Consider the following 71,073-nt stretch of genomic DNA (forward strand, 5'->3'; position numbering starts at 1 on the left):
GTAGCCATTAGCCATTCAACAAACCTCTGAATGGAGCCTCGGCAGCCTCAGCCTCCCCGCCCCTGTGTGAGGAAGAACTCCAGGAGACACTCGGGGAGCATCATTAATTAATTAGTGACTGAGGCCGCCCTGGGCTTTGCGGTTTCAGAATGTTATGTGTCACTCGGGCAGGGGTCTCTCCTGTTGGGTCCCAGGGAAGTGGAATAGACAGTAGCCTGGTTCCTGGGTAGCAAAATCTACCCCCCACCTGCACACACACACTTCCACATGCCTGCCACCTCCTCTACCCAAAAATAGTCCTGATGCCCCAAATTCACCGTTAGAGACTGGTGCCTTGGTGTCAGGCCAGGTCTCCTTCCCTTGACCTGCCATTACCCCAGGTGTTGGGAACTCCTGGACAGCGTCAAAGGGGGGAAAGTGCTCCTTCCAAATGGCCCAGCACCAAGTGTGGTGACTTTCAATTTCCCTTTGTTTTGTGCCCCCCTTACACCAGCCCCCCTGCCAGCTAGGGCAGCTTCCTCTGGCCCCTCCTATGGGGACTGCAAGGCAGGTCAGTTCCCAATTATCCTTAGGGTTGGATGTGTGCAGCTCTTTCCTGCCCAGGCAGAGGGGCAGGCACAGATGTGAGTGCCCTGTGGGGAGGGGTGGGGTCTAATGACATGTCAGGCAGCTGCAGCCACAGTGATCTTTCTAAAGGACAAATCTGATGGTTTGGGTGGGCTGGTGGATCCCCCACTGCTCTCAAGATAAAGTCCAGACTCTTCACTCAGGCTGCCCCGGCCCTGCTGCACCTACCCTGTGTCTAGCATCATCCTGACTCTCCAGCCCCCATGCCAATATTCTACATTCCAGCCCCACCAGCTTCCTATCTGGTTCTGAAGTCACCAGGGTCTGTGTTCTCCGGATCTTGCCATATTCCGTTCTCTCTGCCTGAAATCCTGTATTGTTCTTCAGGTCTCTGTCAACTCCTCAAGGAAGCCCACTTGCCTTGAATGTGGACCCAGGATGGAAGAGGTGGGTAGGCAGATCCAGGCAGGGGCTACTAGACAGCCACTCTGTCTAGCTTCCCAGTACATCCCAGGCAGGGCCTGGATGCCAGGACCTCCTTCCTCCAGGCACTAAGAAGCCTGCAGCAGGTGCACTGAAAAAGGCCTGGGGGCCTGGAGGGAAGGAGGTGGCCAGGAGGAAGGCTCAGAGGTGCCACCTACTGGCCACTGAGTAGAGAAAGCCTGGGGTGTTGCCAGGGAGCAGTAGGCTTGCAGGATCCCTGAACCCCTCCTCACTCCTGCCAGGGCTCCCCTGAAAGGCACAGGAAGGAGGAGTCCAGACTACTCAATGGCTGCTGGAACATTTTTTTAAAAGAGTGAGAAAGAAATGGCCACGGTGAGGTTACAAGAGCCATAGCCTATATAAAATGTTTATAATGAACAATCTAACAGTTTTTAACACCAAGACACATACAATGCAATGCTATTATGCTTTTCATGAGATAATTGAAGAATTTTTTAAAAAGATGATTGAAGAATTTATCCCCAAAACATTTGCTCACGGAACACAACAGGTGTTGAAGAGGTGTTAGCTTCTCTCCCTCCTCTCTGACTCTAAGTGCAACCCCATTTGGAGATGGCAGTCCTTTTGGGACTCTGAGGCCTGGGCAAGTGGCCCACATTGGCCTTGTATTGGTGGCAAACTGAGGCCCAGAGCAGGGATGAGGCTAGGCCATATCAGCCTGGCAAACCAGGCAGCACCCCCCACCCCTGCCCCCAGCAATTCTTTCTCTCCTGGCCCCACAAAGCCCTTCACCCTCTTCCAAGCTGCTGGCCCTGGCATAAGCCCGGCCCCCAGGCTTCAGGGTCCAGCCAGCCCTCCCAGCTCCCTGGGACGCTGTGCCATCCAGCCTCTTCTGCCTTATTTCCCTGCCCTTTATAAATATGCATTGGGCCAGAGAGATGGGGGGCCTCTTTTTGAGGGAAAATTAACCACAACGACAAACTTAGTTATTCATGCAAACCATCAGCCTGTTATCCCTGATTATGCAGGACGCAAACTGTGAGTATCTGAGTGACTGAGCACTCTCATCAAAGGCGCCATCGGGCAGCGGCCCAGCCCACCTTGCGGCCGTCTTTGTACTCTCTTCTCAGCCCCGGTGCAGGCCAATGGGCCACCTCCCTCTGACAGCGCCTGTTCCTGACGCAGGGACCCCTCCACACTGTATTTTAAAGGATTAATTAACCTTGTGAGATTGGCGGGGAAAGCTCCACCTGGCTATCTACTGCATGAAAGCATCCGCTCACCAGAGTATTTTAAGCTCACAGTGCAGACCATATGGTATTTCAAAGAACAGAAGTTGAAAGTACAGTACATATTTATTCCTTCCACAGAGAGCATTAAAGGGGTTTAAGTATTTTATTAAAGCCTATATGTGTGGGCATGTGTGTGTGCGTGTGTGTGTGTGTGTGCATGTGTGTGTGTGTGTGTGTGTGTGTGTATGTGAAGTAAGCGGAAATATACTTGCTGCACAGAAAAAATAAATTACACAGATTTATTTTCATCTCTCAGCCAACCCACCCCATAGCAACAGTGAAAACTTGGTCTATGTAAACTTGAGAAAACAAGAAATATTTTATCAAATCATCTCAACTCATGGCTATTGCCAAATTCTCCTCTGTTTTGAAGCGAGAACAGTCTCCTTGGTGTCAGGGCTGCAGGCAGAGGGGCAGGAGTGGGGGCCGGGGGTCTGAGACAATAAAGGGAGCCAGGTCACCTGGGCAGCCCCAGGCTCTGCTTTCAGGAGGCAGGAAATTCAAACACAAGGCCACCCGGCTGGTGGGGAGGTACTTCTCTCTGAACCTCACTCTCCTCATCTCAGACAATACTGATCTCACAGGGCTGGTGTGAGAATCAAATGAGAAATATATATACAGCACAAGTGGCACCGACAGCCCTCAATCTGGAATTTTGAGGAAGACTTATTGTAGAAGTTTCTGGTTATTTCCCACCTAGCAGCCCATCTCTCTTCCCTTGGGAACATCCCCACCTTTTTCCCTGAGGAAGCCCTCTTTCCATCTCTCAGTCCAGGTGTTTGGGTTGGAGTTAATTCCACTCATGACCAAAGGGGTGGCCAGTGCTCAAGGCTGGCCAATCAGAGCCCTGCATCACCCTGGCTTCAGTGCCAGATGGTCATATGACCCAAGACAGACCAAGGTGGCACAGTCCCGAGACTCCTGGGGAATTACTAGGAAAGTGGCTCTCTTTTGCCAACAGACCTGCTAGGCTGAGAGCTTGGAGCTTGGTCAAAAACTTATTGATAGGAGAGTCTGGGGCAGATGTAGACTCTGTCCTAAGGACAACTCCTCTTTCCTGGAAAGAAGCAGAAATTGAAATGCTAAAAATAAGTAAATAAAAAGTTTAAAGGGAAAAATAAGGTAGAGATGGCAAGTTGGTCAGGTTCAGCTGCCCAAAGATCTGACCGTCCTCTCTTGACAAAGCCACAGGTTTGATCTATTTAGAGAGGAAAGAGCCCTCCAAAATGCCATACTTCAATACCTCAGGCTATGCCTGTAGTCCCTAGTCTCCCCTAAAGGGGGCGACAGCGAGTCAATGGAACTTGTGACCTGTGAGAGGTGGGGCCTCAAGAGCAGTGAGGAGAGGCTTACAGCTTTGGCCCTCCACTCCCTGACACACAAGAAGAGACTCTGTCAAGAAAATAGTTTATGGACTCAGAAACTAATAAAACACACACTAGACCCCCCCCCCCCACCATTCTACTGATGAAAAATCTGACTACCAGTAAGATAATAACTACTTTACACCCAGTTTCTCCCTCACCCCATGTCATCCATTTTCAAGTCTTTCCCTTCCTATCTCCCTGGAAGATATTTTCTAGCTGTTAAGATATAAATGAAAATTTCTCAATCTTCTATAATTTAAAATTGAACCTCCTTTTTACATGTTGGCAGAAAAGTTAGCCTAATCCAGCTCCAGGTTTGCTCAGACACTGGGTATTTTGTTCAGTCATTTCAGATTTAAACTCAGCCAATTTAGATTTTCCTCTCCATTCTCTTCTCCATCTGAGTTTTGGTGACTAAGAGGGTCATGGCATTGGGGACATTGGCAGGGAGCTAGTTCTTCTTGGTTAGCTGGTGTCATTCCTCAGAGGTTCTGCTCTGCCAAGGGAAAAAATACTCCTATCTGACCAACCCTTCTGAAGGTGACACTCACAAATTCTTCACTCATGGAAGGCACTGGAGAGGGACAAAATGGCAGACACTGAGAGAGAATCAATACTTGGAGGAAATAAACAGCACTGGGTAAGTGTCCCGTTATGGGTTTATCTTGGTGGCAGGCTCCAGTCTGCTCCACACAGGGAACCTGAAACTTGGATAGAAAACTTCAGATAGAAATGTACTGACTAAGAACCAGGAGTTAGGGCAATTACAGAAACTAAAAAGTAACTGAGGAAATAAAAAAAAAAAAACAAAAAAAAAAAAACAGAGGGAGCCACAGAAGGAGAGTCCCAAAATTTGTGTATAAAATGCCCAAATCTCTGGCCAATTTCAGAGAAAGCTAAAAGAACTTAACTAATATTTCAGCTACCATCACATGCAGGGAAGAGAGTTTACAGTTTCCATTCAACCAAGTTAATTGCCTGCTTAAATAAAAATAAACATTCCTCAGGGACACCTGGGCGGCTCAGTCGTTTAAGCGTCCGACTTCAGCTCAGGTCACGATCTCATGGTCTGTGAGTTTGAGCCCCGCGTCGGGCTCTGTGCTGTCAGTTCAGAGCCTGGAGCTTGCTTTGGATTCTGTGTTTCCCTTTCTCTCTGCCCCTCACCCACTCACACTCTGTCTCTCTCTATGAAAAAATGAATAAACAGTAAAAAAAAATTAAAAATAAACAAACAAACAAACAAACAAACATTCTTCAGAGGACTGTAAAGAATCCAGAGTCTATAACATACCATCACAATGTCCAGGATAAAATCCAAAATTATATGATATATGTAAACACAGGAAAACACAACCCAAACTCTGGAGAAAAGACAATCAATGGATACCAATCTTAAAGTGACCTTAGCTGTTGGAATTTGCAATCATTTTCAGTCAGTTATTATAAGCATGTATATGAACATAAAGTAAAATATGATAATAATGAATAAAATAATGAATAATGAATAAAAAGATAAATAGTCTCAGGGAAAAAAATAGAAACTATAAGAAACAAAGAAATGTCACCTTCCTATGTGGTGGAAGAAAACCTACTGGTTATAGTCAAGACTCTACCCTTGCTGGCATCAGCTGAGAAGGCCATTTCTCCATCTGATCCACAGTTACCAGACCATATTAGCCCCTCTTTATCCTCTTCTTCTAGAATAAAAGGCCCTATCAAGTCTACATGCCCTCTTTTTGAGAAACATCCCCCACCTCATTCGGGTACAGGAACATGGCCCACGAAATCTGGGGCCAAAGGACACACACATACCCCCAAAAATATCCCTCATGAACAAAGACACAAAATCCATTAACAACATTTTAGTAAATCAAATCTAGAATTATATAAAAGTGGGCTTTATCTCAGGAATTCTAGGTTTGTTTAAAAGTAAATAATCAATGGATTCTCTATACACTAATAAAGAAGCAGCAGAAAGAGAAATTAAGAAAATAATCCCATTTACAATTACACCAAAAATAATAAAATACCTAGGAATAAACTTAACCAGGGAGATAACAGACTTGTACTCTGAAAACAATAAAACACTGATGAAAGAAATCGAAGGTGACACAAAGAAATGGAAAGACAACCCATGCTCATGAATTCAAAGAACAAACATTATTAAAGTGTCTATATTGCCCAAAACAATCTACAGATTTAATTCAATCCCTACCAAATACCAATAACATTTTTCACAGAACTAGAACAAACAATCCTATAATTTCTGTGGAACCACAAAGATCCCAAATGATCAAAGCAATCCTGGTAAAGAAAACAACTGGAGGTATCACAATTTCAGACTTCAAGCTATATAGGTTACTACAAAGCTGTAGTAATCAAAACAATATGGTACTGACACAAAAATAGACACACAGATGAATGGAACAGAATAGAAAGCCCAGAAAAAAACCTATGATTATATGGGCAATTAAGCTTGGACAAAGCAGGCAAGAATATGCAATGGATAGACAGTCTCTTCAACAAATGGTGTTGAGAAAACTGGACAGCTACATGCAAAAGAATGAAACTGGACCACTTTCTTACACTAAACACAAAAACAAACTCCAATGGATTAAAGACCTAAATGTGAGGCCTGAAACCATAAAAATCCTACAAGAGAGCACAGGAAGTAATTTATCTGATATCAGTCATAGCAACATTTTTCTAGATACTATGTCTTCTGAGGCAAGGGAAACAAAAGCAAATATAAACTATTTGGACTACATCAAAATAAAAATCTTCTGCACAGCAAAGGAAATAACCAACAACACTAAAAAGACAACCTACAGAATGGGAGAAGATATTTGCAAGTGACATATTCATTTAAAAATTTTTTTTAAATTTTATTTTAGATTAACTGAATTATTTACATTATTTAAAATATATGAGAACTTTTTTAAAAATATAATTTATTGGGGCGCCTGGGTGGCTCAGTCAGTTAAGCATCCAACTTTGGCTCCGGTCATGATCTAGCAGTTTGTGAGTTTGAGCCCCGCGTCGGGCTCTGTGCTGACAGTTTGGAGCCTGGAGCCTGTTTCAGATTCTGTCTCCTTCTCTCTCTGCCCCTCCCTGATTTTTGCTCTGTCTCTCTCTGTCTACCAAAAATAAATAAATGTAAAAAAAACCTTTTTTTAAATATATAATTTATTGTCAAGTTAGCTAACATACAGAGTATACGGTGTGCTCTTGTTTCTGGAAGTAGATTCCAATGACTCATCGCTTACATACAACACCCAGTGCTCATCCCAGCAAGTGCCCTCCTCAATGCCCACCACCTATTTTCCCCTCCCTCCAGCTCCCACCCACCATCAATCCTCAGTTTGTTCTCTGCCTTTAAGAGAATCTCTTATGGTTTGCCTCCTTCTCTGTTTGAAACTATTTTTTCTCCTTCCCTCCTCCCATGACCTTCTGTTAAGTTGCAAATGACATATCCAATAAAGGGTTAGTATCCAAAATACATAAAGAACTTATACAACTCAACACCAAAAAAAAAAAAAAATCCAATTAAAACATGGGCAAAAGATATGAACAGACATTTCTCCAAAGAAGATATACAGATGGCCAACAGACACATGAAAAGGTGTTCAACATCACTCATCAACAGGGAAATGCAAATCAAAACTACAATGAGTTGTCACCTCGCACCTGTCAAAATGGCTAAAAATTCAAGGAACAACAAATGTTGGTGGAGATGTGGAGTAAAGGAACCTCATGCAGCCACTGTGGAAGACAGTACAGAGGTTCCTAAAAAAATTAAAAATAGAACTAACTACCATATGATCCAGTAACTGGATTAAATTTTGAGAATTTAGCCAAAGAATACAAAAACACTAATTTGAAGGGATATATGCACCGTTATGTTTATTGTAGCATTACTTGCAATAGCCAAGATATGAAAGCAGCCCAAATTTCCACCAACAGATAAATGGATAAAGAAGATGTTTTATATATATATATATATATATATATATATATATAATGTTATAATATTATATATATATAATGTTATATATATATTATATATATATATTATTATTATATTTATATATATGTACATACATACAAATGGAATATATATATATGGAATATTATTCAACCATAAAAAAGAATGAAGTCTTGCCATTTGCAAGCACATGAATGAATCTAGAGAGTATAAAGCTAAACAAAATAAGTCAGAGAAAAAGAAAAACCATATGATTTCACACAGATGTGGAATTTAAGAAACAACACACACAAATGAAGGTGAAAAAAAAAACAGACAAACCAAAAAACTGATGCTTAACTATAGAGAACAAACCGTTACCAGAAGGGAGGTGGGTGGGGGATGGGTGAAATAGGTGAAGGGGATTAAGTGATGGGCATTGAGTACAATATGGAATTGTTGTATTACTATATTCTACATCTGGAACTCATATAACACTGTATGTTAACCCTGGAATTAAAGTTTTAAAAATCAATGGATTCATCATTATAACGAAATAAAAAGGATAAATACCACATGATCATGTCAATGGATACAGAAAACATACTTGCAAAATCAGTACCCATTAACAATTTTAAAAGAAAACACACAATCTTGGGGCGCCTGGGTGGCTCAGTCGGTTAAGCGGCCGACTTCGGCCCAGGTCATGATCTCGCAGTCCGTGAGTTCGAGCCCCGCGTCGGGCTCTGTGCTGACAGCTCAGAGCCTGGAGCCTGTTTCAGATTCTGTGTCTCCCTCTCTCTGACCCTCCCCCGTTCATGCTTTGTCTCTCTCTGTCTCAAAAATAAATAAACGTTAAAAAAAAAATTAAAAAAAAAAAAAAAAAGAAAACACACAATCTCAACAACCAAGGAATAAAAGGCAAGTTCCTCAATCTGATAAAAGCATCTATGAAAAGACTAACATTGTCCTTAATGGAAAAAGAGTGAATGCTTTCCTCCTAAGATCAGTAAAAAGGAGAAGTTCCCATATTTATCATTGTACTGGAAGTCCTGGCCAATGAAATAAAACAAGGAAAGAAATAAAAGTCATACAATTTGAAAAAGAAGACCTACAGTAACTTTATTCACAGCAGACATGCTCATCTATGTAAAAAGTCCCTAAACATATATCAAAAAAATTACATTAGAAACTGTAATTTTATAACCAATGCCACTTAAAGTGGCATTAAAAAAGTTAACTATTTAGGGATGAATCTAGCAAAATATGTTTAAGGTTTGTATGCTTAAATATTAAAACCTTATTGAAAGAAATGAAAGAAGATCTAAGTAAATTAAGATACACACCATGGTCATGGATTACAAGATTCAATACTGTCAAGATATCAGTTCTTTCCAAATTGATCTCTAGACTCAATGCAATCCCAACTTGTATCCCAACAGGCTTTTTTGCTAGCAAATGACAAACATTTTAAATTTTATATAGAAATTCAAGAGATTTAAAATGGTTAAAGCAAGTTAAAAAAGACAAGCAAATTTGGAGTTTCAGTACCTGATTTCAAGACTTACTAAAAAGATGTATTACCATATGAGACTTTTTTTAGTTTAGATTCAAGTTAGTTAACATACAGTGTAGTATCGGTTTCAGGAGTAGAATTCAGTGACTCATCACTTAAATAAACACCTACTGCTCATCCCAACAACTGCCCTCTTCAATACCATAAGAGACTCTTAACTGTAGAAAACAAACTGAGGGTTGCTGGAGGGGAAATGAGTAGGGGGATGGGCTAAATGGGTGATGGGCATTAAGGAGGGCACATGTTGCGATGAGCACTGGGTGATATACGTAAGTGATGAATCACTAAATTCTACTCCTGAAACTGATAGTACACTATACGTTAACTAACTTGAGTTTAAATAAAAATTTGGAAAAAAAAAAAAAAAGAAAGATGTATTATACAGTAGTCAAAATAGTATGGTATTGGTGTATGGGTAAACTTAAAAAAGAAATGGAACAGAACAGTGTCCAAAAATAAACCCACAAATCTATGGTGAATTGATTTTTGATAAATTTGCTAAGGTAATTCGCTGGGGAAAGGATTATCTGTACAACAAATCATGTTGGGAACTTCTCTCCTCATCCAGGAAATGCAAATGAAATCCATCACGGTATACTGCTACAGCCCCACAATGGCTAGAATGGCTAGACCTAAAAAGACTGCCAATACCAAAGGTTGATGAGGATATGGAGTAACTAGAGCTCTTATGCCCTGCTGGTGACAGTGAAAAGTGGTACACCTGCTCTGGAAAAGAGGGTGTTAGTTAAACAGAAAATTAAATAGGATTAAACATACACTCCCCATACAACCCAGCAGTCACATTCAAGAAATTTCTAAGAGGAATGAAAACACGTGTCAATACAAAGACTCCTGCGTGAAAGTACATACCAGCTTTAGTCACACTAGCCCCAAACTGGAAAAAACCCAAATGTCCATCAACAGGTGACCAGATAAACAAATTGTAATATAACCGTACAATGACGTAACACTCACAAGACACAGCAAAGCACCATTGCTACATGCAACAGCGTGGATGAACCTCACAGACTTTGTGCTGAGTGAAAGAAGCCAGACACAAAGTGGCAGGGTAGTCTAGGTGGCTTATATAAAACCAGGAAAGACAAAGCTAATATATGGTAAGACAAAAAGAAATCTGTGGTTGCCTGGGGCTGATGGCTGATGGGGGTGGGGAGAGGGTGACCCTGACTGCAAAGTAGCCTGAAGAAAATTGTTGAGGCAAGCAGAGGTTCTGTACCCTGATTTGGGTAGTGGTTACACTGGTGTGACCCTTAAGAAACTTGCTTGAAATGGGTGCATCTTATTGTAAATTATACCTCTATTTGATTTTTAAATATACCTGTTATTTTAATTTTTAAAATAAACAGACTTGAAAATTAAGAAAGAAAAATTAAACAACAATGCAAGAACCCATTATTGGGTAAATGAAATACATTTTCTGCACATGTGTACCAGTGAGCTCTATGCAGAGGTGCTGAAAGTAAACTTAAAGTGTGGCTGGGCAGTAAGGAAGGAGAGACCTTTGTCCCAAGGGTTCTTCTTCAGGACTGGCTGCCAAGGGGGAAGAATAGGGGTACTAAAGCTCGAGGGGGTCTTGGGGCGGGCTCACAGGTTGAGCTCAAGGTACATTTAAAGGCTTCTCAACTCAGGTATCATGCAGAGAGACAGTGTGACTTTGCAATCCCATCAGAAGTCAGGATTATAATTCATTTGGTGTCAAGAAGGCTCGGAAGTGCTTGTCAAAGGCTGCCTTAAATGAGCATCCAAATATTGAAGACAGAGTTCCAGGCCCCCACTCTGCATTAACTTGCTGATTTCCCTTCTCTGGGCCCCAGTTTCCCCACTTATGACATGAGGGGAAGTCTCCTTACAGAGGCAACACTGAACATTCCAGGGGATGTCTGCTCCTTCACTCGAAGGTCCAGGGCTGTAGTCACTCACACACCATCATTCCCCAGCTGGAGCCCTGCCAGGAGTTTGTGCCTGAGCTAGGTAAATGGCAAGTTTGTCCCTGTCCTGTACCACCACCACCTGCCCTGGACTGTCAGGAAAGTCCCACGTCCTAATAAAACCTCATAATTAGATAGGGTCCAAACAAAAAGGGCACACTTCATATACAAAATGTTCTGTGATGTTTATCACAGAAGTATTTTTAAAAGCACAAACTTGTAAATAATCTAATGATCATCAACTGGGGGTGGCATATATAGCCTCTGAAGACTATATCATCTCATGGGATAATGTCACTTTAAAAAAACCAGGATAACAATAGCCAAATTATGGAAAGAGCCCAGATGTCCATTGACTGATGAATGGATAAAGAAATGGTATATATACACACAATGGAATATTACTCAGCCGTAAAAAAGAATGAAATCTTGCCATTTGCAATGAGGTGGATGGAGCTGGAGGGTATTATGCTAAGTGAAATCAGTCAGTCAGAGAGACAAATACCATATGATTTCCTCATATGTGGAATTTAAGACACAAAACAAATGAACATGGGGTGGGGGGAAGAGAGGCAAACAGACTCTTAACTATAAAGAACAAACTTAGGGTTACCATAGGCAGGGTGGCTGGGGGGATGGGAAGTGGGTGACGGGGATTAAGGAGGGCACTTGTCGTGATGAGCACAGGGTGATGTATCAAAGCATTGAATCACTAAATTCTACTCCTGAGACTAATACTGCACTGTATGTTAACTAAGTGGAATTAAAACAAAACAAAAGGAAAACTTTTTTTAAAAAAGAACATTTCTTTAACAGCCAAAAGAAAAAAAAAAGTAGGATATAAAATTATTTATGTATCATATTTTCACTGATCTAGCAATCTCGGCAAAAATTGAGAGCCTCTATCTGGCAAAAGTTTTGAATCTCATGGGAGAGGCCTGGGTCCCGCACCCTGAATTAGGTCTAATGCTCTGCTGTCCCCCTCTTGAAATTCTTAATCATTTTTGAACAAGGGGCCTTGCATTTCCATTTTGCACTGGGCCTTGCCAATTACACAGCTGGTCCTGGACTCAACCCCATGGAAACCCACAGGCTGAGAATAGGAAGATCAGTCCACGGTGGAAAATAGGAAACTGTTACCAGGAGGAAGTGATGGCGAGACAGCAGAAACCCACCATGGAGCTAACGGCAGTTGGGCTAAGGTAGTGGCATTTACAGAGATGACTACTACTGTTATTACCAACATTATTATTATTTTGCATTGTGGTTCTAATTCTCATTTAAGTACAAAATAACTCTAAATAAGGGAAATGCAGTTCTGTCTCCCGGGACTGAAGTGAGAGCTGTCAGAATCCTGGCCTGGGGTCAGGGGTCACCATCCCTGCTCACCTGCTCAAAGAGCTGCTCCACTGCTTCCAGAGCTGGGCAACGCCCAAAACAGTACAGGCGCAAAGCACCACCTCCCGTCTGAAGCCAGGAGGGGCTGAGACTTGAATTATCTACATCTGATGGACCACTTTGTTTGTAACTCACAAGGTACATTCCCTGGAAGCTGGTGGGGGGTGGGCGGGGAGGGGATGATGATGGTTTCAGATATCATCTCTCCTTTAACTCCTGATGCCAACTCTCTGAGTTGGGCCTTATTTTTATCCCACCTCACTGGGAAGAAAGCCAGGCTTCCCTCTGGCTGGGTTTCTCATCCAAGTTCACATCTCTAGAAGGTAGAAACAAGATTAGAATCTACCTGGGTGAACTCCAAAGTCCAAGCTCTGCCCTCTAAATCCTTTCTGCCTTGACACTGGAGCAAGACCTTGAACCCTCTGGTCACTGCTTCCTTATATGAAAGTGAAAATACACCCAATCCTTCACGAGTGACCTTGGCATCTTCCAGTTTTCTCCCCTGCCAAATCCAAATTCACCTCCTGGGGGAAGGCCTGGGATGATCAATGACAAAGGCTCACAAACCTACAAATCCCTCCCAGACAGGGGCACCTGGGTGGCTCAGTCGGTTGAGAGTCTGACTTTGGCTCAGGTCATGATCTCGCGGTTTGTGAGTTCAAGCCCCGCGTCGGGCTCTGTGCTGACAGCTCGGAACCTGGAGCCTGCTTCGGATTCTGTGTCTCCCTCTCTCTCTGCCCCTCCCCCACTCACACTCTGTCTCTCTCTCCTTCAAAAATAAGTAAACATAAAACAAAAACAAAAAGCAAAGCCCTCCCAGACACATGGCATCCCTGCTCTACTCCTAGGAAGGGGGATGGAAGTCCTTCTGTGTTGCTCAGAGCTTTCTTCACCAGGTTTCCACCCCTTTTTCCAGAGGGAAGGCCAAATGCTGGGCAATCCTTGGCCTCCATGAAAGTCCTTGTCATTATCTTCATTTTCCAAGCACTACTTTTCCAGTTCCCTCATGGGAGATACCTACAACTTCACTGTCATTAGCCAACACCGGAATGCATGTCTTGTGGGGCCTCTGTGGAAGTTTCCCTAGATACACACCCCAGGGCAGTACCGCTAGGTCCACAGGGCCAGGACTGAGGGAAGACAGTGCGGCTCCCAGAGTGCAAATTAAGGCAGCTTAGGGTTATTCGAATGGAGGGTCAGCCCTGAGAGTGAGGGCTTCCCTACATTTGCACCTGAGAGCCTCACTTGCTTCACCCTAGCCAGAGCCCTGCGAAGGTACATACATATTTCATTTCTCTGCACCTGTCACATGCCTGCACTTAATATCCCCTGACCTGCTGAACTGTGTCAGTTCGAGGGGGTAAGGTGATTCTCACTCCTTTACTCTGCCCTCCTCTGACCACCAGTGAGGATGAGCCTTGTTTGTACACCTTAGCCATTCTGACTCTCCCCCTGGGAATGACCTATACATATCCTTTGCCTTTTTTTAGGTTTCTTTTGAATTGGGGTTGATTTTCAGAAGGTCCTTGATTATTCTAGTTATAGCTTTTGTTGATTTAAGGCATGGAGATATCTTCTAGCTTATCACCCATATGTTCATTTTATCTATAGTAAAGCAACACATTTTGCTGTAGTCAAATCCATCATGTTTCTGCTCATGGATTAAGCTTTGGAGGTAATGATAAATCCTTTCCTATCACATAGATATTTCTTACATTCTAATTTATTAGCTTCATTTTTTACCTTTAATAGATACTTAATCTATTTGGAGTTTATGTATATGGTATGAGGGAGGAATTCAATTTAATTTTTTTCCATTATGTAAAGTCAGTATTTCCCACACCATTTACTAAATAATCTAGCCTTTCTCTAATAACTTGTGATTTTATCTATCACATACCAAGTTACCATATTTAAATGAATTTATTCTGGACTCGCCAAACTATTCCATTTATTTATTTGTTTTTGCACCAATATCACATTATTTTAATTACTACAGTTTTGTAATTTGTTTTAATGCCTGTAGAGCAAGACCTTCCCTTTGCTTTGCTTTTTCAAAATTGTCTTAGCAGATCATGGACCTTTATTCTTCCATATATATCACAGAGTCAGTTTCTGAAGTTCCAACACAATCAGCCTAGAATTTTTACTGGAATTTCATTGAATATACAGATAGATCACCTACATTCTTTCAAGGTTGAGGCATTACCCCATCATTTAGCTGTGCATTTGGGTCTTTAAAAAACATCCCTCTATTTGAGTTTTAGATTTAGCTCCTTAAAGGTCTTGTGCATTTTGTTGGGTTCTTAACAAATTTCTAAATGCTCCACTATTGTGCAAGGCATCTTATTTTTATCACATTTTCAAGAAATGTATTATTATTGCTGAGGTACCCATTAGTGACTTTATATTCTGATCTTATGTAAACTACTCTCATTCAATGCTTTTATTAGGCTAATTGGATTTGTCCGTTGATTCTCTTGTTTTCTACATTGATGATCATTTGACAATAATAACAATGTTCCATAACATGGGTGTACCTTGAGGACATTATGTTGAGATAAGTCAGACAGAGAAAGACAAATAGCGTATGATATCCCGTATATGTGGAATCTAAAAAACAAAACAAAAGAAACAAACAAACAAAAAAAAAAAAACTTGGAAAAACAGAGTGGAATGGTGGTTACCAAAGGATGGAGGTAAGGGAATGAGAGAGATGTTGTTTAAGAGTACACAACCAGTAGATAAATAAGTCCTGGGGATCTAATACACAGTGTAGGAATTAGGCAACAACACTGTATTATAAACACTAAACTTGCTAAATGACCAAACTAAGAAGAAGAAGAAGGAGGAGGAGGAGAAGAAGGGGAAGGAGAAGCAGCTGCCTTTTTGCTTCCAGTCCTTTATCTCAGTGTTCTCACTTTATTGCACTGGCCAGGACCTTCAAGTACTGTGCTGAATAGTGGCAGGGCCAGAAAATATCCTTGTCTTCTTTCTGAAATTCATTCATTCATTTTAAGAAATCTCTACAGGGGCGCCTGGGTGGCTCGGTGGGTTAAGCGTCTGACTTCAGCTCAGGTCATGATCTCGTGGTCCGTGAGTTCGAGCCCCGCGTCGGGCTCTGTGCTGACAGCTCAGAGCCTGGAGCCTGTTTCAGATTCTGTGTCTCCCTCTCTCTCTGCCCCTCCCCTGTTCATGCTCTGTCTCTCTCTGTCTCAAAAATAAATAAACGTTAAAAAAAATTAAAAAAAAAAGAAATCTCTACACCCAACATGGGGCTTGAATTCATAACCCCAATCGAGAGTCGCATGCTCCACTGACTGAGCCAGCCAGGCACCTCTCTTTCTGACTTTTAAAAGGCTGATGAGATTCGGATTTTAGCGTAGTATTTAAAGAAGGTGAAAGCAGTCGTTAGAAATCTGAGAAATCTCTTGAGAACGACTTCTGCAAGAAGGCTGGGTTGAGGCGAGCAAGACAAAAGGCAGAACGATGGATTCCCTAGGAACTGTTGCAGTAGTCCAAAAGAAGAACAATGTGGTCCAAATAGGGGCTGTGCCCATGAGCGTGGCAGAGGGATCCGAGTGCAGAACTGATGGGATTTGGGGACAGATTACATTCCGGAGTGAGGAACCAAGCCTGAAGTCCTGTTTGGGGGCTGGCTGCCTGGCTGGGGATATGGTGATGCTATTCAGTGAGGGGGAGATTGTGGGAAAAGCAGATTTAGGGATGGAAGGTGGGTTCTACTTTAGACATGTTTGCCCAGAGTGGGCTGTAGAACATCCAGTGAGGGGTCTACCAGGCATTTGGATAGAAGGAAATAAATTGAGGTCAATAGTCTGGGTGAGGATAGATTCAGGTGTTGCGGGAATCTACCCCAAAACCAAGAGCACACTGTATACACTATATGTTACTCAACTTGACAAGAAAAAAGATGTAGGTGTTAGGCCTAAAAACTCCAAGAGGTATTAGTGAATGTTCACAAAGTACTTTAAAAAGTGCCTGGCACATATGGGTTAGCTGCAAGTAGAACTGTCAACATTATCCGCACAGAGATGGGAATTGAAACCAGGGAATGGACTGACGTCCCAGAAGCCAAGGGGGCTGAAGCCCGAGCCCTGGGCGACATCGACACTGGAGGGGCAGAGGACGCCCAGAAGAGACGGCAGGAAGGGCGGACCGAGAGAGTCTAGGGCAAGAGGATCAAGGTGGAGGGAGTGGCCCTGCCAAGACTGCAGAGGAATCTGGGAGCGAACGTGCCCTTCCGCGAATATCCAAGCTTTACCCAGGTTTCTTTCTGAAGCAGTCTGCATACCGCGACGGACGCACCTCCCTCCTCCAGCTCCTGGCGCGGCGGCCCCGCCTCAGGCGACGCCGGCCACGCCCCGGGTCCGCCCCACCCCGCCCCCGGCCCGGCATAGGGCCAGGGCGGGAGCGGGTCCGCCCACCGCCCCGCCCACCACCGATCCGGTCCCGCCCCACCCGCCGGGAGGCCCGCACGGAACCGCAGCTCCCGACCCTAACCCAGGCTCGCCCCCTTGCTTCGCCCGCGCCCGGTTGGCCTGGACAGGGAGCGGTTCTCTCAGTCTCCAGGTCGGGCGTCGGAGCGGCTCCAGGCCGAGCTCGGAGTCCCCAGCGCCTGGCCGCCGCCAGGTTCCAGCCGCGCTCCCGCGGCCGCGGCGGGGCGGGGCGGGGCGGGGGCGGGGCCCAGCGACCGCGGGCGGGACAGTGTCACGTGGGTAAACACGCCGCACGTGGAGCCGAGCCTGAGCGCAGAGGGCGGAGCCGAGGCTGACGGAGAGAGGCTGGCCTGCTGCTTCGCGCGGCCTGCGCCCTCCCTGGAGGCCAGAGGAGAAAGCGCTGGGAGGCCGCGGCCGGATAGCGGCCGCCAGCGCGCTCCCCGCTGAGGCTCAGATTCCCCATTCTGTTGCCGGCAAACGGTGGCGCTGAGGTCAGGCTTAGCGGTGCCCTGCCCTGAGGGACGTAATAAACCTGTGATAGCCCGGTACGGTGGGCACAGTCCCATCTCACAGATGGGAAAACCTGAGCAATTAAGCAACTTTTCCAAAGCCATGTGGCCAGAAAGTGGTGCACCCCAGGACCGAACTCGGACCGCCTGGCTCCTTCGTGCATGGGTCGGGGTCAAGTTCCTGAAGTTCTCTGCCACCCCTTAGGGTTGGGGCTGGCTGAGACCCTTGGGGACGGGCCTTAGATTCCCCGTTTGTGTGGCAGGGTAGAAGTGGTGCCCGCCTCCACGGGAGACTCGAAGGCGGCCCTCGCCAAATCGTCGCGACAGCGTCCGCCCGGGCGTGGCTGGTATGGAGCTGACGGGGCTTCTGGCCCCGCGTAGCCGCACAAGGAAAGGTCTCTCTTTGGGACCCACCTGTCTCCTCCGGGAGCTGGGAGTTCTCGGCGCCTCCTGCATGAGGCAGCGCCCAGGGCACTCTTGGGCTCCTCCTCCGAGCCGCCTACTACCCTGGCCTCTCTCCTTCCTCTCTGGTCTCTCCTCCTCTTCCTCCTCTCCTTCCTCCTCCCCTCTTCCTCTTCCCCTTCCTCCTCCTCCCCCTCCTCCTCCTCCTCCTCCTCCTCCTTCTCCTCCTTCTGCGCCACGCGACCAGGGGGCGCCACAACAGCACTGGACCACGGCCTGGGGTCGGGACTGGCAGAGGCCTGGGAGGGGTGGACAGAGCGTTCAGGATTCCTGTCCTGGCCCAAGAGCGAATCTGCTCGGCTCCGTGGGCGGTAACCAGCACTCTGGAAAGAGCGAGCGCATGCATCCCTGGCTCCCTCGGGTCCGCAGTCCCGGAAAGGATACTTGGCCCTGACCCTGGGTTGGGTTTTGGGGTTCATATAAACTGGTTAATGAGATTAAACAGGTCCGGGCTTCTCATACAGTGTAGACGCTTGAAACCGCCCCTTACCCCCTTCCGTGTGACCTTGGGCAAGAGGCTGAACCACCAGTCTCAGTTTCCTCTTTTTTAAAATGGGGTAAATAAATAATGCCTTGGTAACAGTGCTGTGCATGCTGTTGGTACCCCAGTTCTTGCCTTAAGATCTATTTTACGAAGGTTCCACGCAGGCACCTTTGAATAGTGACTTGCTGTGATGCATTCACTGAGACAGGTCAAGACAGTGACACAGGCCCACAGAAGCTGAACTCTTCTAGTTTCCTCCTTCCTGCTCACTTACCTACTGGCCAGCCTCAGCATGTCTCCCTCTGATAATGCTGCTTCCTTTGCCCCACCCCCATTGAAGGACCAGCAACCATAGTGTTTGGCCACACCTGTTCTGAGCGGCCCTGAACTGCAGTGTGATTTTGGATGGGACACCCTTATTCTCCTAAAGAGAGAAAGTCTAACCACAGTGATTTGGGTCGCAAACAGAGGCTTTGTGCAGGACAGGCCCAGGCCTGGGGCTTTGGCTAGTGAGTACCCTGCTGATCTCTGTCTTTTTCCTCCTGGCCAGACTGGGGGATCACAGGTGCTAGTTTAAGGGAGGGGAAATTGAAACACAGGGAGACCTAGGAGAAACCAGAAGGGAAAATTGGGGGACTTGGGGGTTAGGCAGACCTCACTGGTGTGTAGTTCCACCCCTGAGGCCAGGTGTTGGGGCAGACTTCCTCACAGGGGATGTCCAGAACCTTCTCTGCATCCTGGGCTTGGCACAGACAGTGGCCACACACCCGCATCAAGAAGAATCCTCTTGTTGGAAGCAGGATTTTTGCAGCAGCTTCAGAGCTGTCAACCATTGTTTTGGAGGGTTTCTGTTGTTTGTTACCATATTTGCTACTTTCTCAGAACAGCATCCCTTGGCTTTTTCTATGGAGCCAGGTGGATCAGGTGGGGCTGACTCCAGCCCTGTGCCAGGGCCAGGCACACAGCCTGTGCTTGGCCAGGCAGAGCACTCTGTCCCCCTGACCACATCCTGATTAGAGAAGGAATGGTCACATGCCCCACACTGGACCAATGAGAGTCATCCTCAGGACTTTGGCTAGAGCTTCTGAGAAGGACATGCTTGCTGGTAGGAATATTAGCCTAGAGATACTGGCAGGTACCACACGGAGGATGAGGTAAACATAGGACAAAGCAGAGCTGAGCAAGAGAGAAGACAGATCCCTGAAGACCATACAAAACCCAGATCCAGCCATGCCCACAGGTTAGGTATGCCCCTGGGCTATCCAGACAGAAGTCTCCATGAATTTTCCTGTTTGACTTGTGTTTCACTTGCAGTTGAACATCTTGAAGTCATCTGACCATCTGGTTGAGCAAAGACCATAGCCACCATTTCTGGATGAGAAGGCGGAGACTTGGGGGTCTGGGACACCTGGCTCATCAGAGGTGGATCTGACCTACGGTTATCGTGAGAGAGTCTCTGCCAGGGGGTTCCTGTATCCTCTGGTCTCTCTCCTGGTCTCCTGTTCTGGCCTTCCTCACCAGGGACTCTGGAGCCTCCCAGCCCAGAGATGCCCTTGACTGTATGTTCTCTGGGTCTGTCTTGTCTGTAATTGTACCTCAGGGCCTGCCATAGAAGCTCTTGGTGAATGCTGGTGGAAAGAATGAATGAGTCATCAAACCCCCTGTGGCTGATTGGGGTTTGGAGGGGTTCAGAAAATCAGGAACTCACAGAGCTTCCCCTCTTCCACCCTGCCCCTGAACTTGGCATGCACGACAGCCTCTTCCCCCTCACCTTACCTGAAATTTTGCTCCAACCCCTTGGCCCTTCCCTGGACCATCTCATTCATGAATGGCGGTATTGGCCCGTCTTGGGTAGCTGAGTGAGGGATGAGCTTCCACTTTAACTCCCCTACCCTGCCCCCGTTGCTCCATTCCAAAGGCTCAGGCACCCCGGAACTCCTTTCAGAAACACACCCTGAAGGGCCATGGCTGCTGCCCACCAGCACGCCAGAAGTGGTGAGTGAAAAGATACGGGAGGAGAGGGCTTGCTGCTGGGCCACGGGCTGTGCACCTCCTGAAATGTGCAGCGGCACATCTGCCTGGAGAAAAAGGGAGGTGGAATTGCAAGCTTCGTTATTTTTACTTTTTGGTGTTGAGGGGCCATCTGTGCAGGTTTGAGCTCATCTGGAGGAACCAGGATTTGTAGATGAAATTCAAATGCAGGATTGCTTTGCAGGCTGTCACGCTGAGACGTTCGCCCAGAGCTGGGGCGGCAGTGCTGATATTTTTGTAGCGGTGGAGAGTCCAGCAGCTGCTCGAGGTGAGTGAGCACGTGGGGCCCTTCCATGGGAGCATCGTCAGGCCCGTGCAGCACCGGTTGGTCTTCTCAGCACTGGTGTCACCAAAGGTGCCAGGAGGCACCTGGACCACCAGCTGGGCAAACTGGCTCCCACTGCCCTCCAGGAGGACATCTGGAGGGTAGAAGGTCAGGGGGGCGGAGGTGGGCAATGCCAGAGTGGGACGAGGAGGATCTCTGACCCCCTCCCTTGTCGCTCGTTTCTCCCAAACGACCTCCATGGACATGCAGCAGCACATCCATCCTTAGGGTATGCCCACGGCCCCCAGTGCCAGCTGCAGGACGCCATGATTCCCCCTGCATGGAAATTCCAGAACTGCCTTGTCCAAGGTGCAGGAGGAGTTGGCCACCCCCCACCCTGCCTCTAGTTTCCCACAAACCAAGGCTGTCTGGGAGTGAGGAGGTGTCATTGTGAAGTGGGGACAGGAGGGTCATCCGATCCCCATTCTAAAAGCCCTTTCTGGGGTATTCCAGGTAAGCATCCTGGCATGGGGCTCTCATTTTAACTATCGGCTGCTCACAGCCTGTGCACCACCCCACGCATTCTGTGCTAGTGAAGCTAGTCTCCAAACAACAACACAGGCATCAGGTGTGCACATTTGCCTGGTGAATTTGTAATAGGAAACATTGTTTCTGGCCCAGATGCTTTCCTTGCGCCTGTCCTGGGCCAGATGTGTGCAGCAGCCCGTGATGCAATGGTCCTGGGGAGACAGAGAGCAGGACACAGAGGTTTAGCACATCTCCGTTCGGAAACTCTTCAATGCCATTCCTGACCACTCCTCCCAGGCTCCAGGGTGGGAGGGCGATGACAGACGCGGGCAAATGCTTGGTGGCTCTTTCTGTCACCACTGTGCTCCAACACACACACCCTTTCTTAACTTATGCCAGATAATGAAATCTAATGCCAATAGACAGGGATTGTGGGAAGAAAGCAATCCATAACCTACTTTTGTTTCTTTCTTCAAAACGAATGCTTGGGGTGAGGAATGTGATTTGAGGTGCACCAAGAGGGGTCCTTTGGCTCTGAAATACTGCTTCAAACACACACTCGCACACACACCCTGCCCGTCCCTCCCCCCAGAGGACTCCTCACCCCTGTCAGAGAGAGTACCTGTACAGGGAATTATGGCAAAGCAGAATGGGGGTGGGGGCAGGGCCTGGGGACACAGCAAGTGGCCACTGCCAGGCAAGACTGCTGCTGGCATTGCCAGGGTACAAAAGTGATGGGGAGAGGGGCCCAGAGTAGGCTCTTCCAGGGCCTTGCTGGGCTCCAGGCTCACGCTGGGGCTGACTAGCTTGGGCAGACAGACCTTTTTTTTTTTTTTTTTTTTTTTTTTTAACACAGAAACAAAAGGATGAAATCATTAGCATCAATTGGGCACATTCAGTGTAGATTACTGACATGCCATTGTTATGAGGATAAAAGAAATATAATTAATAAAACCCGCCCAGCCCGCCTTTTGTGCTTCCATGAATTCTTTATTGGCATCTGCATCTATCTCATCCACAGACGAGCCCTCTCTCTTCATTGCCCTGGACATCACTAAAATGAACCGTGCAGAAAATCACTCCCAGGATCTGGAAACTCATCTTTTTCTGCTGCAATTTGTCTTTTGATGCCTCCGTTTTCTCCCTCCCAGGGCAGAATTAGCAGTGCAGCACAAGGTTCCATTCAAGGAAGAACAAAGCCTGGCCCAAGGTCCCTCCCACCGAGGACCATGTCGAGGGCCACCCTGCAGGGCCAGTTCCCTTTCAGGCACCAGCCTTTGTGGGGCGGGGGGCTTTTTCTGAAAGTAGCCCTGGAATCACACCTGCCCCACCTCTGGCCTTGGCATGCGGTACATAGGCTGAGTGTCAAAGGTCACCCTGAGGTCACCAGGCAGCCTAGAGGACCAGGGGGAGGTAGGGCAGGCTTTCAGCCCACCTGCTTGCCAGTTTGACTTCTGCCCTGTGCACTGTCGCCCTTGCCCCTTACCCAGCCTTGCTGCCTTAAAGAAAGAAACCTCCTTTGCATGACAGGAAGCAGGGAAGTTCCCTGAAGTGTACTGCAAACCTAAAAACACCGCAAACCCGTCTTTCATCACCACCTGGATGACTGTTTGAAGAGAAACAGAAAACAACTCTTAACCCCTGAGAGGCTGGGCTCGCACTGAGAGAACATGCCGTGGCCTCCTGCTCGCTGGGCAGGTGGGGAAACCCAAGCCCGAAGTAGGTAAGTGATGAGCTGAAAGCCCCATGGCCCTTGGGAGGACTCTACTGAAAATCCAGGAATCAAACACAGTGCCCGTGGGAGGCAGGCAGGTAAAGAACATGTCCTTGGACACCAAGATACTTTGTCCTGGTGTTAGACATATTCAAATATCTGACGCTTCCAGGGAGAGAGATGCTCTGTCACTTTTCTTGAACCTTTCTATTTTCTTCATCCATACCGTTTTCTCACTTTTGCTGGAGGTAGGGGTGCAAGCTATTTGTCTTCTGCAGAAGATTGGCAGTGTGTAGGTAAGGATCAGCAGCAGGGAGCCCCAAGCCAGTGGCAGGGGTGGTGGGAACTCTGGTGCCCTGCCGGGTGCTGGGCAGCCGCAGCTCTGTGTGAGCTCTCCCAAGTTGTAGGTCAGCTCAAATGCTTCAAAACCTCCTTGCGGCCCAAACACAACAGAACCCCACTTGGCAGTGCAAGACCCACAGACCCAGACTCCTGCACAGAGCTGGAGGGGGCTGGGGTGGGTGGAGGACACAGAACTTCAGAGGGAGTGCTTCAGACCAAGGCATCATCTCACATGGACTGAGTGCTCCTTCCTTGCCTACAACAAGGTATAATTTGGTTAGGTGCTTAGCAAGAGGGGCATAGAGAACTTTCTGGACAACTGGAGGAATGGATTTGTCTGTCTAGCTGTCTTTCCGATGATGCATTGGAGCCTGAGCTTTTGTATGTCGTCCCACCCTTGCGACCCCTCCAGGAATTAGAATTCATTGGTGTGGGGCTCCTTTGCCCAGAAAAAACACTAGAACAGTAACACCAGTCTCATTCATTTCTGTTAAGGTCTTGCTTTTCGATCTTAATGTTGGTCTTTTGCATATGGAAGATAGCAGGTATTCTCCTGGACATGGAAAAGTGAGAAATTTAATGAAAGTGACTGCACATGTAAGAATCCATCCATCTCCCCATTCATTCAGGGAGAACATATTTTTAATAAGTACCTATCATGTGCCAGGCCCTGCAATCAGGTGCTAAGCAATGAAATCAATAGGCAAGCAATCACTGAAAAATAAAAAGATGGGGGTGAGTTTGTATGGGCATGTGCCTTTTAAACTACTTAAGAGATACAATCAGACGAAGTAGCCCTGTACAAAAACCAGCAAACATTTTGTCTATTCATATGTTACTGAATGCATAGAAAAAATTCCGGAGCAAGGTATGCTCTTTTAACATGAAAACTATTAAGAATGGTATCTCTGGGGGGGGTGGTTCACTTTCGAGGTTGTACATGTTTGTGGTACTCTAATTTATTATAACAAACATGCTCCGCTTCCATAATCGGAGAAAAAACAAGAAAGTTAAATAATCGCAATTTGAGGCGCGCTTGGGTGGCTCAGTCAGCTGACCGACTTCAGCTCAGGTCATGATCTCACAGTCCGTGAGTTTGAGCCCCGCGTCGGGCTCTGTGCTGACAGCTCAGAGCCTGGAGCCTGCTTCAGATTCTGTGTCTCCCTCTCTCTCTGCCACTCCCCTGCTCATGCTCTGTCTCTCTGTCTCAAAAATAAATAAAAACATTAAAAAAAAAAAAAGCAATTTGAATGGGAAGAAAAGATGGCGGTACCAAGTGCTGGAGCAGATGTGGGAAGGCAGGAACTCTCACACTCCCTGGCTGGGAGGATAAATTGGCGTAATTTGGGGAATTAGCTGACGGCATCTAGTCAAGTTGCAGGAGCACATGGCCTTTGACACGGCGATTCCAGGTCTGGTAATGTGCCCGGAGGAATCCACACCCATGGCACACGTGTGCACAAGATGTTCATTGCAGCATTGTCTGTGACGGTGAAGGAATTGGTGACCTATGTGTGGACCGGCCCGGGAGGGAATATATACACTGTGAGATATTCACACAAGAAAACTCTATCACAGTTCAAAATAAATGAATCCAACCCTACGTGCGTCCGCATGGGTATAACTTGAAAATAATGTTGAAAGAAAATAGGAAGTGGTGTTATTATATGTAAGGTCTGATTCCACTTGTGTGAATTTTTAAGACACTCAGGGCAGTGATTCTGTAAGGCCATTGCTTATGGAGCCAAATATAAATGATAAAAGTCTAAAAATATGTGTGGGAATCATCCACACTGACCTCAGAGTGATTGTTTCCTCTGAGAAGGAAAGAGAGACAGAAAGCTGACGGGGCTGGGGAGGGAGACAAGGGGGCCCTTCAATGGAGTCTTCACTGGTATAGTCCTTAAAAAAAAAAAAAAGATGTGAAGCCAATTTGGCGAATCTGGTAAGTCATTGTAGTATTTTCTGAGCTTAAACATTTTTGCCTGTCTGATGCATGTGAGCTGTTTTGTTTTGCCTTCCCCTGATGACTTGTGAACTGAGTGGTTTTCCTATGTGTATTGTGTATCCTAGTTCCCATCTTTCCTGAGTGTATGAACAATGGAAAGTGAAGTAAGCAGTTCCCCTAGAAGATGCACGTTGCGATGATGCACAGGTGGAGGCACCCTTCAGGCGGGTGGCTCTGCAGGTGGGGAGCAGGGTGAGCCTGGCAGACTGGAGATGCAAAGTGGGAGACAGGAAGGCACAGGGGGAGGCGCCAAATGAGTGGTGAGCTTGCCCAGGGCTGGAATGCCGAGGGCAGTGGACCTGAGGCTCCTCCACCTTGTGCCTGGAAGGAATGATACCTGGTGTGTAGCTGGGGGCCTGGGAGAGAGAAATCAGAGAAGTGAGAAGTTCCTAAGGGAACAGGTGGGGGGGGGGGGCGGGCAGGGTTCACTAAGTGTGGCAAAGATGCCCTGAAGGGTGCTATTAGGTTTGCCTCGTGGGGGTCTTGGGTGGCCTTGGCGAGGGCGGTGTGTGGTGCGTGGGGACAGAAGCCCAAAGCTCGGGAGACAGAAGGTATATGTGACACCAGAGCCCAGCAAAGAAATGACATCAGTGTGGGCCAGACAAGAGTGGTCTCCTGCAGGAGGTGAGGATCTAGCTGACTGGATGGGTTGACAGGCAGAGGTGCAGAGGCAGAAGTCACTGTGGCCTGAAAAGGGATGTTGGGAAGTCCTTCATGCAGGGCCGTTCAGAAATTCCTGATGCATGTACTACAGTCATTTTCCCAGGGCACGTGGAGGCAGAACTCTGGGCTTGTTTCTTCAACTCCTGCCTCCTGACGTTGCTCTGAGCACATCACCATCCTTTTCACAAACACCAGCTCCCTGCTGTCCATACATATAGGGACATCAGGCCTGTGTCCAGCTTGACACATAAAAGCTCATTGTGATGTGGCCTCTGTCACCTCCTCTGCCTCATCTCCCACTTCCTCCACCGACTCGTGACGGCTCTTCACTGGCTGCGGGGGAGGACAAAACAACCCCCTGTCGAACAGAGTACTGCCCCTGCAACAGACCCGTTCCGTGCCCCCAGACTCCGGGATTCTAGCTGTTTCCTGGTCTCCCTGGCTCACCTGAGCTGTACACCTGCACCCCATTGCTTTGGTCTCTAGCACTGGGCATGCCCAGCACGCAGCAGGAGCTTGCAAGTGAGGGCGCCTCATATCATCCTAGGGAAGCCCCCATCAGAATAGAACTCACTGCACAGTCAGGTGGTACAGTTTTTGGAATTGGCATTGATCAGGAGAAGCGATTTAAAAGACAGCTGGGGGTGGGGGTGGCAGAAAGAGTATTTATTTAACTCAGGACACTATTGCCCTCCTGTCTGAGGCTCCTGGGGAATAGTACCTGGTAAGCCTGTGAAACTGAGCACATTAGAGTCTTCTGGAGTTAAATTTGGAATTGGGATGAGTTAGGAAAAATCTATGCTCATTGAATACAAAATGCAATTGTCTGTCAGTGCAGGGACTGAAGTATCTGCAGCAAATTATATTTAAGACTCTATTGTCACAGGCAGATTAGCTAATGCTTGATTTTAAGTATAGGTTTCTAATGCTATTACTCCTGGTTAGCTCTGCCTGGCAGGTAACCTTGTGGAACAAATGACTGCATTGCTTGAATAACATATTTGATCAAACAGGACAATTCTTTCAAAAATTGAGTTCTCTGTGGCAATTTGAGACCTGTAATCAGCAAATTAGATGATTACAGCAGGGATAAAAATAGTCTTCTAACAATGTCCAAGGTATAAATGTGATTTGAATTTCAAAATGTTGAACATGTGGTAGGAAAATGCACGGTTGGGTAAATATGACTAGACATTATCAGATTTGATTTCTCTTTCCAACTCTGCTCTGAGCTACAGCCTAATTTTGCCCGAATAATTTTGCCGAATCCCGTTTGTGTCTGAGTTAGAGGCTAGAAGTGGATCTCGCACTGTGCTCCAAACCTTAAAGGGCTCAAAAGCTTTACTTATCTGCCTTTAGGAACTTAAAGTCCATGTATCCCCTTGGTATGAAACCCATGAAACAATGAGCTGTCCAAGTTCCACCCAGGGAAGATGGCATTGGAAAGCCTTCGACACGCACTACCCGAAGACCAGTGTTTTCTTTCTTCGGCACGGGGGGTGGGGGGGGGGGGGGGGTGGGCAGGCAGACGCCAGAGCAGCTCTGGTGAGGTCTAGCCAGCGAACTGCGAGCTGGGGCAGGATGTGAGGATGTGGTTTGCTCTACCACAATCCAATCAGCCCTCATGGTTGGTCAATAAGTTACTCTTAGTTTCTCCTGTAAGACAAGGAAGTTAGACTAGGGGCCACGTCACCTCCTTCTCCGGGTCCTTCCTGCTCACCATCTCTGCCTCAGAGTGTCTGTCCACCCAGGTTGACCAGAGCTGCCATTTCCACCCCTGATGTCTGTCGGGCATTAGCGGGCCTCACCTGGTTTTAGCCGAATTGCGGAACAAGACTGACTTGGCAGTTGGGTATGCAGAGCCAACCAGTGAAGTGTGTACTAACTACTAGCAAAAGAAGCTCCTTAAATCAGGGAAACTTGAGTTTCCTTACTAGTGGCTCTTAGGGCTCCTGGCAGGGCTGCAGAAAATATTGATTACTATGAATTTCACTTATCCATCCAGGACTCATCCTTCATGAGCCCAGGTGATTCCCATGGCAACAGTGTCATTTAATAAAAACAAAAACAAAACACCGATGTCCAGAAACGCAACACTCTTAAGTTTACATGTAAGGCATTCTCATCTCCATGGATCCGGTAATGCTCCGCGATACAAGGGCCAAACAGCCTATGTAGTGTTTACTTCAAACGTGCTTTCAAACCAGTTACCTCACATGTCAAGTCCTCACACTTACCTGAAGCTTTGAGAAATAGAAATGTTTTTCAGTGCCACAATTTTGCATAGAAAATGCCAAGTATAAATTAACCACTTTCAGGATTTTTCCAACAAGTTACTTCCAAATGATCACCATTTAGAATTCACTGCTTTTTAAGGTGGGAACATCTCTGCCTAAGATGAAGAAATAACTAGCTAGGAGTACCATTTGACTAAATACCATTACATGTAGATTTATAATGCATTTATTAGGAAAACTGTATTAAAGCTTAGAAAACTAGAACATCACAAGGTGAAAAGAGTAGGGTCTCTCTCCAACTTTGTCTATAATATGGTACAGTTTTAAAATGGCTGTTTTTCTACTTCAGGCACGATTTTGCAAAATGAGATAAAATACCGAGTCAAAAATAAGTGGGATTTATTTGCTCATTCACCCTCCCTTTTATGAACCCATACACCAAAGCACTGCAAGGAAGTGGAACACAAAACCTGACATGACCACCACTATGAGAATGTTCGACAAAATGCAATGTGAACTGTACACATTAGGCCTTAAAGTGGACAGTGGCTTCCTCCATTAGCAAGGCCCATGGTGACTGCATCGATGGTCACAGAACAAGACGGTACACTGACATCTGGCCTTGAGCTACATACAATGTTACTTTACATTTTCTTCGAACTATAGTTTTAGGCTACATCATGTTAACAAGTTCTCCAAACAAAAGTTCTTTAGGTTAAGATCTGAGTAAGGATGAAGAGCATTAAGTGACACTAATTACAGATTCTTTATGTCCTTTGGCCTGTCCTGGGGCAGAAATTATACCTAGGAATCCTCTCAGATGCAGACATGACTCCCCCACTACTGCCATAGCCCTCCAGTGAGCCGCCTCTGAGCAGGGCATTGTGGGAGAAATACCAAATGGAAGCCTCATTCCCACTTCAGGGGACCCGTGGGAGGCCTTCGAGGCTGCACCTAGAGCTCATGTCAAAAGTTTTCTTTTAAATATATTTGCTTGAAAGGTGTGAGCTTCAAGAAGTACGAAGTTAAAAAAGAGAACCTGGTATAGCCACATTCAAAGGTGACTTCTAACTTAAATGATCAGACATAGCTCATAAAACCAGCTGTCTCAAAGACAGTGTTATCTTTATTAAAAAACGGATAGACATAGCAGCACTTACAAAATAACAGTTCATAAAAGGCATTGTATATTGTCAACTGATAGTGTGAAAAGGGCAGGCCCCCAGCACAGCTGGTTGTGGGCTCCACATCACAATGCTCACAACCACCTGTTCCACTCAATACGACACAACCCAGAACACCCAAGGGGAGACCAACGGCAACGTGGCACTCCTCGACTTCAAGCCTTTGTTATCTGTGTGAATAGTCAATCAAGTCAAGTATCACCCTCCTTAGCAGCATCTGGAGCACTCATTGGTGTTCTGGAGGTGGCTGGTGTACTTGACCCACTTATTTAAAAAAACCTAAGCGTTCAATAAAAAACACTTCTCCCTGTCCAATGCCATCCACAGAAACACTTCGGCTGCGGAAGAGACGTGCTCTTCCATTTAAATGTCTGTAAAAGCTAATGCGGGCCCCTGCCGCGGCGCACAGAAGAGAACTTGGAGCAGGCACTTCTGCACAACTGTCTTTGGTGGAGAACGCTGGTGTGGTCACGCTGTCCCCTGCCCACTGCTCTGCTTCTTGCTGCTCTGTGGGGGAGTGAGGACCCCGGTGGGGAGAGGAGAAATCCTGTTTTGTTCAGACAATATGGCTTTCTTTGCTTGGGCTTTGTCCTGTTAAGAACAAAAGTGACAAATGTTAAAATGGAAGAGTGTATCCTTTGGGCTTCGCGTTCTGTGTGCTGTTTTCTAAGGAAATGAGGGGAAAAAAATAGCAAAGAACAATCTAAAAGTCTCTGGTCTACATGCTATTCAGACACAGCATCTACTGACCGCAATTTTCTTTTTTAAGGAACCAAAAGAATTGGACTCTTTCTGGGCTATCTGGAGCCTGCCTGAAGAAAAGTGAAGAGGCTATTTAAGCAGTTTTAAGGAATTTATCTGGGAAACGAGGAAGGCTACTGACCAGCAAATCCAAGCTGTTTATATGGGTCTGGATGTTGTGCGCATCTTCAGCAGGAACTCCCCTGAAGTGCTTAAGTTTTGAACTTCCTGTCTCTCTTATGACCATGGCAAATGGAACCATCCACTTGACACACTTCTCTATATCACACCACTGATACCCTGCAACGAAAATAAATTTTAGGCTCGATTGGTTTGGAAGTTTACTACACCTTGTGAATGGACCGGAAAAGCCAACGTACCTGAAACCTTTTGCATCAATTCAGAGGAAGAGAAATGATACAAGGCAGAAGCAGCAAGTACACCATAGGGAAATTCTAAGCAGCCAACATCCAGGACACAAAGATCTAAAAGCTATGGAGAAGAAAAAGAACACTGAGGCAGATGGCCAACATACATCCCTTCTAGAGTTAATCTAATGACGGGGTAGGCAGCCCCACAGAGGTAACAGAGCCACTTACCTCTGCAATCTGTATGAAGATTTGCTGGGGATACTGTGGTAGGAGCACTTCATATAAATCATTTAGATATGCAACCTGCATATATACATTCAGCCAGGACACAATGGTCAGGGGACTTAAATGCCACTTAAGGGCCTAAGGGAAAACAGACAAAAGAGACCAATGGTTGAGAAAAGAAAAAGATATTTCTGCTCCCCTTGGGCCTCTAAAGGAGTTCAAAATGCAGCCATGTTCCACGCCACAATGTGTCCAGCTGGAGAACACCTAGGCGGATGCACTCACACGAATGTGGAAAAGCTATTATGTATGCATTTTTTAAAAAGGACTGAAAAATTAACTTGTAACCTACCTTCATAATGATTAATTCCATGCTAAGAATTTCCTCTCCTGAACAAGCCCCATCTGTGACATACGCAAACTGGTGCAGCTTTGGAGGATAGATTTCCTAAAAGGAAATATAAGGGAGAAACAACTAGCAAAAATCTCTAATAGTTTTAACTTATAATGTACATCCAAATATTGTTTTTAGTATTCTACCAGGAAAAGAGAGAGGGAGCACCATGGAATACATATAGGGGCTACTCTGCTGGTCAAAATGTGTTCACTGTGAAAGAAACAACTCCCCCCACCCCAATAAAGAAATGCATAAACACAACTTCTATTCAGTGGGGAGAGTTTTGAAATTTTCACCTTTTTAATACCTTTAGCAACATGTTTGCAAGTTAGGCCCATCCACCCTTCTAAGCATTCCAAAATTTTTTTTTTTTTTTAACATTTATTTATTTTTGAGACAGAGAGAGAGACAGAGCATGAACGGGGAGGGTCAGAGAGAGGGAGACACAGAATCTGAAACAGGCTCCAGGCTCCGAGTTGTCAGCACAGAGCCCGACGCGGGGCTTGAACTCACTGACCGCGAGATCATGACCTGAGCCGAAGTCGGCCGCCCAACCGACTGAGCCACCCAGGCACCCCAGCATTCCAAAATTTTTAATCCTCTTGGGTCAAAGTTCAATTTTTTGGCTTAAAGTAACTACATTAACTTAAACATTTTATAGACTCACTACTTCTCTCACTTCTTGGTTAATTTCTAGCCCTTTCTGCATGTATCTTTACTTTAGATGACCTCAAATTAGAAAAATGTAGACAAAAAGTTGGCCTCTTCCAGTAATCTCAGAGGATCTCAAAAAACGGCATATGCTACATAACATTTGAAAATGATTTACCTCAAGTTTGGCAGCAATAAATAAAGATGAAATCCCAATAAGCTGTAAAAGTGTTTTTACGATATTTTGTTGCGTTGCCATATACCGATCAAAGAAATCCTGTGCCAAGTAAAATGTCTCTCTGTGAAGTTTATAGACTTCACACACCTGAAAAAACAGTAAGTTTTAGAACAGTTACTTGAGGAAAAAAGAAAGACAAAAAAAAAAAAAACAAAAAAAACAAAAAACACACACAAAACCCCAAAACCAAAAAACAACAAAAACATAAACATTTGTCATGAGTTTTGGTGAAGGACAATATAACCAAATCAGGAGAGACAGAACTTTGCTTTTCTGAAAGGATTGTTACCTTGCTTGTCCCCAAGCACGTACACAATGAAAAACTAGAACTCGCATACAAGGATTAAGTGTTCTATGATCTACATTAATAATAATAATAGTAAGAGCAAATGTTCACAGGCAGGGGAAGGAAGGTATGTTCATTGCCTGGTACAGCAGCATTTTCATGGAAAAAGTGTGAACAATTATCTCAAACTGTAATATCAGGACCATGCCTGCCCTGCCCACCTCATAGGATTGCTGAGAGACAGGGGAAAATGGTGTGCATGAGGGAGCTGAAGAAGACCAAGGAAATATTAGACCTCAACTCATCACCACCATCAAATGTCTGTTTATACATATAAAACTGCTATTCCTAAACAGGCCTTCCCATGTATAAGTGTAACTCATGGGGTTAAGGCACCAGAGAAACAACAGAACATTAATAGAAAATTCCATCAATCACCAAACAGTGTTTCTAAAGTCCAGGCTAGGGCATATTTAAAGTCAGTTTTCATAAAGTAACACAATTACAATCTGATCAGAAGTGAAACTAGAGCTTCTGTCCTCTCAGGAACAAACTCTCAAACTTGTGTCACCCGGCTCACAACTGGGCACACAGCATGAGCGCCACCTTTCCCACACGCGTGCTGACTTCCTCGCAGGGCTAGAGGCTGAGAAACAGCATCACTGCACACAAGCCTCAAGTATTGTCTCAGCAAGGACAAAACGGTTACCATTCTTTTCTATCTTTTCAATGGTATTACATGACTTTTTTGACGGACTTTCAGAGAAAAACCTTCCTTAAAGTATTTGGCATCAACTGCATAATACAAATAGAACTTCCCAGTCACAACATCTAATGAGTTGAAGCGTGGGAGAATGCAGCACACTACACATCTAATGCTTCAAGGAATTATAAATTGACCCAAAGGGCCCACAAAGTCTATGTGCCACAGTGGGCCTGTGGATGGCACCTGCAAGGCCTCTAGTTTCAAGCAGTCCTGCCAAAGAACTCAGTACAGAAAATGTTAATATTTTCAGAGACCAATAAAGAAAAGCGAATTGATAATGGTAAAAACAGCTATCTTTTCTTGCCTATTATGTAAGCTGCACTTCATACACACTATTTCTAATCCATATAAACTCTGCAAGGAAAATACTGGTAGCAAATATTACAGATGAGAAAACCAAGATTCTAAGTTAAGTGACTTGCCTGATGAAGACACATAGATGGTGGCAGCAGGGGATTTGATTCTAGGATGAGCATAACTGGGGTACGAATACCCCTGGACACACACTTTCCAAACAGTACAGAGCAGTTTGTTTTTAGGGAATATTTAGGCATGCAACTTCCTTATGTCCTTTTCCACAAAATGGATCTGCCTGAGATGTCCTTCAACATCACAGAAGATGTTGAACATCCCATTTCTCATCACCCAAGGCTCACAGAGGTGTCCAGGAAGCACCCTGAGGCACTACTGAGTCACCCACACTTCCTCTCAGAAAGAGGTACACTGCCCATACAATATCGCTTTTTATGTTTAATTACCCATCAAAATATGTAATACTTGTTCTTTTTCTTAATTCATTTTTTTACTGTTTATTTTTGAGAGAGCAAGAGAGAGAAAGACAGACAGTGTGGGGGAGGGGCTGAGAAAGAGGGAGACAGAGGATCTGAAGAGGGCTCTGCGCTGACAGCAGAGAGCTTGATGTGGGTCTCAAACCCATGAACCGCGAGAGCATGACCTGAGCCCAAGTTGGGTGCTTAACTGACTGAGCCACCCAGACACCCCAATACTTGTTCTTTTGATCAATTGTTGCAGAGAAGTACGATAGTGTGGCCAATAAAAGAATTAAACGATATATTTTGTTAAGAGGATATTCTGTGGGGAAAGGGAAATGGATTCTAAAGAGTTAAAAAGGAACAATGTAAGCTCTCTGTTAAAGATAAGCCTGTTCATATATTTTTAAAACTTATGATAGTGGCTATCAAATAGCTGTTATCTGCATTCCGCTGGATATATTTAAAAGTAATTTAATTAACAAAGACCAAATATCAATATTTACAGTTAAATGGAAAATAGAACTTCTGGAATTATTTGAGCTTTGAAGAAAAAAATTCGATGCCAACTTAAAAACAGGTATCTAAGAGGTAAAGAGACTTCAGAAATTCTAAGGTAGAATGCAAGCAAAATGTTAAACTGCTGTAGTATATATACCACAGCCTCAGAGACACAGAATGTGTCGATGGGATGAAACGCACAGAGATCATAACAACACAGAAGATTCCAGAAGTGGTCAATGCTTCCAGTCAGCAGGAAGACTCAAGCTCACCTCCATTAACCAATCCAGAAGAATTGCTCGCATTTTAGGCTGCAGGAGAGGGTGCCGCTGCATAAAGTGCTTATCCCTTAAGTAGGTCTTCTCCTTGTTTAACATGATTTTCCAAACCTCGTCTCTATTTGCCCAGCTACAAAACACACAACCAAGTGAAAAACAACAGGTAGGTGTCAATATGCATCCATTCTAACTTGGTGAGCTTGAGCACAAGGAGGAAGAGACCTGGAAAGCACGTGGTGGTCAACTTACTTCAGTATAGGCAGTGGTGAGGCTCTGGAGGGCATGAAACTCTGAGGCCCACAGGTGGAACTAGGGTATGTTGGCTCATCCTCTTCTTTGTCAGGTGTAGGAATCAAGGAGCAGGGGTTTTCACACACTGAACTGCCATCCCAAGGCTATAGAAGAAAAACGTATTTTTAAATGTTTGACGCGAGCCAGCTATTTTTGCATTCATTGATTTGTAGAACAGCTAGCAAAACAGAAAATGCCTTAACACTGCAGAGCAATCTCCAGACCTAAATATATATTCTGGCTTAAAGTAAGATGAATATGGAACGGCGAAGGAAAAGCCACACTGATAACCCCAGGCTTTCGTTTCATTCGTCTTTGACTTAGGAGTCTGTACAGTAGATATCTAAGAAAACTCCAAAGTCAGTAGCATTTGGATCCTCCACACTGTCACACTCGTAAGAAGTACCTGAGCAGTAAGATGGATGCAAGGGGGGTTAAGATAAAACACCAACACCTCTTACAATACAATATGAACCAAACCGAACCACAAATTCATTTGCAGGCCAGTAAGACACTGTGCATAATTTCTGAAGTGTCTCGTGGGATTATCTGGTCACAACTCAAAAATTTGCTTAACAAGTACAACTAATTTACAAAAATTTCTTAAAAGTGAAAGAATTTCCAATAAAAGTATTTAGTTACATAAGCACTGCATATTCACCAGTTACGCTTGTGAAGATCAAAAATGTAAACTGATTACCATCTATATTTAAAGTCTCCCCGTCTGAAAACAAAAACCCATCGAATGTGCATCTTTCGGTATTACATAATGGGGACCTTTTGTTTTCCTTAACTCAAAACAAAACAGAGTATCTGCCTAGTTAAAACCAAATCCAGGAATGGTCACAGGATATACTAAGAAGCCTGTGGAGACAGAAGCCAGATACCCCTGAAGACCTTTGAATCCTGCCCCCAAAGTCTTGCAAAGAATAAGATTCAAATAACTGACAAGTGAATAAACCATCATTAAAAACCCAAACAATTTGCTTTTCTTGTAAAGGTTCCAGATCCTTAATGTTATTCAATTTTCAATATTTGGAATATACTAAGGTCATTTTGCCATTTAGAAAATTTTCTCTTTAAAGCTACTCTGTTTATCATCCTACTCTGAAAAGAAACCTATGATTGACTCTTTTGAATTATAAAGAGTGATTTTGTTGACAATATGGCAGGTAACAATCCCACCAGCACAGAAGTCTTGGGATTTTTTTTTTTAACACAGACAGCTCATGAAGGTTGACTAAAGAAAAGCGACAATGGGATGACTAGAAATAAGCATGGGGGGACTTGGGCTCCAGGTGCTGCCTGGAAAGTATGGTAGAGGGAGGCTATCACAGCACACCAGCCACTTTCAGAGGAAGCCAGAGCACTTTCCATGTACTAAGAGAGCAAAGCAGGATAAAGCTCTTCTCCACCCAGGGTGCAAAGAATTGGGCATGCAAATTAGCCATGACAACCCCTGCCAACAGCTGTTCCAGAAGGGCAGCCTCCTCTTCCAGCTCTAGTATCACGTGCTGGTAGCATTTCCTTGACTCAAAAAGGGTCACATTACAAGTGCCTCAAGTTGCTCTTCATTCAAGAATAAATTCTAGTTTTGAAGGCAGAAGCTGGGTGCCACCCTCTACAGCCAGATGGCCGAAATAGCGGAGAGCAGGCTTTGGGGGATAAAATGGTGGCAGTTTCTAACCTGCAGGTTCATAGACAGATTGTGTGAGCCACAGCAGATAAATGGTTCTGAAAGTTGGCCCTTAACTTGAGCCTATACCGGGTTTCAAAGGAGGCGAGATCCGTCCGACTTTAGGAAGGAATGGGATAAGAGCAAGAGACCAATTTTCACTATTTGTAATCACTTCAGACTCCTTATGCCACTTTTAAATAAGAATAGAACTACTTATGTAAAATTAGGTTCTGCGAAGTCATTCATGGAAAGTCCAGCATTTCACTCACACAAAAGGTCAGGTCTTATGCAAAAAATTAAACAAAATGGATGTGTTAAATGGATTTTAGATAAAAGGGTATTCTTTTTGTTAAGAAAGGTCTAAGGTAAGAATCAAAGGTTCTCTGAGGTCTTGATGAAGCAGTTATAAGGAAGTTAGCGTAATGGCTACAAGTGACTCAAGGCTACTGTACTGTGTTGAACTGTAACTCCCGAGAAAAATTGTGTGTCATTAATAGGCAAAAAGGTTGTGTTACCCCAAAACTCTAGCTTCATGAATCTACACAGAGAAATAACAAAAGACAACAAATGCCTCTGTAAACAGATGGACAGTTTTCAAGCTATCTGCTCTACAAAATGTGCAGAAACCTGTTGTCACTAATCTCTGAACAACCATGAAAATTCCTTCTAGTTAGTGGGAAACGATATGGCTATTCATGTACCACAGTTATCAACTGTCCACAGTTTAGGGATAGGACCACAGACAGCCCCACTTAGGCACCCTAGCACCTTGAGAACACAAACTATTCTAAAACTCTAAGAAGTCAATATGGATGCCTTTACTTCATTCTCAGTTGGAAATTTCAATTCAAACAGCTGGGAAAACAAGCAACCTTGAGTTTCACAAAGTGGAGATCCATTTTATCATAACCCACAAAAATCAAATTGCTTAAGGTTTTTTGTTTTTAAGGAGAGAAAAAGAAAAGGAAAGAACTGGGATGCGCGGTCTCATTTCCTTCCCTAAAGTGAATGAAGTATTTCTTCTTCTAATAGAGAAGGAAATCATCAACCCCTTGTTCAATATTCGGTGGACCGCCCCAGAAATGCTAATTCCTAAGGTCTTATGTGCAGTCACAATTGTTACTTCAGACCCACTGCTTTAAAGCCCTTCACTCTTCCAGAGCCAGCTATGGCTGTTGCTTACTGCCCAACAAAGTGATGTGCAGCCCAGTGCTAACCTAGTTGGAACCACTGCCCTCAGCTCAAATAATACTCCTGCTCAGCTTTTATCCGTGACAGGGTCAGAAGGCCTGATCCACTAGTTTGGAGATAGGTTGCTTCCCCTGCTAGAACCATTAACTATGGTCTCCAGCCATTTCTGGAGGTAGAGAGATAACACAAGCTTTTTCTGGTAGGAGCTTCTGATATTGTAATGATATCATGAGCACGCAGGAAATTTGGCGGTAACTCCATGAAGGAGAGGCAAGAGAAGTGGACTAGTCAATTGAAAAAATGTGTTGAGACACATCTGTCATTACACAGAATGTTCCACTAACATTCTGGCTGAGGCCAGGTGGAGCCCCAGACAGCAGTGATCATTGTAGGTAACTGCTAGATGGGCTGAGAACTTCCAGAAGGGGGATAAAGTTAGAAACCTGACCTAAAGGGGGTGGGAGGGGGAATGGAGGTCCTTAAGCACCATGATGGAAAAACAGTAGCATGGATGGGGAGAATTCATGGTTGCTTATGAACACACACAAACACCCATCATCATACCCAAAGAGCTCTGTGTCAGGAGCCCTCCCCCCAGTTCACCAGCTCAGAGACAAGGCTCTAGGATGAACTCCGCCCCTGATAGCACAGGACTCTGGGTTACTTTCTTCCTCTGAGTCTGAGTTTCCTCAAGGGCAAAAGGAGAGGACTGAGTTATTTGATGTCCATTCTGGTTCTTCCAGACATCAGCGCATATTTGTAATCTCAAAGGTGCTGGTCAGGAACACAAGACCTCGCTGGAATCCCAAAGCTGGCAGAGGTCAGTGCCACTGACAGGCAGAGCTCAGCCATATGTACTGCAGCCAAAGGTAGAGAAAAACCCTTCAGCAGGAGGGTTTTGGAGACTGAGACTCAATTTAACCCACAAAGAGCAGGAAGCCCTCCACCTAGGCCCAATTAGCAACTGTACCTACCTGACTGCTGCACTGGCTTCTCACAGTCCTGTCAATTTTTGCAATTTCTTCATCTGGATCCTGCAAAAACTAACATAAAACAACCCCCACCCCACAAGGAAACACACCAAACAACCCAAAGACAAAAACAGAAAAGAGAGAAAAAGTTGGTTAGGTTATAGGCACCATTTCTGCCAAATGCACCCCATTAACCCCCTAACAATAAACATGTGGTGTATGGAGCCCAGTCTGGTACCCAGGTAAGATTGTGTGTGGGGGGGGGGGGGGGTCTCCTCCCCCACCTGTCTCCTTTGTACTCACAACAGCCACATTTGCCTTTCTTTTCCTGGAGCGAACAGAGACATCGGTGCCACTTTCCTCTTTCATGGTGTCCCGTTCCTTTGCATCCCTGCAAAGCCAGGGTGGCACAGAGGTCAGGGTGAATTCTCCCCAAATCTAGGTCCACCCCTCCCCCACCGCTGAACACCCTTCCCGTCCCCCCCAGCGACCGGGCCACTCACCTCTCCCTTCTCTCCCTCGGCATGGCTTGGGGCGTGTAATCAGATCTCAGGCCTTGGGGGCACAAACCGGGCAGTGGGGTGAGGAGGACCAGAGGTGGGGGGCCAGGGCCCGCCGGCCCGCCCCGGACACCCCTCCCCCTCCCGCGCGGGCGGCGGCGGCGGCGGGAGCCTCCCGGGCCGGTCAGGAAAATGGCCGATGGGCCCGGGGTGGCCTGTCACCCGCGGCGCCGCCACCAACCCGCGATGCCGGGTCCGAACCGGGGGTTGGGGGGGGGGCCCGGACGCCCCCCGGAAATCCCCTCCTGCCCATCGCCTTCCTTGGGGCTCAAGCTGCCTCAGTCTCCCCCTCAACACCTTTCCATGGTCCGTCTCTGAGCCACCCTACAGGGGCACCCCACGCTGACGACTCGGGGACCTGGCGACCCGGCCTCGCCCCACCCCCACCCCCACCCCGGCCCGGCCCGACCCGGGCGCTCTGGGAGTCCTCGCCGCCGCACCGTCCCGCAGCCCCACGGCAGGGCCCTTACCCAAAGCCGTCTCCGCGGCAGGCAGGCGGCACGAGCTGAGGCCCGACGCAGGAGGCAGAGGCGAGCGGGAAGCCGGGAGGCGGGAGGCGGCGGCGGGCCGAGCGCGCGGCGGTGGCGGGATCCGCGCCTGCCCCCTACACCGCGCTGGCGGCCGAGCCGGCTGCTCCTGCGCCCGGCTAAGAGCGGGACATTTAAAAATCCCTGCGCGCGGAACCGGCCCCCGGCCCGCCCTCGCGCCCTCCCGCCACCCTCCGCCCCGCCCCGGCCGCTCAGAGCCCCTCAGCGGCCGCCCGAGGGCCCGGGCCCGCCCAGCAGCCGCCCTCAGGACCGCCCAGCCGCGGCGCAAGCCAGCCGAGGCGCTCCGAACCGACGGGGGGGCGGGGCCTGAGCGGGGGCGGGGCTAAGTGACAGGGCCTGCGCGCCGCAGGGGCGGGGCCGGGGCCGTGGCGGGGCCTGCGCGGCGCAAGCTGCGGCGCCGCGCGGGGCGGGACGCGGGAGGCCGGCTGGCGCGCGCGGTAGAGGGCGGGGCCGCGTTCGGGCGGGCGGGCGGGCCGCGGGGGAGGTCTGGCGCGCGCGCGCGCGCGGCGGAGGGGCGGGCCGCGGGGCTCCGGGGGCGGAGCCGAGCGGCGCTGGAGCGGCAAAAGGCCGCGTGGCCGGCGCTGGGGGAATGTAAACACGGCAGGCGGCGAGGGTTCTGGCTGGGGCAGGGGTCTGGCTTGGGCGAGCGGGAGGACCCGCCGTCGGTCGGCCTGCCGCGCGCGCGTACTGTCCCTCCTAGCACGTCCTTCCCGCCCCCGAGACGCAGGGTTCCGGCCCCTGAGTCGGGGCGGGGATGTGCCCAAGGTCACAGCGCCTGGTCGTTGGCCTACAACGTGTGCCTCCGGCAGTCGCCGGGATCTGGGGCACCGGTGGAACAGTTGTTCCTGGAGGTACGTCCACGCATCCATCCAAGCCATTCATTCAACTAACAGCCCAGCACCTTCGCTGTATTTCCCTCCCCCACAAACTCTTCACGACGTTGGAATTTCAGGCAGCCCCTCTAGCTGAAAGCCGTTCCCAGAGGCTCGCATCGGACCGGGATGAAATCCGCACTCCCTGCCCTGGCGAACAGGGCTCCACCTGACCTGGCCTTTGCATCCTGTCAGACTTCCCTGCAACCCCCTCCCCTCACATCTCACCGCCCTTGTCCTTTCTCACCTCAGGGGCCTTGGGGCTTGTGCCCTGCGAGGGCACCTCCGGCTGTTCTTCCTTCCCAAGAAATTCAAGGTCTTCAGTGACCACTTAACCTGCTGCACCCCTCTCCCCAGGACTTCCTCTCCATCTTTTTGCCCGACTGTGTTTCCTTGACAGAACTTGCGGCCAGAAGACTCTTGCTCCTCCGTTTCCTTGTTTGGTGTCCCTCTCCCTATCTTGTCTGTCTTCCTCACTGCTGTTATCCCCCAGCTCTCCGCATAGTGCCTGGGGGAAGGGAGACACTTAAATCCTATTTATGAATGAATTCTTGAAAAACATACACCGACCAAGCACTATTGGAGCTTAACAGGCCAGTGATACAGGTACTGAACGATGGTCGCTAGAAACTACCTTTCTATACTAAATTTGTAGAAAGCAGCATGTAACAGAGGGCTCCCAAACACTCCCAAGACCCTTCCTGATTTATAGTCTCAGCCTTGTTCCCTGCCCCACTAACATAACAGTCTTTCTGAAGTGACAGCCTAGGTCTTATTGAAGAGTACGCCTTGTGTCATCCCCACAGGTCCCTGCTAGCAGACCTTCCAGGGGCTCTGAGGTCAACACAGCTGAGATAACTCACTCAGCTTGTCTTAGGTAGGCATGGAACCCAAGGTCCTGAATTCCCAGCCCTGTGTCCTTTAGGAATAACAATAAGAAGTATCAAAAACAGCATTTCCAAAATGGCAGCTTTGGGCTAAATCCTTCAGAGTGTTATCTCAGTTCAATTTAGCAATAATCCTATCATGTTGATACTATGATAGTCCTATTTCAGGGATGGAAACTATCTACTTTTCAGGGTCGTTATTTAGGGATGAAGTGAGATAATGCAGCCTTAGTACAGTGTTTGACACATAGTAAATGCTCAATAAATTTTATATAATATAATAAATATAAATATATAAATATGTATATATATATATATATATATATAACACAATGATAGACAAGACAGTTTTCCTTGGTGGTTGTAGCAGCTTACACTCTCACCAGCAAAAAATGAGACTTCCAGATGTTCTGTGTACTAGCTTACATGTTCACCAACAGTACAATGGATAAATAAATTTGGTATATTCATTCAATGGAATACCGCACAACAACAAAAAGGACAAATCACTAAAACATGCAGCAACATGAATAAATCTCAGACATAATGGTGAGCCCAAGAAGCCAGACACAAAAAAGTATTAGTATGTGATTCCATTTAATTGAAGTTTAAGAAAAGACAGAACTATAGGGACGGTGGTCAGAACAGCATTTACATTTGGGGTGGTATTAGTAACTGGGAGGGGACCAGGGGAAACTTCTGGGTTCCACATATGTTTTATATCTTGAGCTGAATACATGGTTGTGTACATAAAAATTCCTTGAGATGTGTACTTATAACTTACACACTTTATGGAGTGTGTATTTCAACAAAAAAATTGTTTTTCAAAAAAATAATTTGAAACAAAATAAAGTAAGACTTTAATAATTCCTGCCCAGTTGGGAACTTCTAGATGGAAGGGAGGCAGTTATGTAGATTGGTAGCCATAGTACAGAGTGATAAGGGCTGGGATGGGAAACTTCTGGGGGCTATAGCTTCACATGGAGTGGTGACAGGAGAGGGCATCCAGCCTACTCTTGCCAAGAAGGCTGCATGGAGGAAGCATCATCTAGGCCAGAATGAGATGATGTTTGGCAGAGGCAACAGAAAAGATAAATCTGTGGAAACGGACTGCACCAAATTACTGAGGGCCACTTGCCAGGGGTAGCTCACCTTTGGCTGTTTGGTTTCACTTCATCATATGCCTGCCTGCCCTGGGGTTAGAGTGGCCAAGCATTGGCTCAGCCTTGAGGGAGATATGGATTGAACTAGAAAACCAGCTGCTGGGTGGGGAGGGTATCACCTTCCCTCCACAATAAGACTTTGGGAAAGTTCCTTAACCTCTTGGTACCTCAATTTCCTCATCTGTAAAGTGGGGTGATTCTAATTATCCTAACTTCCATGGTTTCTGTGAGGAGTAAATGTACTAATACCTATGATGCATTTGCAATAGTATCTAGGACATAGTGTTCAACATGTATTATTATTTGTAAAGAAATCTGTGGCATTTGCATAGCTTCATACATGGTAAAAACAGCAGCCAGGATAGAAGGATTAAGAAGTAAGTCAATGGGGGTTGCCAAGGGGGAAATCCTTCCCAGATAGGATTCCTTAACCTAGGGCTCCCAGATAGCCTTCAGTGGCCCAGGAAACTGCCTGCTGGCAGTGTTGGCCCATTGCGTGCACTTGGGCAGGGGGCACTTAACTTTTACCAGTTCCTTAAAGGCACCTATAGAAAGTTAAGGAGTTGATCAGGAAGAGGGTTGATCAGGAAAGGTGTGGGCTGTGACTGGAGGTGGAGCTGGCCCTGGCCTTGCTATCAGGCAAAACTGGGCACATAGGGCTGCTTGGCTGAGTTGAAGGAGGTGGGGGAGGGACATCTCGTGAGGCTCCACACAGGAATCCCAGAAGAGGGATCAAACTGGCTGCACCAGTGTGAGCTGTGAGGTAGGGGCCAGGCAGGAGGAGCAGGACCCAGTGCCAGGGAACCCAGTGTGGGAAGGCCCTGGGGGCTTGGCTCCTGTCCTCTCTCAGCAGTGGAAATCTGTCTGCACAGGCTTGCCGGGTCAGCCCAAGTCCAGGGCCCCAGTGCGTGCTCCCCAGGTTGTGGTTCACATCAAGCTCACACTGCTATGGACTCCAAGGCGGGAGACTGGCAAACCAATGGGTGGTCCCAGCCCTGGCCTAACCCTCTCCTACACTGGGGAGCAAGTGCAGTCACACTTCCTCAGGCAGAAGGCTGTGTCCCGTTTAAAAATTCCAGTGAAAATTAAAACTGACCTTTAAACTTAGTATCTGATAGAGCAACGGTGGCAGCTGACATTTATGGATTCTGTGCTAAGCTCAGGGTTTCCAAGGACAGAGACTAATTTGAAGACACTTCAAGGGGTAGGAGTGTGTGATCAGGTTGGGGGTGGCGGGGGGGAATGCATCAGTTATGCAGCAATAAACCCCCCCTTCAGCATGGGCTGAGACACAAGAGTTCTTTGTTCTGTATCTGACCACCATATTCCCAGCTTTCACTTAAATCTCCTCATTTTGGGTTTCTGAAGACAGACACAGCTGCAAGACATAGAGCAGGACCTTGGAGAGATAAGGCACTGGCGTCTCCCTTCTGGAATATTTTCCTTCAAGCGCTATACTCTGCACTTTGATGGGGGAGGGAGGCTTGGCCAATCAGAGAACCACATTCCTGCCCATGCGGTTGGTTACAGGGGTGGGCACATGACCTGAGCTGGGCCAATGAAAATCCCCTGGAGTTGCTAAGCGGACCTAAAGTGGGTCTGGAAGCAGGAGGCCATCTTGCCACTCAGGGTGACCTTCCTTAGAGGGAAGTCCTGGGGTAGAGGGGAGCAAAGCCTGAGGTAAAGGGAGGTAGTCTTCTGATTCATCAAGCTTCTGGGTCTAGTCAAGCCCCAGACCAGGTTACTAGGAACTTTCCAGATGCTGGAGCCAATGATTTCATGTGTTTATTGAGCCAGTTGAGGTTGGGTTTCGCGTAACTGGCAACCATGAGAGTCGTGGGTGTCTTGAGTGAGTGAAAGGGCGGTGGACTGTCAAGTTTCATCCATTTGTGCCCCCCAGAGAGCCTCTCAGTGGTCCCCTAGACCCACCGGTCCTTCTCTGTAAGGCCTGTACATCCACCCTGGCATGGCCCTGGGGGTGCCAGGCCTGGCTTTTAGTCTCAGTTCCCCAGGAATCCTGACTTCCCTGGCAACACCCTCAATCACTTGCTTACATCAGTCACATAGGAATCCACTTCTTAATCAGCCTGGCAGCCTCGGGAACCCCTGCATGCCTGACCCCCATCAAGTGCTAGTGGGCCTGGTGCACTGCCTTGACCCTGCCCTCGCAAGAACACCTCGCACGCCCTGGGGGCAAGTAGACGTTAACTGAACAGGACTCACTCCAAACATGACTGAACAGAGGTCACACATAATGCGATGGCCCATAGGATATTAGCAAAAAATGGGATTCTGGTACACATGAGGGTTTCTGATGCTTTGAGCAACAGGATGAGTTTGGCAAAGTCGGGGTACAGCATGCAGCTGACCTCTGGGTGGGGACAGCTTCTCCCTCTGTCTTTACTCCTTGAGGTATCAACCTGGCCACTGTAGTTGTCTTACCTTGAGGCCCCACCCAGGAATTCAGAGCTGATTAGTGGGGTATTGGATGGAGGAGGGTCAGAATTAAATAAACAAGAAGGAGAGAAGGAAGAAGGCACTAAGGAGGGGGTACACTGGGAGTAACCCGGGCCTGAGCATTCCCCAGAGCCAGCATAGGGTCTGGACAGCAAGTTTTGCAGAATAAATAAGCAGGTGACAGATAGGGGCAAAGGTGAGAGGCGCAGAAAGTGTTTCCCAGATGGTGGCAGGAAGCTGAGGAGGCTGGGTACATGGAGTGGGGGCACATTCTTCTGCTGAGGCCCAGGTGCAGCTGGTATGGAGGTCACAGAGGGTCCCACCACAAGGAATCTCGAGGCTCAAGGCTGGGCCTTACCCACCTCCCACCCTCTCTTCTACTGTATCTGAGAGCCTCTCTACCTTCAACTTTTCACTGCAGGTTATATTTCCTTAAATCTGTTTGTTTGAAAAGAAAAACCTACTGGCCCTAAGTGGAAAACCAACATCACCAGCCACAAAATGAAGGGAAGCATGGAAGTGTTTACAACTACAGGCAAGGGGCAGGCCATGGCCCTGAGGCCTGATTTCTTTCTGTTTAAAACAGGAGATGAGGGGCACCTGGGTGGCTCTGATGGTTCAGTGGTTAAGCTTAAACATCACGCTCTTGGTTTCAGCTCAGGTATCACTGTTTGTGAGTTCGAGCCCCATGTCAGGCTCTGTGCTGACAGAGCCTGCTTGGGATTCTCTCTCTCCCCTTTCTCTCTGCCCCTCCCAAGCTAGCATGCTCTGTCTCTTTCTCTCTCTCTCTCAAAATAAATAAACTTCAAACAAACAAACAAACAAACAAACAAGAGATGATGGTATCATTCCACTTATGAGGTACTAGGGCAGACAGAAAGTAGAAGGGTGATTGCCAGGGCTGGGGAGAGGAGAATGGGAGTTTTTAATGGGCACAGAGTTTCATTTTTGCAAGATGAAAAAGTCCTGAGGATGGATAGTGGTAAAGGTTATATAACAACATGAATGTGCATAATGCCACTGAATTGTACTCTTAAAAAGTGTTGAAATGCTAAGTTTTATGTTATGTGTATTTTACCACCATTTTTTAGAAAACAATATAACTGTTAGGGAGATGTCAGCCCTCTCAGCTTCAAAATGAGACTTTCTCCTTGATTAAGCAGAACACGTGAAAGAGAATTGAGAAGGGAATGACTCACTCCCTGTATGATGTGGATCTGCTATCATTTAAAATTAATATGTTGAACTGTGGTCAGAGTAAGAGAGGGGACAAATAATGAATGGGCAGAGGTGTAGGCAGGCTGGAGGAGGGACAGCCCCTCTGCCATGCGAGCATTTGGCCCACATCCTGTGGGAACAGGCCCTGGAGCGGATGTGGCAGGTGCCCTGGCCACACTGATGTGACAGGCATAGGTCCCAGCTGCCGGGTTCCATCTCAGGGTGAGCTTGGGGAAGGCACTTCACCTGGCGGCGCCTCAGCTTTTTCCTCGGGTCCAGAGGGTGATGAGGAGTGTGTGCGTGAGGCTGAACTGAGGTTTGGCACAACAGAGTACCAGGGTGGGCTCCATGCACACGGTCTAGGGGCCATGGATGGCTGTCTTTTCAGGGTCTGTTTCCTGACTCTTGTAAGGAGTCCCTTAGTTTCACTCCAATCACTGGCAGGGGGATCAGTGAACTCGGTATCCAGCGGGACATTTGACCAACTTTCCTGCTTTCACATCCTTCAAAAGATGCCAGACAAGAGGAATTGGTGATTGTACCATTTTACTGGGCCCATGAGTGTTTGCATACAGTTGGTGCTCATTAAGTGTCTATGAAATGGTTACAGGGATGAATTCTGTCGTAAGAGTATGAAGGTTGAAGCAAGCATCTTGTCCTCGGGATGCCCACACCCTATGGAAAAGAGCAGCCCGTCCTTCATCACAAAACAGCAGGAGAGATGCAGGGGAAGGAGGCACCTGGCAGCAGAGGTCCTCATCCAGCTCGGGGTGAGGAGAGGGGCAGGAAGCGGAGAGTCACTGACTTTGCCAAAGTCACCGGGGCCCCCCACCTCACCAACTCCAAAAGGCACCTTTCAGGGTTCATTTCACGGCGCTTTCGGGAGTCTTGGGCTTGATGGCCCACTCCCTGTTGGAGAACACCACTTCCGTCTCCTGGTTTCCCTCCTCCTTCCCTGGCGCTCCTCCTCAGTGCCCTTGCTCTTGTCACCCCCTCCCTATTTAAGTGATGGAGCTCTTTTCCAAATGCTCCCTCCCTTCGTGGTCTTTTCTTTCCACCTTCTGCCCTCTTGCCATCTCCACTTGCCCATCTCTTCTGAGCCTGTCAGTGTAAGACGCCCAGAAGTGGGCTCTGGGTTTCCCCACCCTGTCCCACCTGCTTCTCCACCTGGTGCCCCCATTCCCTCAGTTGCTCAAGCCCCAGACCTGGTATTCATTGTTGATTTCTCTCTCTCTCTCTCATCCTCTGCACTGCATGCATCAGCAAGCCCCAGGGGCTCTCTGCCTCCAAATGTTTCCACTCTCTCTTGTCCCCTTCTCTGTCCTGTCCTGCAGGGAGCCACCGTCTGCTGCCGGGACAGCTGTACCACGTCCTGAACTGCTTTCTCACCGTCGCTGCCTCTTCCCCACCAGAACGCCTTTGTGACCAAACAGCCAGAGTCGTCGTCTCTTTTTCCTAAAAGAAAATGACTTCCCTGAATCCAATCAAACCTGCCCCTTCTGGAATCCATTTGAAAGCTTGGCGCTGATTGCAAAATAAGTCAGGTTGCGTAAGTGCCAGCCCCTGTCCGACCTGGCTTCTGCTGCAGCCCTCTGGTCCTGGGGTCCTGGGCCCATACCCTCCTCTCCCTCTGCTCCAGCCTTTCTCTGACACGCCAAGGGCTCGGCTTTGTTGTGTTTGTACCCGTTCTTCACCGCCCCCCACCCTTTTATCGGTGGCGGGCTCTCGCTTCACCAGCCCCTCCTGGAGGAGGCCTTGCCAGCCACACTGTCTACATCAGGTTCTCTCTGTCTCGGGTCTCGCCTTTTGCTGGTTTTCTCTCAGCACCCCATTTTGCTTTTGGTTTTTAATTATAAAAATTTCAAACATACACACAAGTCGAGAGAGGATAGTACAATGAGCCCTCATATACTGATCCTGCAGATTTAATGACTAAGATTTTCTAATATTTGCTTCATCGACCCTGCGGCTTTTTGTTTTCTTCACTGAAATATTTTAAGGCAAATTCCAAACATTTCACTTTTTACACTTGTCTAAAATGTATGGCCATTTTCTCACATAACCACAATGCCAGTAAGACATATAAGAAAGTGAACAATTCTTGGTACCATTTTTTAAAAAGTTTATTTTGAGAGAGAGAGAGGGGTTGGGGGGAGAGTTGGGGAGTGGACGTGCACAGACATGCACAAGCCAGGGAGGGCAGAGAGAGAAAGGGAGAGAAGCCCAAGCAGGCTCTGTGCTGTCAGCTCAGAGTCTGACATGGGGCTCGATGACCTGAGCCCAAATCAAGAGTTGGATGCTTAACTGAGAGCCACCCAGGCGCCCCCATGTACCATTTAATAATCTACATTCAAATTTTCCAGTTATCTCAAATGTGTCTTTTAACCATTGGTGTGAATGACGATCCAAACAGGATGCACACACAGCGTCTGGTTACCGTGTCCTTTGCTTTTCACTCGGGTAGCCTCTTCTTTTCCACGTTTGCTGCGGAAGCCAAGTCAGTCTCCCGCAGAACCACTTCCCTTCCTGGACTTGTCCCTTTTGCTTCTCCTAGAGTCATTGCCTCGTTCCTCTCTCCCCTGTACTCCCTGTACATGGAAGCCAGTTCTCCTAGCCCGTTAAATTCATGTCCCTGGGTGGTGCTGTGTGCGATGCTGGGTGCTTCCTAGGCCGTCCCCTCCAGAGGCCCAAGGTGCCTGCCATCCACTCCTGTGATGCCAGATTGATCAATGGAGGCAGGTGGTGACAGCCTCTTCCTTCCGTAGTGCCATTCCCCATCCACCCTCACCTGTTTCATCCAGTAATAATTGTTTCCCGAATCAGCTCTTTGATTAGGGTTTGCAAAATGGTAGTTTTCTATTTCCTTCATTTCTTCCAAATTAGAGGCATACATACCCAGAGGGATGGAATGTGGGGGCAGTCCATCCCGCTGCAGGCGGTAGGGAGGGTGTGTTGTCTGCAGAGAACTGGACTGAAAGTCCTCTGCCTGTGTCGCTCTCACAGCCTTGCCCCTCTAGACCATGTCCGTGAGGAATACTGGCTCTCCTGCCTCACCCCTGCCGCCAGGCACCGCCGTTCAGAGTCTACACACGGAGTCTTCCGTAAAGAAATTTTCCGTATCAATTAGGGCTATTGGGTTGCCCAGAAATGCAGCTCATGTGGTGGCATAAATGCCTAGTTCTTTCTTTTTAATGAAGCCCCATATTTTTATTCTTCATCGCGCTTGAGACATTTTGTAATTGCACGTTCATTTACTTGTTTGGGGCCCTTCCTCCTTCAGAAGGCAGCTGGCTGAAGGCACACGGGAGGCACTCGGTCCTCAGACATCTGAGTGGAGGCTTTGTGGATGGAGGCCAGGAGGGGCGAGCAGGCAGTGTCGGGAGGCAGGGGGGAGAGCAAGGAGAGGGTTCAGAGGCTAGAGATAGAGTGGCACATCCTGGAAGTGACAGCTGTCGGGGGTGTCTGGGACTGAGCATGAGGTGGGAAGAGGGAAGCACCGAGGCTGAGGAAGACTCAGGGGCAGGAGCCCAGTGGAGCACTGTCTGTGCCATCTTCCCAAGGGGCTGGACTCTATCCTAGGAGCCGTGGGGCCGTAAGGTCTCTGCGCCCACCCCTGCCCTGCCCATGACCTCCTGGATAGAGCCCACTCCTCCACGGGAGGCGCACGTAATACTGGAGACTTGGCCACAGTCTAAGGCAGCACCCGCCTCCTCCCTCCCTCTCTAATTGCTCTGTTTTCCTTCCACTTCACAAGTGGGTTGGCTAGTAACACCAAAGTCTGTTTTATATACATATAGATAGTTAGCAAACACAAAATGTGTGGTGAGCTATGTTCCATCTTTATGTTATTAACACACAAAAGCAAGAAAGCTCCAAGTTAGAGCATCTGCAATTCAGCCCAGTGTGCAGCAAGCCATATGGCGAAAACATGGAACGGAAGGCAACAGAAGCGCCTCATCCCTGCCTTCGTCTGAAGAGCACCTCCCCCCACCCCCCACCCCCCAGCAAGCCAGGGCCACCGGCTTTTCCCGCCCTGCCTGTCCCAGCCGAGGCCAGCCAGCTTCCATCCATTCATTCGTTCATTCCTCAAATATTCATTGAATTCCTGTCCTGTGCCAAGAACTGTTCCCTTACGAGGGATAGGGGAACCAAGACGGGCAGAAGTCTGTCCTCGGGGCAGGAGAGCCGGTCAGGACATAAGTACATAAACCACACGAAAAAGATAAGATGGTTGCCACCAGTTACGAGAGCTCCTGAGGAGGTAACTGGGTGATGTAATAGTACATGGAGCAGAGGCACATCCCTGAGGATAAGGTGGCTTCAGGAAGGCGCTTCTCAGTAGACATGAGAGCTCAGCTCTGAAGCATGAGAAAATCCAGCAAGAATTGCTGTGGGGAATGTATCCCAGGCAGAGGGGACAACATGTGCAAAGGCCCTGAGGTGGGGACAAATGTAGTGATTTAGTGGAACTGCAAGCAGGCTGGAGTGCAGTAGGGCTCGTATACAGTGAGTACAAGACAGCTGGGTGAGAGCAGCAGTAGGATCTTATGGGCTTGTAGGGAGTGTGAGTTTTACTCTAGTGCTATTAGGAGCCATTGAAGGGTTTGAAGTAGAGTGACTCATCCGATTTGCATGTTTAAAGATCACTCTGCTGTGGAGGGGAGTGTGGGTGGGGGAGCAGGTATATCCTGGGGTCCTAGAGACCAGTGGCCCAAGCCAGGCAAGATGGCAGCTGGGCCAAAGTTGGGGCAAGGTGGTCACAGGGTCAGATGTGTTTGCAAATAGAGTGAGGGAGGGCTTCCCACTGCCTGCTGAGAATGCAGGTCCGTGGCCTTGGGCCCATGGTAGCTGACAAGGACTGGGGCAGTGTAGCTGGGCAGAGATGTGAAAACACAGCTTCCTTGTCCTCTGCAGGTGAGATCCCATCTGTGTCACTCCCCATGGAAGACCTAGTTTTCTTTCCTGTTCCCTGACTCCCATGGTCATAAGTATAGTGACATGTCACCATCATTCTTCTGCCAGCTGGAAGTCGAGGGAGAGGAAGTCACTACCTAAGAGCACACAATGACAAGGGGAAACTATAGAGGACAGGACCCTTCTCCATAGACTCCAAGAAGCCTTGGGGTGTTAGCCAGCCCTTTCCAAAGTCGACCTGACTATCCTACATTCCAGCTGGCAGAGGAAGGGTGGCCCTACTCTTACCAGCAAGGACACACATTCATGCACAGCCCAAAGCAGTCGGCTTTCCACCTTAGTTGTGGTGGTGCCTGTTGCCTTCTCTTAGAATAGAGGTAAACTGCACATTGCTGTTCAGGTTCTCTGGAAGCAGAGGTTAGTATGTGGGAGGCATGTAGGGAGGGCCCTAGAAACCAGCCCCTGAGGACAGGGCAGAGCAGAAGCAGGCATGGACAGAGGGCCCCGGAGCTGAAGTGGCCCACAGAGCTGCCCTGCTTGAGGCCCAAGTGGCAGGGTCTTTATATCTCTGCCTCCGTCAGCCATCGTGTGGCAGCATGTGGCCCTGGCAAGGCCGCCCTCCGTCGCTGAGGCAATCCTGGAAGACTGGCAGCCGCACTGTCAGCAGCCCGGGCAATAGGACCTTCTTCAGGGGTGTTGGGAGGCGCGTCTCGTCCGTCACAGTCAATCACACTCACTCAGACACGACCGATTCATAAACCAGCAGTTGGGGTCATGATAAAGTGACATCTTCCTTTTCATAAAGCAGGACTAGCCAAAGGTCCAAGACCATGAGCTGACAGGCCTGAGACTTGGTAGGAGCTCCATTTACATGCCACCAGTTAAAGGGGTAAAGACATAATGCCCTTTTTCCTCCATCAAGACAGGTCACTATTAATTAGCCCTGGGTTGATCCAATTCAGTTCTTTAGTGTTCTTTAGAAACATGCACTGTGCGTCTCTCCAGGGCTCAGGCTGCGATGAGCAGAGAATCCCTGGCAGTCCTGCCCTTGTGGAGTCCATAGGCTTGTGGGACAGGGAGACGCCAATCAAATGACCGCACTGAGGACCACATCATGAAGACTGGTATGGCGAAGATTTCCTGTTTTTGTGCATTAGATGCATGTCTCAGCAAGTATGGGGTCTAATGCACATGCCATCCTCAACCACCTGATGCTGGTTTAGTGTTCGCCTCACTTCAGACCAGGATGCAGCCATAGAGAGGTTACAGTAGCCCTCAAGGTCACCAGCAAGGACACAGTGGAGTGCACATATGTGCTCTGAAAGCAGGAACATCTTTGGAAACTGATCTGGACTGGGGAGGAGGAAGGAGGGAGGAGGTCAGGAATGGCTCCCCTTAAGGAGTAGATGCTTGAGCTGATGGGTAAGAGATGAGAAGGAGTGACAGAGAAATGAGGCATTCAAGTGGAAGGAAGGGCATGGAAGAGGCCCCAGGAATGCTGAGACCAGGGCTCATTTGAGGAACTGGGAGGTCGCAGGGTACAGGGATGCCCAGGCTGGGGGTGCAGTCTGCACTGAGCACTTCCTTCTTCATTCTGAGAGCCACGGAGGCCATCAGAGCTGCATCACAGAGACTCCTCAAGCTGCCATGTGAAGAATGGGCTTCTGGGGAGCCAGGTGCTGGAGGCTGCCATGGTCATCAGGGAGAGGCGTGTGGCAGGGCCCGGCAGGAAGCGGCTGGATTCAGTGCTGTTTGGAGTAAGATCAACTTGGCTTGGGTGGATTTGCGATGGGGAGCAAGGGTCCAGCCAAAGTCCAGAGACCCAGACTTTCTGGCCTGCAGAACTGGGCAGTAATGAGACCCCTCACTAGAGTGGAGGTCTTGGGCAGTAACACAAAGGCAAAAGTGACATTTAAACATTTTTTTGTATGTCCAATGTCAAAACGTTGAAGGAATAGTAGTATAATGAATACCTGCTAACTTCCATCTAGAATAACCAGTTGTTAATTCTTTGCTATACTTGCTTTTCCTTATCCTTTCCACACATGCACACGCACACACACACATGCACACACATATACAGACATGCACATATGGACATGCACACACAGACACACACAGACACACGCATGCGTGAACACACATTTTTTGCTGTACAATTACAGACATCATGACACTTCACCCCTAAACACTTTTATTTGTATCCCTTAAGGATAAAGACACTCTCCTCAATAAACGAGATAGCATTTTCATATCCAAGAATATTAACAATTATCCCATAATGCCATTTGATATCTAATCCTTGTCAAATTTCCTCGTTGTCCCAGATTTTTGCTTTCGGTCAGGATCCAGTCAAAGTCCCTGCCTTGCTTGCGGTTGTTGGGTCTGCTCTTTGGTCTCCTTCGGTATAGGACAGCCGCCACCCCCACCCCTTCTTCCCATGACTTTGCCTCTTTGACAAGTCCAGGCCAGTTGTCTTGTAGGACGTTGTCCACTCTAGATTTGCCTGATGGTTGCAATTCTTTTTCTTCTTCTTCTTTAATCTTTATTGAGATATAACGCACACAACACAGTTTGCCCATTTAAAGTGAACCATTCAGTGGCTTTTAATATGTTCACAGAGAGTGTGGCCATTATCATTGTTGCTTCTGTAACATTTCATCACTTCAAAAAGAAACCCATTCGCTATCACCCTCTTAAGCCTCTCTCCCCAGCCCTAAGCAACCACGAATCTATTTTCCTAATCTCTCCATTTTCATAGAATGGAATCATGTAGTGTGCTATCTTTGGTAACTGGCTTCTCTCACTTAACATAATGTTTTCCATGTGTTCAGGTGGTCACGTCTCTTTTTATGACTGAATAGTATTCCCCTATATGGATATACCACCTTTTGTCTATCCATTTGTCCATTGATGGAATTTGAGCTCTTTCCACCTCTTTGTTAGTACAAATAAGCCAGTGTAAACATCCGAGCACAAGTTTTTGTGGGGATATATATTTTGGTTTCTCTTGGGTATATACCCAAGAGAATTGAATTGCTGGGTAATTTTATGTTTAATTATTTAAGAGACGGCCAGACTGCTTCTCAAAGCCGCTGAATCATTTCTTTTATTAAAAAAATATTTTTTTTAATGTTTACTTTTGAGAGAGAGAGAGCACGTTCATGAGCGAGGGAAGGGCAGGGAAGGAGACACAGAATTCAAAGCAGGCTCCGGGCTTCAAGCTGTCAGCACAGAGCCCAATTCAGGGCTTGAATTTACGAACCATGAAATCACGACCTGAGCTGAAGTTGGACGCTTAACCGACTAAGCCACCCAGGCACCCTGCAACTGATTCACTTTATATTCCTATCTGCAGCATGTGAGGCGTCTGACTTCTCTACAGCCTGACCAGTGCTTGTCATTATCTGACTTTTTGATGCAGTTCTTTCTAGGGTTCCACAGCGGAGGCTTCTCTCTAAGTCCTGCTGGCCCCCCACTCCTGCAGCCTCACCCCAGCAGACGAGACCTCTCAGACCCAGATCGTGAAGGATGCAAACAGCACATAGGATTGGATGGCATTGTTTTCTTATTTTGTAGGTAATCAGATTCTGCACTTTCCTGCCACAGTTTCACTCAGGGCCCTAAAAAGATCCCCCGGAAAGCAGCCAGGGCAGAGTTGTTAAGTTGGAGACACTCAGGCGTCAGAGATGTGAGGGTTGCTCATGTGAGCCAGTGCTGGACACTGGGCCAGGGCTCCTGGGCCTGCCCACTGAGTGCAGGGGCTCCCATCCTGCAGGCTGTAATGTGTGGCATTAGGGAAGGTGGCAGGAAGGAGGAGTTTCCAGAGAGCAAGTACCCGTAGAAGCAAGCTTCCGTTCTAAACTACATCCTAGACTCCCCTCCCATGGATGCTTTTGTTCCCCACTGCTGTTTACCAAGGAGGTGCTGATGCAGTGGCACCAGGGTGCAATAGCCCACGGCCCCAGCCTGGAAGGCTGATTTGAGGAGGTTGGGCCCAGCATGGCAGCCTCTGCTAACTTGTCTAAACTGTAGGCAGCCCCTCTTCTGCTGATAGTGCCCCAGGCAGAGTTAAGCTGCCTTCCTGGGGTGACTGCTTCTCTTGGGCTGCGGGGTTTGGGCGGTTGCTCCCCTTGACCAGGTGAGGTGAGGGCAGGCAAATGTTTACCCAGGCAGGGATGGCTTCTCCTAAGGCCCAGGTCTCCCAGCCCACCCTGCACCAACCCTGTGTTTCTTGGAGGCCAGGGGCCTCTGGGATTCTAACCTTTTCTTCTTTTCTCCTGCTGCTTTCTTTCCTGCCCTGTATGTCTGTCTGTCTTTAACTGTCAACATCAGATTCAAGGCCTGGTCAAATGCCACCTCCTCCAGGGAGCCATCTTTCTCTGCCTTCCTCTGAATGTCTGTGTAGGAGTACATTTGCACCTCCCTTAGACACTGACCTAGTGCTCTGTGTTCTAGGTGATCAGGGCTGTGACTTCCGGTCCTCACAGATACCAAGGGTTCTTCTCGAGAGAAGGACCTGAGTCCTGCTCACCTCTGCCTTCTTTATTGATTTGGTCAGAATTATTTTGGGTGCCAGTAACAGAATCTTAGCTCAAACCAGCCTAAGGAAAAGGATCCATGGGTGCATGTTACCGAAAGTCTGGGGGCTTCAGGTACAGCTGGGTCCAGGGTCTCATTTGTTGCAGCTGTGCCCATCTCTTGGTCCTGCTCTCAGAAGTCTCAGCTATCCTGGCAGAAGCCCCAGACTTGAGGTCCGTTGGTCTGGCTCAGGTCACGTGCTCACTCCTGCATCAGTGGTTGCCCAAGAAGAAGCTTGCTGTGATTGGTCAGGCTTGTGTTATATTCTCACCTTAGGATTAGGGGTGTTGTCATAGACCAGTTGTTGCGGGAGGGGTACTTCCCAAGGGAAATCGTTGCCACTGGGCAGGCAAAAAAACAGCAGGAACTCCCTGGAGATGATCCTTCCTCCTGCTCAGTGCCCCATTCAGGGTTCTGTACGACTTATTTATCTCCCTTCTGGGTATTTCTCACACTTGTTCCTTGTTCTCATCAGGAACTTGACCCCTGTTCCACCCCTTCCCCTGGCCCACCATTGTTCATTCTCCCTACAGCAGCCAAGAGAGGTCTTCCTAAAACATAAGCACATCACATCCTAATGTGCCTCCATTGTGCCCTAAAGTCCTTGGTGGTGTCCCATTGCCCCTTGGATGAAGTCCATTCTTAGCAAAGCATGTCCAGCCCGTGGTGATCTGGCCCTCCAGCCCTATTTCCCTGTTTCTTCTTCCCTCTGGGATTTATGCTCCAGACTCCTCAAACCACCTCAAGTTGCCCTATGCTTCTGCCTGGGATGCCTTTTCCCTGCTTGTCTGACTGGCAGACTCTTCCTTTTCAATACCCAGTTCAGGCATCTCCTTCTGCAGGAAGGCCTCCAGGACTTCCCTGAACAGTTAAGAGCACCTTCTTGGTGCCCATATGTATTCACCGCTCTGAGCTAGGCTGAGTCTGGGGATCACACTTTCTGGTCCCTGCTTGCCCTACAGGTGCCTCTTCCCATCTACGTCCCCAGTGCCTAGTCTGGTGCCAGGTCCAGTGATGCATTCTGGGCAGTCACTGTTGACCGATCTGAGGACCCAAGGAAGTGAGGAACCTGAGTGGGCCCTGCCTGCCTGGGCAAAACAGACTTGCAAGCTTCCTTCCTGGGCATGTTTAGCCCTGGACTTATATGCCCCTGCTCCACATGCTCCCAGCCCCCAGCCTCCTGATGTGCTGCCCTCCAGCCACCTTATCATAGTACTGCTTTTATTTTCTTCCTAGCATTTAGCTTGGTTGTTATTCTCCTATGTGTTCACTTATTATCTGTCTCCCAACCCCCATGCCTATGACCTGTCAGGTCAACCAGAGCAAATTTCAGTACTGGCCATATCCTAGTACTGGGCACAGCACCCCACACCAAAGGGGCCCAATAAATATGCATTAAGTGAAAGAACTCCAGGTCACCCTGAGTGGAGCATTTGACCTCCCTTTGGGAAGAATTGCCATAGTTCCCAGGTTCAAGGGGCTGATACCAGACTTGGGGAAGTTCCAATATCATTGGTGAACCTCTCTTCCTAGGGACTCCTGTCTACTCCAAGCCTTTGGGTGGAAGAGGCTGTTCCAGAGAAACAAGAAATGACTCATTCCAGGTTGGGCATCTCAAGACCTAATTCTCAGCAAAACCACCAGTAATGACAAAGCAGAAGAATCTGCAGGTGGCTATGGGGAGGGTGAGCTTTCTCAGTCCCTTCCATCCTTTTTGCTGAACTTCTAGGTAGTTCACAGGCACCCCAACCTCACCATCCTGTCTGTGCAGACTGGGGCCTTATCTTCTCTTTTATATCCCCTCTCCCTGCTCTGCTCTCTTTCTTTATCTTCTCCCCTTTCTCCTATCATCTTCCCCATCCACTGCATAGCAGGTGGCATGTGAAACGTGCACAGCAAGCTATCTGCTGACTGATTCCACTTATAAAATTTTCCTTTTATTGGGAAAGAGAAGGATATGTACCCCCAAAACCTTCCCCATCATTTTCTTCTAGCCCCCAAGATTTCTGATGCAGAGTAGCTTGATACCTAGGTGTCTAAGTGCCCCTTCTACTTCATTTGGTTCATCTATCCATCCATTAATCAATCCATCCACTGATCCATCCATCCATCCATCTATCCATCTGTCTACCCACACATTCATTTATCCATCCATCCATCCATCCATCTGTCCATCCATCCATCCATCTGTCCATCTGTCCATCCATCCATATGTCCATCCATCCATATGTCCATCCATCTGTCTTCTCATCCATCTGTCCACCACCAATCCATCCATCCATAAATCCATCCATCCATCCATCCATCCATCCATCCACTAGGCATGGACTGGCCCTGGATGAGTGTGACACAACAGGCTAGGTGGTGGGTGGAGGTATAAGATAAATGCACCCACAGATGTAGTGTAAAGTGGGGATTACAAACTCAGGTGCTGGCAGGAAGAGACACCAGTCAGGTACATGCAGTGGTATGGAACCTCTCAACCCACTGGGCTGATACCACAAAATATATCCCCCTCTGCCTGCTAATGGTCTGCTGGATTCCAGTCTATGAATCTGATCTGGAGCTACTAACAGGAATGTTAGCTGAGGGGGAGATCCCATGTGGTTGCGGGCAGGCATAAGAACACTAAGCAGGGCTTCCAAGAAGAGGGGACATTTGAACTTGGCCTGAAGGCTAAGTAGATTCCATAAACCCAGGAATTGTGGAAGGGGCCTTGCAAGGAGAGGAAGTGGCCTGCTGTCATCCCATTTCCTGGCCAATGTGTGGTTTTCACGTGCTCAGGAGCAGCCTGTTAACTGTCCCCTTATTCTTCCCCCATCCTTCAAATCAGGGGTGAGGGATAGCAACTGCCTGTCGTTCCTCTCCCCTCCCTCCAGGTGCCCCATGGGACTATGAAGGAGACACACACTTGCACATGTGTGTGCACATGGATGTGAACTCCTGGGACAGGGATCTTATCTCTTTTGTTCACTGCTGCAGCCCAGAACCTAGACTAGGTGCTCAGTAAACACTTGTTGGACGAACAAATGAAAGGAGAATGGTACATATTGGATGGATGGATGGATGGATGGATGGATGGATGGATGGAATAGATAAGCAGGGTTTCAAAGTGGTCCAGGTTGGATGGATTGTCCCAGCTCAGACCATGATCGGGAAAGTGAGGGCAGAAATCAGCTTATTTTGCATTTCGTTCCTTTTAAAATAATTATTAACTTTTAATTATAGAAGCATGCATAAATACATCCTCATCATAATGAGTAATACAAACATTGCAGATAATGCTAACCTCTCCCTTGCTCACCAGCTCGCCCTCTCATCCCAGAGGTGGATGTGGTTCATGGTGTGAGTGTTCCCTTCCACAGCCCTTTCTGCACATTTCACGCGTTTATATGTGCACACATGTGCGTGTTTGTGGGTGTGCCCAATCGCAGTATATGGCATTGTTTTGTAACATTAAAAAAAAAAGCAGAATTACATTGCTCGTGTTGTTCCCATCTTACTTTATTTTAAACTTACTTTCTTTTCCCAGAATAACATTTCCTGGAGCTTCCTCTATACAAGAGCACATCTCATTCTTTTTTCTTGTTGTTGTAGCCAGAGGTTCCACAGCTCATTTAACTACTCCCTTTCTGCTGTCAGTTTAGGATGTTCTGAAATATTTGTTCCCACACAGAGAGTTTCAGTGAATGTTTTTAGATCCAGCCTCTCATGTCTCTGTGTCATTGCCAGGTGATAGATTGGCATGACTACTTTCCTGAGGATCCCAATGGAAAGAAGGCCCCCTCCCTGCCTACAACTTGCCTGTTGTCTGAGCCTCGCTGTCACCGAGGCCCCGAAAGAACAGGCACCAGAGGTCCTGGAGGCTATGCGGGCTGAGTGTCAGTGGGAAGGCCCACTCCCCAGAGGAGGAGTCCTATGACCAGGTCTTAAGTTAGACTGGAGGTACTTCCCCAGTACCCACTATGCACCGTGCCCGGGGCGGGGAACAGAGCATGTTGGTGGCCTCATTCCTGCCCCATGGGGCTCTCAGCCCACCATGTGTTTGTGTCAGTCCTGGGCTGGAGGCCTGAGGCAAGGACCTGGTGGCATGACTGCCAACAGGGTGCTGAAATGAGTGGCTTCTATAGGAGCACAGAGACCAGAGACATGAGGGTGTCGATGACCGCCTGGCCCCCTCCTGCACAGCATCTCTGCAGCCTGATGGCCAGCTCTCATGACCTCACCCCTGCAGGGCCCAGAGGCAGCCCGGCTTGGCCCTTCACGCCTCCGTTGTCCCCTGCCCCTCCTCTCATCCAGCGCTGGAAAGCATCTCTAATTCCGGTGGGCACCACTGTTTGCAGCTCCTCGGGCAAACTCAGCACAGGTGCCAACGGTTAGTTCACTCTCCCAGCTTCCATTTCCGCAGCTCAGCACCTGCAAAGCCCCCCACCAGAGTCATGCCAACGAGAGGGGGCTGCGGCTGTGTGTGTGCGTGCCCGTGTGCGAGCCCACGTGCCCGGCTGCTGGTGCCTGCGGGAAGCCACGAGGGAAATTTCCAGCACAAAGACCGTATGCCTGAGAGCGAGGGGAATTGCTCAGCAAACTTCAGAAGCGATCAAAATGTCCTTTCCATAAAGTCCCGGCTTAAAAAATGTTAGCAGGTGCGTATACAATAGCGAGTCAGTTGGGATGGATTACTATAGAATACCATTTCCGCTCATTCCAGATTATGAATTCAGGGCATAATTTTCTGTAAATTGTCATTCTTGTCTGGTAAGGAAAGCTAATTTTTTCCTCATATGGAAAAAAAAAAAAACCCACCACTATCCTGGGCCATTGCTCTTTGGAATAGGGTCTGCTGCAGCCCTCACCTCCCTTGGGGACCCCCAGGATGGGCTGAAGCTGTCTCCCAGAGTGGCCGCGGCCAGAGGCACTGCAGGAGGCATTTCACTCCTGGGGTTATCAGAGCTGCCATGGGTTGCTGAAATGGCTTTGGGGAAAGAAGAAAGATCCCTGCTCATGGACGCTGGGCCTTCTCTGGAAGGAGGGTGGAGAATGAGGGCCGGCTGCTCTGGATGCGTGCGGTGAAGACAGGGTGTGGGTAACCAGGAGAAGGGGAGGTTGTTGGCAAGGCATTGGAGGCTGTGTTCACCATTCATTCATTCATTCATTCATTCAACAAAGGTGTACTGAGTGCCCAGTATAGAGGGCCCTCTTCCATGCCCTGTGGTCACAGCATCACTAAGATGTTCTGTTCCAGTGGGGAGAAAGCCATTGTGAGCGTGAGGCCTGGAGTTAGAGCAAACCAGGCTTGTTCCAGAGGAGAGAACAGGCCAGCAAGACTGGAGGCCAGGGAGGAGGGGAGAGTGGAGAGGCTGGGCAGGGGTTAAGGACAATCTAAGCGCATGGGGACCGAATAGTTTTGAGCGAGGGAGAGACGTGCTTGGTTTTTGTTAGAAGCCGCCTCAGGCTGCCAGGTTGAGAACTGCCAGTAGAGGTGTCATAGTAGGAGAGGGACCTTCTGGCTGGGAGAACCACAGGCCCCTCACTGGACCTCTGGGCCTTAACCTTGGCTCCCAAGGCACCCTTGGGGTGGGGGGCAGTGTGCGTGGCTCCGTGCCAGCTGCCACTTCTTCTCCTGATGGAACACAAGGTAGGACAGTCCCTCCGGGTGGTTAAAGCTGCTTGCTCCAGTGTGATGACTGGACACTCCTCAAGGCAGGGGAAAGCCAGGCCTTATTCTAGTGTGGACCCATATTTGTCAAGATTCATTCGAATGAAAATGACAGAAGCCTGAGTCAACAGGCTCAAGTGAAACTTGAAATAACATCAACCAGTTACTGGCCCTCGCTGTCAAAAACTTCAGGGACTTCAGGCATAGCTGGATCCAGGAACTTAAACCATATTGATAGGAATCTTTCTTGCTTTCTTTCTGCTTTCCTCTGCCCGTTCTCAGGCAGAAGGTCCCCAAGTGGTGGCAGAGATGCTATTGGCACTTTCAGACTTAACCTCCTGTCAGCTGAGGAAAGGCCTTTGCTCAAATGCGATTCCTTGTGGGAGTCCCAGAGATAAACCAGAGGAGTGTGCTTTGGCTGGAATTGGGGATGTCCCTCTGCTCACTGTCCTCTTCCCTTCAGACTTGGCAGTGGCCTCTGACAGAGCTCTGGAGACCACACCTGCACTCCCTGCCTCCCCCAGCCCTCCACCTGTCTACTCTGGCTCTCTCTGCTGATGACCCTGCAGCGAAGGCCTGGCCAGAGTGGCTTCTGGGCATTGCACATACGCCCTGACTGGGGGACTGGCCCTGGAAACATGACATGCTCCTGCCCCATTGGGCACCAAGATTCTGTCAGGGCCCTCGTACTCCTACGGTAGAGGAGGTTTAACAGGGGGCCGTTCACTTTATCCACCTATCCTAGCCCCTGTCCTACTTCTGCCCTCAAGATGCCAAGAAGCCACGGTGCTCTTTTGAGTCAGACCAGTCTACCCGTCAAGAATGCAGGCTCTGGAGACAGATGGCCTGAGTTGGTAGCTGTGTGGCCTTGGATGGACTCCTTGACCTTTCTGTGCCTCAGTATCCTCATCAGTGAAGAGAAACTGCAGTAACTCAGAGGCGTCTGGCACATAGCAGGTGCTCCATACACATTAGCCTCGATCGTGATCATGGGTCATGTTGGTCTGAGGTTTGGTTGCAGCTGATACAAACTGATTCCAGACAACTCAAACAAAAAGGCACCCCTGGAGACATCTGACCTCCTGAAGGGACACCTCCCTCCTTATTGTATCTCTTGGTTAAGACTCCTGGGACCCGGGTGGCTCAGTCTATTAGATGTCTGACTCTTGATCTCAGCTCAGGTCATGATCTTCTGGTTCTTGAGTTCGAGCCCCATGTCAGGTTCTGTGCTGACGGTGCAGAGCCTGCTTGAGATTCTCTTTCTCCCTCACTCTCTGCCACTCCCCCCTCTCTATCATCCCCTCCCCCTCTCTCTTTCAAAATAAATTTTTTAAAAAAACCTCTCTCTTCCAAAAAAAAAAAAAAAAAAAAAAAAGACTCCCAGCATGGAGAGCAGGCATGTGATCAGCTGTGCCTCGTTCAGGCCCCTGCTGTCTGGGACCACCAGGCGGGTGGAATTAGGTTTGAGCCCACTCTGATCTCCATGGTGTGAAGGGTTAGCAAGAGGCAGGCAAAGGGGACTGACTCCTTGCCAAGACTGTACCCACGAGTAAATTCCCCAAAAGGGGCAGCTTTCAGACACAAGGGAGATGCCAGAAACCCAGTCCCACACATGTGCAGTCTGGCTGTTTGGTTTAAAAGTCATTTTGTTGTCCACCACTCAGCTCCTGCTGGCAGAGAGCGTGGATGGGGAAGCCTGGGCCTTTGGGTCAGTGAGATTGTCTGAAATCCTGGTGTTCAATCAGCATCACACTCGGTGTCCTGGCTCCACTTCGTCCCCTTCTGCTGAGTTCCAGGCTCCAGGGCTAAGCAGCACATCCTTGGCACTTGGTGAAGGCACGCTGCATGCAGAAGGCGAACAACACCCACCTTTCTCCCGGAACATTTAGACTCTGGGGGAGACGGCGCTTAGGCTGACCCTTTGGTACACCGCCTTCTTTCCATCCGCATAATGGGAATGAGACCCCTCGCTCATCGGCCACCGTGATGGTGTGGGGGGCCCACGCCATGTGCTCGGAACGTAATTGGAAAAGGCACGAGGGACAGTGAAGGTGTTATTACTATTATTATTGACCATAAAATACTCGACAAATGATTGCAGATCTGCGGGCGAGGAGGAGTCTTCCTTCCTGGGGAGAGATTTGAGGGCTGGTTTAAGATTCTTTTGGAGCCACAAGCCCCAGCAGAGGGAGCAGGCTCTGTGGAAGCCTTGAGGAGCAGAGCTGTTGGGGCTGGGAAGTCTTTGATTACCTACATCTGTTTTTATGGAAACTTCTGGGAGCCGTGGAGGGGAGAGGGAAGTATAAACAGCGCGGCGTCAGTGGCCTCCTCGCCAGATTGTTGATGGGGAATCGCCCGCGAAGGCCTGGCCTTCGATCTGCGGCAGGAGTTATTAAATGATACGAGCGCAGAGAGCCGGATGGAGCCGCAGGAGACGAATCAGGGCTTTATGCCCCTCGGTTCTGTGCAGCAAAAGAAAATAACCCCGTTAAGTGTGAATTAATTGGCTCCGGTAATTGGCGCGTGGCGCTGCCTCTGGCCTCCTGGTGGGCTGCGGGGGATCCGGGGCCCGTCCACGGCGGCGGAAGCCATAAGGCCCGCGAGCAGGGTGGGAGTCCACGCAGGTCCACGCCGCTGATGAACTGCTTCGGCCGCCCCGCGCCCAGGCTGCTTGGAGGGGCGCTCACTTCTGGCGGGCGTGCAGGTGAGTCCGCAGCCGCACCAGACCTGCCCGCCTGGCACTGGCCTTCTTGCCCCTCAGTTGGGGGCTTCCATCTTTGTTTTCACTGGCATCTGGTTGCTGCAAGAGGCTGGGTCCTAGGCAGGGCTGCAGGACGGACACACACACACACACCCACACACACACCCCACACTGTTCAGCTCCAGAGAGGCGATCTCCGGAGAGCTGATGGAGTCTGCCCAGTGTAGTCCTGATCTTCTAGTCATGGCTATTACACACAGTTGTCCATGTTGCGCACTGCACTCCCTTTGCTATGCCATGTGCCCTGGGACTGTACTCGCTCAGGGAGGCACCTTTCCCAAAGGGCACCATGCCAGCTATCAGAGACGCGCTTCTGGCCCTGACCATACTCCCCACCTAGCAGCCACACCCCGTTATAGCCCCTGCCCGGCACACACCACACTCCTTTCTGTGGTGCTCTTTGCCTCTCTGCACACCAGAGCAGTGTCCACCCTTCGAAGCCCCTACAAGCAGCACCTCCCTCCCAGCTTTTTCTGTTGTGTTTTCCTGTGGCTCCCTGCCTCCTTCTGGAAAGAGTACCTCCTCCCCTGCCCCCACCCCTGCTCACACACTTGCTCTTTAAGGGAACTGCTCCTCCCTCACTCCAGTCCCATGGGTCTGGCAGAGGCCACAACCACCTTCCCTGCCTGCACCTGATCCCTGCCTCAGCTGATTGGCCCCAGGTGGGCACACGACCGGAGCCAGAGCTCTTCCCCAGGTTGTTCTGAACCCTGCAGCTGGAAGGAGAGATTTGGTCCTTTTGTGAGTGGTAAGGATATATATAACAGCCTCCAGGGACCTTGCTTCCTTCCCTCGTGGAGAAGGCTGCCCTTGGAGAATTAAGGAAATGCAAAGACAGGCAGTCCTGGTCCCTCAGGCTGTGCCCTGGCCCAGAAATCTCTTCCTGCTGAGGGCCTGTCACTGGACACCTAAGGGGTTGCATTGCCCTCTCAGGCCTGGAACTCATGCCTATGTGAGGACGGTGGGCCTCCCAGGATCCTGAGAGGGGTGTGCTGGGAACGTGCGTCGAAGGTGTAGCAAAGCCCGTGCTCTCCCACCCAGACGGCCTGCTGTGCTCCAGCTCCCCTTCCTTCCCCTTCGGATGGGCACAGACAAAACACACCATTGAAAAGAGCGCATGGAATGTTCTAGAGAATTCCCAGGGCTGTTGGCAGCCCTTCTCACCCATGTATCCAAGGGCCCGGCTGGAGCACGCATGTGGGCAGGGCCTCTGGGCTGTGGACCTGTGAGGATTGTCCACGGGGTTGTGGCTCTGTGGCCCACACTTCCAACAAAGGGACCCCTTGGGGTCAGTGGGACCTCAGCCTCTCTGTTCTCTGATCTGTTTTCCAGGAGGGAGTGGCAGGAGCAGTGCTCTGGGCCCCGTGGACGTTGGCGATGTCCGTGCCGTAGGTGTCCAGGTAATGACCAAAAAGCCTGAGGTGCTGAGGCTCAGACCGCTAGAACTGGACCAAGGCGGGGTCAAGTGATGGTTCTGCCACTTGCGCCTCTAAGAGCTCGTGCAAGTCACTTACCCCTCGCAGCCTCAGGGTCCCTCTGACAACTGGGCTCAGTCAGGACAAAGCAAGCTAATGTGGGAGAAAGCCAGCCCCTGGTGCATGCTGTCATCTCCTTCAGGAGGCAGGCGCTGTTCTTGCGGCTCTTGGCCCATTCCCGACCAGGTGCACCCTCCACTTGCCCGACAAAATGCCTCGAGCCAGAGAGGTGGCAGCCTGAGGTACTGGCCAGACAGCCCCTCCCACGGGAAGTCCTCTGGGCACCCGCCCTTCACCTAGGAGCCACAGGAGGACAAGGGGACATCTGCCCTCCCTGCTTCTGCACTGGGAGGCAGCCCCCCAGCGACACCCCGCCCCCGCCCCGTGCAGGCAGAATTAGATGCAGCCTGCGGAAATTATAGGCTGAGCAATATGTTGAAAAGTGTCCAATTGTGTCTACAATGTAGCAGATGTCTGCATTGCCTCCCACAGAAGTAGTGTCAGAACTTTGCTCTGTGGCACCCGGAGCCTGTGAGGAGTCCCATGTGTTTAAAAAGCCAGCAAACCAGAGGGCTTCCCACCAGACACGCAGACACCCGCTCTCCCACTGCAGGGTCTTGGCACCTCAGAGCCTAAAGGGCTCTCTCCCCCAGCTGACCATCCTCCAACAGATTCTCGCAGCTCTTAGAATAAAATCCAACTCCTTTCCAGGGTTCCGGCTGCCTCTCCCTCCTGCTCCCCTGGACTCCCATACTCCAGCCACTCCAAACTTTTGCCTTCCAGAACCTACCACACTAATCTCTACCAAAGGCCCTTTGCATTTGCTGTTTCCTGGCAGGAGAGCTTGTCCCCCAGGCATTGGCATGAATGTCTCTTTCTCCCTGTAAGAGCCCTTCCTGACCTTACCGCAGTAACTCTGTTGCCTGCCCTGCTTTGTTTTCATGAGCTCCCTTTTTTCCACCTTTATTTGTCCCATGCTTTATTTGTGTGTTGGCCACCTGTATCCTTGCAGCCAGACGTGGCCTCTGTGACAGCAGGGGGCCTGAGTGTGCCCTCAGACCCACAGCTCAGTAGCTGTCCCCTGAGTGGAGGGGGACCAAGCCTCAGCCACTCCCACTCTCAGACGGGGACATGTCTCTCGAACCTCTGATGGGGCAGCCTGTACCCTCTGCAGATTCTTTCCTGTACCGCCTGCTTGCTGACTCTTGGTAGAGCCCATGACATTGTTTTACAGCTCTGATCTGAGCTGCTAAGATCAGCCGATCTCTGTCCCTACTACCAGCTGGCCCTGCAGGCCACTCTCCTCTACCCTGAAAGAGACCCACAGTCCCGCAGAGACACAGACGCAAGGTAGGGCACCTTGGCCTTCACTAGGGGCGGAAGTTGTTTCTGCCCTGCTGTTCCTGGGTAATGTCCATTTGAGAAACCTCTTCCCACTTTCGGTCTAAGTGGTTCAGGTGGGGCTTTTTCCGTGGCCCTCCCTAGTTGCAAGGTGAGCCTGTGGGATAGTCCTTGCTAGTCAGAGATTTCCTTTCCCCTGGATGTAAGGTCAGCCCTGGAATGGCCATATGATGCAAGCTAAGACCAAGGAGGGCTTTTATTACACTATCAGTATGTAATTGCCATTGTCATACGTGTTGCTCTGGAGAAGGGTGGAGTTTTGATGACAGCCCTAAGGGGAGATCTGAGTGGCTGGGTGCAGGGGTATGGGGGCATGTAAGGGAAGGCTTCCTGCGGAGGTGAGCTTTGACCTGATACCTGAAGGATATGTAGGAATTGCCTAGGAGAAGCGGCAAGGGAGTGAAGAGAATCCAGACAACAGTGAGAACAGTGTGTGCAAAGGCCCTGTGGCAAGTGTGAGCATGTTCTAGAAACTAAAGGTGGGTATGGCTGGGGTGTGGAGCACAGGAGGTGAGAATAAGGAAAGGCTGAGGGTTCGGTGAGTCCAGACTCTGCAGAGCCTTGTAAGCTGGTCTCCGGAAAGGCCCTGAAGTTTAAAGTGCATGTGTTTGGAGGGGAGAGTCTGGGAGCTGTGTCTTGCTGGCTACTGTGTGTCTATAGCTGCTGTGTGAAGATTCTTCTAAACTTCAGCCCTCAAAGGGGTGGACCAAGTCTGTGGTGGCCCTGAGCGTTCTTCTAGATGCCCTGACTACCCTCTGAGACCACCGACCAAAAGGTTCCTCCTTTCCTCTTTGGCTCTACCCCATCCTGTAGTCTTTCAGTCCCCTCCCCTCATCCAGCCAGCAGAATCAAAGGTGCCAGCCGGCTGGGCTCTCCATTGAGGGCCTGGGAGCAGGGCCCGGGCAGAGCCGGGACAGCACTCCTTCCCACTGCACATACCTTCACCAGGCACACCCCACCCCAAACACAGCTCTGGGGTGTGGCTTCCACGTCCATCGAATGGGGAAGTAATCCCACCCGGCCATCCTTACTCAGGCCTGGGAGGCCCAGGGGAACAACAAGGCTGAAAGGTATGTGTAGGTGCATTAAACTTCTCCTAAAGTAAGAGAAGGAGATGGGGAGGGGGAGATGTAGGGAATGGCAGTACTGAGGTTGTACTAACCAGGGGGCAAGCCTGGGCTGCCCCAAGGAGGAGGGCCCACAGGGTGCAGGCTGTGAGGGGGCAGGCCTGAGGGCTATCCCTGTGGGGCACCCTTCGGAAGCCTGCACAGAGAGGCCACCCTTGTGAGCACGTTACTGAACCAGGGTCGCGTTGTTCTCATCCTCGATTCTGGGTTCTCATCTCATTTAGCCACTCGCTGGGGTCCTTGGGCTGAGAACTGCTTGGACTCTTTGGGAACAAGGGGATTTCATGTGGGAAAAGACAAGAAAGGCTCCAGCCCGTTCCCGCGGTGGTGGAGGGAGACATACGGTCTCTTCCTGCCACTTTCCGGGTATGAATTTCCTGGGACTGCTGTAACCAATTACCACAAACATGGTGGCCCGAGGACAACAGATCTGTTCTGTCATACTTGTGGAGGTTATCAGCCCGAGATCAAGGGGTCAGTGGGGCCACACTCCCTCTGAAGGCTCTTCGGGGGAAATCCTTCTTGCCTCTTCCGGCCTCTGTGGGCTCCCCCAAACCCTTGGCTCTCCTCGGCTTGTAGCTGCATTGTTTCAATTTCTGCCTCCACCTTCTTCCCCACGTGTGTCTCTGTGTCTCTCTCCCGTCTCCCCCTCCTTCTAGGGACACCAGTCATTGGATTTAGGACCCACCCTACTCCAGCATGACCTTGGCTTAACTTCATTACATCTGCAAAGACTCTACTTCCAAATAAGGTCGCATGCACAGATATTGGGGTAAGGACTTCAGCACATCTTTTTTTGGGGGGAACACAATTCAACCCACAATATCCCCCATCCAGAAGTCATCTGGGGAGAAGTGGGCTCAGCCTCAGTGTTGACTGAGTGGAGCCATTATTGCCCTTGAAACAGTTAAGCAGAATCTCCCAGAACTGGAGAAGCACTACCTGTGAGGCAGCATCCGCACCTTCTGATGCATGTGAGGAGGAGTCGTCTCCCAAGCATGGGAGCAGGTGCCAAAGTTGGGCACTGAGGCACGAACCCACGGACAGGGTGGCTCCAGGTAGACACACTCTGGGCCCCCGAGTGCAGGGTCAGAAGGAGCAGGCCCACGCCTCCTGACTGGAGAGCAGGAGGAGAACAGGGTGCAGGATTCAGTGTAAGTGTGAATCTGTTGCCTAGACACGTGTGCATGTGGGCACATGGAAATAGGGCTGGGATAGACATCCCCAAAGATGTCAAGATGATGGGGAGGGAGAGCAGGGCCTTTAGCCTTATCTGTGACATTGTTATTGTTTTGCCTGGAGACTATCTTTATAAATAATTTAAAAGAACAGCCATAACCTCCACTAGCCATAGGTGACTTCCAGATCAGGCCACGTCCTTCTTTTCTCCCTTGTACCCTGGGAGTCTGGAAATAGCCCTGAGGTCCAGGTCTTGGGCCCCAGATGCCCGGAGGAGGGGTGTGGTGAGAAGGATTGGAAAGAGGGCCCAGCCAGCCATGGCACATATACATATCTGCCCTTGAGGTTGGGCTGCCATGTTCCTCACCTGAGCCATGTTCTAGCCCCTGACAGGGGCAGAAAGTGCAAGACCTATAGCTTGGTTTGGGAAAAGGGGGTCTACCACTCCTGGTTTCTGAGCTCACACAGCCTGGAAATAGCCTTCTAGGCCACTGCTCCGGAACATTCTAATCGTCCTCTATGGTGAGTGGGATGGCCAGCCTAGAAGGGACTTGGCCTGTTCTGGGCGACTGCCCTGAGGAAGTGCCCAGCCTGATCCCGAGGGAAGATCTGGAGACTATCAAACATGTCAGCGCAAAGTTCTGAGGACTTTGACACTTTTCCTCGCAAGCTACAGAAGATAAGAGAGTATGGATATCTAAATCCAGAATGCCTCGTCTTCAGATTTCACCTGGCTGATGTCTAGTTTAATCTAGTCGTATAAAAAACTGGGAAGGGAGCCCCTCTGACACTCGTGTAACTAGAACTCCCAATTAACCAGCCCTTCTGCATATCCACACCACAGTGAAAACATCCTTGTGGCCCCACGGATCTGCAGGCTCATGGAGCATCTGCTGAATTATCAACAAGACATTTAAAAAGTTCCATGTACATTCAGTATGCTATTACTTACATAACTGCTTGGTTGGTTTGTTTTTGAAAATGGTCATGCGATCCAGAACCCCTAGTGGCTGTATTAACAAGGCAGCCGTGAGGGGCTCAGAGCTGCCGCTCGTTCTGGGAAACGCGTACAGAAAGGTGGTCATCGACCAGTGCTCTGGTATTACCAACACTCCAGGATTACAGGTCATGACTGTTTACTTGAAGGGACTTTAGGTTCCTATTTGACAAATGAAAACACACACTGATTATGCTGCAGTGAGCTAAGTGATCCAACCTCGGATAAGAATCGAGAGATGGCCTGAAACAGGCCCAGTCCCAACATCCAGTTAGAACGAAGAGGGGCTTGGGTGTGTGTAAGGGGTGTGTGTGTGTGTGTGTGTGTGTGTGTGTGTGCGCGCGCGCGCATGTGCATGTGTGCCTTTGTATGTGTGGAAGGGCCAGTGGAAATCTGGGGTATCAGTGTGTGTGTAAGGGAGTTGTTGCTAGGGTTTGGTGCATGTATATGTGGTCTCTGTATCACTCAGCTCGGGCCACCA

At 48.6% G+C, this 71,073-nt stretch overlaps 1 protein-coding gene and 2 long non-coding RNA genes across 4 annotated transcripts; 2 read left to right on the forward strand and 1 right to left on the reverse strand.

The window, feature by feature from the left end:
• Positions 1-29,348: 29,348 nt before the first annotated feature.
• Positions 29,349-40,058, reverse strand: CCNE1 (cyclin E1). 2 transcript variants are annotated; one of them, XM_042969642.1, is made up of 12 exons: positions 39,827-40,058; positions 39,300-39,351; positions 39,100-39,187; positions 38,800-38,868; positions 34,915-35,060; positions 34,660-34,795; positions 32,005-32,151; positions 31,131-31,226; positions 30,782-30,916; positions 30,563-30,674; positions 30,325-30,482; positions 29,349-30,032 (listed from the first exon to the last, which is right to left on the reverse strand). In XM_042969642.1, the coding sequence occupies exons 2-12, from the start codon at positions 39,320-39,322 to the stop codon at positions 29,910-29,912; spliced, it is 1,233 nt and encodes a 410-aa protein (XP_042825576.1). In that variant the 5' UTR covers positions 39,323-39,351; positions 39,827-40,058; the 3' UTR covers positions 29,349-29,909. The 2 variants fall into 2 exon arrangements, with proteins under 2 accessions (XP_042825576.1, XP_042825577.1); XM_042969643.1 differs by lacking the exon at positions 39,300-39,351.
• Positions 40,059-44,422: 4,364 nt separating this feature from the next.
• LOC122234288 lies at positions 44,423-48,382 on the forward strand. Its single transcript, XR_006212051.1, has 3 exons — positions 44,423-44,506; positions 47,112-47,271; positions 47,836-48,382. It is a non-coding gene; the product is annotated as an uncharacterized LOC122234288 (long non-coding RNA).
• A 20,370-nt stretch (positions 48,383-68,752) lies between these two features.
• Positions 68,753-70,484, forward strand: LOC122234301. Its single transcript, XR_006212065.1, has 3 exons — positions 68,753-69,188; positions 69,324-69,570; positions 70,075-70,484. It is a non-coding gene; the product is annotated as an uncharacterized LOC122234301 (long non-coding RNA).
• The last annotated feature ends 589 nt before the right edge of the window (positions 70,485-71,073 follow it).

The sequence above is a fragment of the Panthera tigris genome, chromosome E2, assembly GCF_018350195.1.
Source record: "Panthera tigris isolate Pti1 chromosome E2, P.tigris_Pti1_mat1.1, whole genome shotgun sequence".
Taxonomy (NCBI): Eukaryota; Metazoa; Chordata; class Mammalia; order Carnivora; family Felidae; genus Panthera; species Panthera tigris.

Excerpts from the sequence above, each read along its gene's own strand:
- CCNE1 (XM_042969642.1), bottom strand. The coding sequence starts at position 39,322 with ATGCCGAGGGAGAGAAGGGAGAG. Across the intron at positions 34,796-34,914 it reads TCACCACTGCCTATACTGAA|CTGGGCAAATAGAGACGAGG; the intron begins GTAAGTTGACCA and ends TGTGTTTTGTAG. Across the intron at positions 30,483-30,562 it reads ATTGATGCAAAAGGTTTCAG|GGTATCAGTGGTGTGATATA; the intron begins GTACGTTGGCTT and ends TTTTCGTTGCAG.